The following is a 72089-nucleotide window of genomic DNA, read 5'->3' as shown; positions in this document are numbered from 1 at the left end:
CACCAGAAGTACTCAAAAGTTTTTAAGAGTCTCTTTAGTTTCTCTCTACTACACTTTGAGTTTAGTAGAGAGAGAGAGAGAGAGAGAGAGAGAGAGAGAGAGAGAGAGTGAGAGAGAGAGAGAGAGAGAGAGAGAGAGAGGGAGAGGGAGAGGGAGAAGGAGAAGGAGGGGGAGGGGAGAGAGAGAGAGAGAGAGGGAGAGGGAGAAGGAGAAGGAGAAGGAGGGGGAGGGGAGAGAGAGAGAGAGAGAGGGAGGTCTGTTTTTGGTTTTCTCCGCCCCCTGCCTCACATCTCCCACAGGATATGACCAGAGGGTAAGGGAATGTCCCAAACACACACACACACACACACACACACACACACACACACACACACACACACACACACACACACACACACACACACACACACACACACACACAAATGGTACCTCCAGATGATGGTTAACTAGCGTAGATTAATTTACCAGACGCTATGACTATTCAACCAGATCAAACTACATTTGAGAGTAAGTGATGTATAATATAAAAAATAAAAAAAATCCATATTCATACATTAAATTAACAAATTTTGTAACACTGTACGTGGGAACACACACACACACACACACGCACACACACACACACACACACACACACACACACACACGTACAGTGTTACAAATTTTGTAACACTGTACGTGGGAACACACACACACGCACGCGCACACACACACACACACACACACACACACACACACACACACACACAGACATTAGTGATGTAAGAGCACCCTCTGCTGGATACTATGGGTTGGTACTACATGCAATGGAATGTACTGTATTAGTTAGCACATGTATAGTACTGTGTAGTACTATGGTAGTACTGTTGTACTATGTTGGTACTATGGTGGTGCTTTATTAGCACTATGGTAGTACTGTAGTACTATGTTAGTAATGAGTGATACAGACACCGGGGTTAGCCCCCTACTCTAGTGATGAGTACAGACAGCGGGGTTAGCCCCCTACTCTAGTGATGAGTGGTACAGACACCGGGGTTAGCCCCCTACTCTAGTGATGAGTACAGACACCGGGGTTAGCCCCCTACTCTAGTGATGAGTACAGACACCGGGGTTAGCCCCCTACTCTAGTGATGAGTACAGACACCGGGGTTAGCCCCCTACTCTAGTGATGAGTGCAGACACCGGGGTTAGCCCCCTACTCTAGTGATGAGTGCAGACACCGGGGTTAGCCCTCTACTCTAGTGATGAGTACAGACACCGGGGTTAGCCCCCTACTCTAGTGATGAGTGCAGACACCGGGGTTAGCCCCCTACTCTAGTGATGAGTGGTACAGACACCGGGGTTAGCCCCCTACTCTAGTGATGAGTGGTACAGACACCGGGGTTAGCCCCCTACTCTAGTGATGAGTGGTACAGACACCGGGGTTAGCCCCCTACTCTAGTGATGAGTACAGACACCGGGGTTAGCCCCCTACTCTAGTGATGTACAGACACCGGGGTTAGCCCCCTACTCTAGAGACCAGAGGGGTCTCCAGGGACCCCAGGTGGTCGGGTCCTCAGTTCAAGGTCTCATCTGAGAGCCGGTGCTCAGGGAAGAGTCCAAGTCTCTGTCCTGGGGCCGTTCTACCATAGTACTACAATACTTATACAGTACTACCCAGTTCCACAGTACTACCATAGTACCGTATAGAACCTATAGAAACATGTGTACTTTGTACACATCACACATGGACACACACACATACACACACACACACACACACACACACACACACACACACACACACACACACACACACACACACATCACACATGGACACACACACACACACACACACACACACACACACACACACACACACACACACACACACACACACACACACACCATGTTAATACTGTGTTACTTTTGTAGTACCGTGTCTGTGCAGCAAGGTGTGACAGTAGACAAAACCCAAAGTCCACCTTTTATTACATAATTACCCGACAGTCTTTGACATAGTCTCCGTTGCCTGTTCTTTCTCTGTGCCGTTCCGGTTGAACAGGAGAAACCAGTGCTACCGTGTGACTCAATACCCTCATTATGCACGCTTCCAGCAACTCACGGTATGTTCCATAGATAAAATGCACAAAATATTTGCTACATTGAATACATAACTAGATAAAAGTAGCGAACTACAAAATCGATTTGATTAATAATTATAGTTATATTTATATAATTATATTATATATTGTATTTTTATTCTTTCATTTCTTTCAACAAATGGATGTATTGGCTGAATTTACAGAGGTTTAGTCTTTTTTGTTTATTTATATTTCACCTCTGCCTCAGAGGGGGCGGGGCTAGTTGGCTTTGAGGGGGCGGGCTAGTCGTCCAACAGGTTGAAAGACAGCCAGACGTACGACACAGACCTAAACATACTTAGAATGAAACAAATGGAGAGCAACCGATAGAACAATATTCAAGACTTAACTAATTGAAAGATATTTCAGAACTCGGAAAGGTAAGCCACATTTATACTCCTGTTAATGACTGTTGAATGAATCACTGTTGTACTATCTATCTATCTATACAACTATTTAGTACTGTTATACTTCTCCAGTACAGCCTTTAAAGAATGTGCAGCATTCCAGAACAAAGATGTTTTCAAAGGCTGATTTGGATCCTCTGTGGTTATGTTAAGGTTGGGGTTAGAGTTAGGCTAAAGTTACCCCTAACCTTTGCCTAGCCCTAACCCTAACCTTAGCCTAAGGGTTAAGGCTAAGGTTAGTGGTTAGGGTTAGGGCATAAAGGATGAGCAGTGACGCAGCGCTGCGCATCAAATAAGACATGGTGCCATTTTTACACTGAAAAGACCTCACAGACAACATCAGTAAATATTACTAAATTAAGCGTTGAGGTTTTGAGATTTTCTTTTTGAAAAGAATGGGTATGAATTGTTTTTGAGTGTTGGAGCTGATCTGATCTCTAACCCTTCCTCTTCCCCTTGGTCCAGATGACATCAGAAGCACCGGTTCCGAAGCCCAGAACTCGCTACAATCAAGATGGGCTGGGTTCTGAAAGTCAATGTCTACCAGTTCAGTCTGCAGCCAACAGGTACTAAAATGATTACTATTGCTGCCCTACAATAACCATCATTACTTATCATACTGTTACTCCTGGTTATATTACTAATACCATCACAATTTATCACTTATTTTTGACATTACAGCGCGCAGGATGACACAGCTCTACAGAATGCTTTTTCCAATGGAATCCCAGGTACACAGATACAGTGAACCACAGATAGACGCCCTAACCCTCACCCTTCTTACCTCAATCATACTAATCCCACCCATCTAACAGTACTACTAGAATACTACTGTTGTAACACTGTAATATACTACTATAATAACAATACAGTAATATACTACTGCAATAACAGTGCTGTACTACTAGAATACTACTGTTGTAACAACACTGTAATTTACTACTCTAAAAACAATATTGTATTATACCACTTTTATAACAATACTATACTTTTGGTTTCAGATATGGAGGCTTTGTCCCGGCTTGCGATGGCAGCAGCCATAGGCCCCTCCCCCAAGTCCCCCCCCATCCGGGCAGGAAGTCGTGAGTTCCCGTCTCAGGAGGAGCTTCAAGATGGAGGTACTGAAGAAGTTCACAGCAGAGCTCTGACTATGACCTCGCATACACCAGTGTTTGTAATCTCTCTTCAAGTCGTGCAAAGAGAGATGTTTTCTGCCTGAACAGGCGGGAACGACCGATGAGGAGGGCTGAGGTCTTCATGTATTCAATCTGTATCCCATAATAATCCACCACATCCATCTGTTGCTACGGTGACACCACCAGTAATACTCGAGAGGTTTTAAAGTCTCTTTAGTTTCTCTAGAGAGAGAGAGAGAGAGAGAGAGAGAGAGAGAGAGAGAGAGAGAGAGAGAGAGAGTGAGAGAGAGAGTGAGAAAGAGCGACAGAGAGACAGAGAGAGAGAGAGAGAGTGTGTGTTTTTGGTTTTCGCTGCCTAGCCCTGATCTCTCGTGTTGTCAGGTCATGTGTTTAGCTCATACATCACTTAGTCATCAGCCAATAGAAACCAAGGGATCGTTAAATCCAAATGTATCTGAAGAAAAGTTCTGGGTGAACTTGGATGTGATACCAGTCTGATGGCGGTGTGTGTGCTTACACCCTGCGTGTAAGCAGGCTGAGACGGTATGACAACTTTAATCTAGATACAATGGCTAGAATGTAGATATTTATCTCGTATAAACAGGTTCTTTAATTATACCTCCCTGCAATAGCATTCTTTCAGTATCACTGACTGACAACCCCTAACCATCTCACCCCCTAAGCATTTTTAACCCTCTAACCCCAACCACCTCATTCACTCATCAGACTTCAGCCCCCCCCCCTGTGCCACTTTGCTGGAAATGGGGTGGAGCCAAGAGGAACCAGAGACTGATTCGTCCAATGAGGATGAAGGCCTTGTCGCGGCTCCCGCCTTCCCTAGTGCCGAGGAGCCAATGGAAGAAGGGCTTGAGAAACCTCCAGCCGCCAGTCAGCAGTCCAACAGCAACATGTAGGATATCACTAACACTGTTAACACAATCTCATTGGATTATTGATTAAAACAGTATCTCATTATAAAATTATCTCATTATAACATTATCTCATTATATTATCTCACTATAACATTATCGCATTATGTTATCTCATTATATTGTCTCATTATAACACAACATGATCAAATTTTAACATTTCATTATGACATGTCTTGTACTGTGTGTGTGTGTGTGTGTGTGTGTGTGTGTGTGTGTGTTTTCAGCCAATCACCTGTTTTGAATTTGGCTCCGTGTCGACCCCCCCCACCCCCTCCAAGACAACCACAGCTACTCAAGAAACTGAAGACTCCTAGGTTCAAAGCACACGCACATATATAATATACGCTTTTACCATTTTGTGATACATTAATATTTGTATTCTTATATTTATTTGTATTTGTGTTCTCTCTCTCTCTCTCTCTCTCTCTCTCTCTCTCTCTCCATATATATATATATATATATATATATATTTAAGCAATAGATCACGACAGGCTGTGGTATATTCTCATTATACCACAGTTAAGGGGGTGTTGTCCCCCTTAACGACCCCCTTAACTGTGGGGTTACGGTTACGTTAGTATGGCGAAATGAAAGTCATAGACACTCAATTTTGAAAAAACGAGAAAGTCGGAAAAGCATTTTTTTAACAAATACAAAAATGTAGTCCCTCCTGGCTGCCTGCAAAGTGTGCGGCGGTTGCTATGCAACACACTGTACCGTCCTTCAGAGAGAAGGCTAGAGACGGTAGCTTGGTTCGCCGGCAATTTAGCCTACTATCGAGCAGTTCACTCACCGGGTGCCTATTGCTTTACAACATTTCCACCCTCTCCATCAATCATTGCTTTTATATTTAAATAAACAACAGTTCAAGTTAGGCGCAGAGTGATACGGAACTCTGTAAACTGAACGGGCTTCATAGCTGTGTGTATACGCTCATTATACAACAGTTAGGAACCAATCAGATCCCTTGATTTAAGCCGCCCGTTTTATAAATATATATATTTATCTACATATATGTGTGTATGTTTTCAGGGTTGCTACCATCAGAGTCTCCAGGAAGAAGAAGAAAGGTCATATTGAGAAGCGGACCTCTGTGGTCAAGATGTCCAGCTGGCTGGACCTCTGGAAGGGCTTCAGGTACACACACACCCACACACACTCACACACTCACATGCACACACACTCGCACGCACGCACACACGCACTCACTCACTCACTCACTCACTCACTCACTCACGCTCACATGCACGCACACACACACACACACACACACACACACACACACACACACACACACACACACACACACACACATACAAGCACACACAAGCACATGCACACACACACACACACACACACACACACACACACACACACACACACACACACACACACACACACACACACACTCGGGTTGATCTGTGTATGATTTAATAACATATTTATATGTATTTTAATTTAGTCTATAGACACAGTGTTGTCCTGTATGTAATAGATATTATAATAAATCAATATTTCATTATTTTTATAGACACAGTGTTGTCTGGGCGTCGCTGGATGGACCACTGATGTCTCTCTGGAAAAGACGCACAGTAAGGTTTCTGTCTGTCTGTGTCTCTGTCCTTCTGTCTGTCTGTCTGCCCGCCTGCCTGCCTGTCTGCCTGCCTGCCTGCCTATCTGCTTGTGTGACTGGCTGGCTGAATCTCCTCTCCTCGCTCCTATCTCCTCCACCTGTCTCTCCCCCCTCATCTCTCCCCCTCCTCTCTCTCCCTCCTGTCTCTCTGTCTCTCTCTCTCCTCTCCTCTGAGGTGTGTTTGTTTCGTTGTCAGGATAAGGCCAGTGAGGCGGTGTTCCACATGAGCAGTGTCACCAAGCTGAAACGTCAGGATAAGGGCCGGTTCTCCCTCTACTTTGGGAAGAAGCACTACGACTTCATGGCTCACAGCTCAGGTGACCCTGCGCGTTATTCAATACGAGTCATTATTATGCAATACACCTCACTAGGATTTATTTATTATACATTATAAATCACTAGGATTCATTATTAATTATTAATTATTCGCCCGTATGTGTTTGTTTGTGTGTTTGTGTGTGTGTGTGTGTGTGTGTGTGTGTGTGTGTGTGTGTGTGTGTAATGTGTGTGTGTCTAATGTGTTTGGATGTGTGTGTGTGTGTGTGTGTGTGTGTGTGTGTGTGTGTGTGTGTGTGTGTGTGTGTGTGTGTGTGTGTGTGCGTGTGTGTGTGTGTGTGTGTGTAGATGTACAGGAAGGATGGATTACTGCGGTGCAGTCGTCACGAGGACAGCCTAGCCCCTCCCCCCCGCAACACCACGGGCCAATCACAATCAAGGATCCCAGAAACCGCGTCTACGCCTCTGTGTTCAGCCAGGACCTCTGGGTGTACCACAACAAGGAGGTACACAACTATACTACACACACTATGCTATACTACAGCCTATACTACACTACACCCTATACTATACTACACCCTATACTACACACTATATCATACTAAACCCTATACTATACTACACCCTAGACTATACTACACCCTAAACTATACTACACCCTATACTACACAATATACTATACTACACACTATACTATACCCTATACTACACACTATATTATACTACACCCTATACTACACACTATACTATACTACACCCTATACTATACTACACACTATACTATACTACACCCTATACTACACAGTATACTATACTACACCCTATACTATACTACACACTATACTATACTACACCCTATACTACACAGTATACTATACTACACACTTGTGTGTGTTGTAGGACTACCAGGTAGGCGTGGCCTGGTTCTCGGTTCCGCTCAACGTGGCTAACGTCAAACCTGCCGGAAAACGAAGTTTCAGCCTGATAACGCCCTACAGAACATTCAGGTAGCCAACCTGTCTCTCCGCTTGTACCTGTCTGTCTATCTGTCTGCCTATCCGTCGGCCTGTCGGCCCCCAGCTCGCTCCTGACTCCTCTAAAGATCTCTACATACCTCTCTACATTCTCCTTCAGTGTGGCTGTTGACTCGACAGCAGACCTGTCTGTCTGGCAGGCCTGTCTGTCTGCGTCGATCCGCAGCGCTCTGAGCTGCAGCCAGGTGGTGCTGCGGCTGTGGGAGAACCCCGTCAACAAGCTGTGTGGAGACTGTGGCGACGCCAACCCGGAGTGGGCCTCCGTCAACCTGCTGCTGCTGCTGTGTGAAGCCTGCGCCAGTAAGAGCTAGCCTCACACGTTAGCATTAGGGGTTAGGCTCACGAGTTAGCATTAGGAGTTAGCCCCGTGAGTTAGCCTAACAAGTTAGCATTAGGGGTTAGCCTCACAAGTTAGCATTAGGGCATTAGCCCAATGAGTTAGCCTGACAAGTTAGCATTAGGGGTTAGCTTCACAAGTTACCATTAGTTGTTAGTCTCATGAGTTAGCATTAGGAGTTAGCCTCACAAGTTACCATTAGTTGTTAGTCTTATGAGTTAGCATCAGGAGTTAGCCTCACAAGTTAACATTTGGCGTTAGCCCGATGAATTAACCTCACAAGTTAGCATAAGGAATTAGCCTCATGAGCATTAGGCATTAAAGTCATGAGTTAGTAAGCCAGGAGTTAACTAGCCTTAGGAGTTAGTTTGTATGGTGATTGTTTACTCCTTTAATGTGAATGTGAATGTGAATGTGTGTTTCTCTGTGTTTAGTGCATACTGCCTTTAAATTCTATCTTGTTTGGAAGCTCTATTCTGATTGGTCCTCAGCCATTACCTACATATGTTTGGCTCCTCCCCTCAGGCCAGCACAGATCCCTGGGAACGTCTCTGTCTAAAGTACGAAGTCTGACGCTGGACAGCAAAGTATGGGTTGAACCATTAATACAGGTGTGTTAGTTAATGAGGTAATCTAACACTAACCATTCATACAGATGTGTTAGTTAATGTGTTAATTTAAAACAAACATGAATACAGGTGTGTTAGTTAATGAGTTAATCTAACACTAACCATTCATACAGGTGTGTTTGTTAATAAGTTAATTAAAACCAATTAACCATTGGTACAGGTGTGTGGTTAATGAATTATTAAAAAATGTACTATTGATACAGGTGTGTGTGTGTGTGTTAATGAGAGAATTAATAGCTAGCCATTGATATGGATGTGTTAGTTATTGAGTTAATTAAAATCGACCCATTGATAGGGGGCCTGTTGTTGTGGTACCTGGGACCTTGTTAAGTTGATTAGTTCTTTACTGGACTAATTCCCATGTTGGCTCTTCCAGCTCTTTGTTTCCTATGGTAACCGGGTAGCCAATCAGATCTGGAGTCCCGCCGTTCCTGCAGACGAGCAGCTGCTACCTGCAGCCTCAGATGAAGAAAGGTCAGAGTTCATCAGGAACAAGTACGCCAGGGGTCGCTACAGGAAGCCCCACCCCCTGGCCTACTCTCCTGCTCTCCTTTACCAGGTACACCTGACCCTAACCTGACCCCTAACCCTGAACCTTACCTGACCATAACCTGACCCCTAACCCTAACCCCTAACCCTGACCCTTACCTGATCCTAATTTGACCCCTAACCCTAACCCCTAACCCTGACCCTAATCTGACCCCTAACCCTAACCTGACCCCTAACCCCTAGCCCCTAACCCTGAACCTTACCTGACCCTAACCTGACCCCTAACCCTAACCTGACCCTAATTTTCCCCACACCCTTAACCTGAACACTTATGCCACTAAATCAACTAGTAAAGGGTGGTCTAGATAGGAATTCTAGTGCCAGTGATGGCGAAATACAACACTCAATTAACATCTTCACGTGTGTGTGTGTGTGTGTGTGTGTGTGTGTGTGTGTGGGGATGGGTGTCTGTCTGTGTGTGTGTGTGTGTGTGTGTGTGCATAGCGGTTGTGTAAGGTGGTGTGTGGAGAGGACATTGAGGAAACGATGTCTCTACTCTGTTCCGGTGCTAAGGTTAGTGTTCTTTGACCCCATATTCTGTTGTAATGCTCTTCTATTATTTTATCGCACTAACCACCTGTTCCCCTGTATCCAGTTGAGCTGTCAATCAGAACCCCAGAGCCAATCCCCGCTGACCCTGGCTGAGAGGGCGGGACAAAAACTGCAAGTCCTGCTGCTTCAACTCAACGAATACACAGGTATATTATATAGGCAGTGTGACTATCAAAGACAGTTGGGTTATTAAATAAAGTAATCAATATCAGTGTTTACACGTTGTTGTTTGTTAATATTATCTTGTTTTGTCTTTCTACAGACTTTCCGCCTTTCCTGCCCCAGTCAACCACTGACAGCGCCCCTCCAGGTGATTCTACTGGACCCTATATCCCTACCATAACCCCATTACCCCTAACCCAGTCTGTAACCCCTTAACCCTCAACCCTGACCCTTGACAGAGCAGTCCTACATGAGCTCACGGTGTGTTTCAGGGGAGGAGGAGGCGCTCCATGGTAAACTGGAGGACGACCGTTTCCTGTTCTCCCTGGAGAACGACTCGGCAGCGTGTGACGTTCTGGACCTAAGGGAGGTCCGCAGTATCGTAATGCGATCCAGGTACCACTGTGGTACTACTGTAGTACTACTGTAGTACTGCTGATACAACCACTGCTAGTACTGTAGTACTGCTGATACAACCACTGCTAGTACCATAGTACTACTGATACAACCACTGCTAGTACTGTAGTACTGCTGATACAACCACTGCTAGTACCATAGTACCACTGTGTTACTGCTGATACAACCACTGCTAGTACCATAGTACCACAGTGGTACTACTGCCACAACTACTGCTAGTACTGTAGTAATGCTGATACAACTACTGCTAGTACCGTAGTACTACTTATACAACCACTGCTAGTACCATAGTACCACTGTGTTACTACTGATACAACCACTGCTAGACTAGTACTAGTACCACCAATACATGTAACTTATTCTAGTGGAACAGTGCTAGTACTGCAGTACTACTGATAATATCTGTGTATCTTGGGTGTTTTCCAGCGTGGAGTTTGAGATGGTGACCCTTTCTGATCGACTCCTTTGTGCTTCAGACAACCAGCTGGAACGGGATACACACCTTGTACAGATCCTACAGGTACACACACACACACACACACACACACACACACACACACACACACTTCTTACAGGTACACACACACCTCCTACACCTCCTACAGGTACACACACACACACACCTCCTACACATGCCTATACTACCTCTACTGTCTCTCTTCTCTCTCTACTGCCTCTGTACCGTCTCTATTGTCAAACCTTCTCTCAACTGTCTCTACTGTGTCTCTACTGTCAAACTCTCTGCACTGTCTCTACTACCTCTACTGTCTGTACAGTCTCTCCTCTCTCTACTGTATCTGCTACCTCTACTGTCTGTACAGTCTCTCCTCTCTCTACTGTACCTGCTACCTCTAGTGTCTGTACAGTCTCTCCTCTCTCTACTGTCTCTCTACTGTCTCTACTGCCTCCACTGCAGTCCAGCCACATGTCCCCTGTGGTGCCTTGATAGTGGCTCTACCAACATGCATGTGGTCTGAGGAACCCCTACGGACATCCCACCGTGGTTGCGTTTACATGTGCGCAGGTCATCCTTCCAGTGGGCGTGTCTGAGGCTGAGCTGGGCGGGGTCCTGGCTGGGAGCAGGGTTTGTCTCCTGGAGGGGGCCGGATGCTCTGAAGGTTGGGCCATCCTCAATGCTGCCGGAGTTTCCATTTACCCCAGTCTGGTCCAAGATGACCAACGGCTCAGAATCAGAATGCCACTGGACTCCAAGACACACTATGGTAACTCACATAGTTAGTACTGTGAAACATGGTCATGTTCATACTGTTGAACATGTTAATACTGTTAAACATGGTCATTTTAACACTGTGGAACATGTTAATACTGTTAAACATGGTCATTTTAACACTTTTGAACATGTTAATACTGTTAAACATGGTCATTTTAACACTGTTGAACATGTTAATACTGTTAAACATGGTCATGTTAATACTGTTCAACATGTTAATAATGTTAAACATGCTTATACTGTTAGACATGGTCATGGTAATACTGTTAAACATGGTCATTAAACATGGTCATGGTAATACTGTTACACATGTTAATTATATTCCTGTCCTCATATTCCTGATGGTCTCCGAGTTGACAGAGCTGCTTTTTATTCCGTAGAAATCAACACAGCTGAAAACAGCATCAACCTCCAGACAGGAAAAAGGTTGGTCCCTGAGCACAGACATGCTACACACATGGTGGAGAACCAGCCTAGGACAGGGGTTAAGAAAGGGGGGGTCCTAGAACACAGACTTATTGATCGATCATGTATTGATGAACACACAGAGGGGAAACGGGCTAGGACAGTGGTTAAGGAGGTGTAGGTCCTAGTACACAGCAGTATTGATCGATCATGTATTAATCAAATGTCAGTTGGGCTAGCTGTCTCGTGTTTTTCACCTTTGGTTGGTAGTTTGGTAGCCAGCGTGCTTGTAAGGTTGGTTTGGACAGGGGCCTCTGAATATGTGTTTTCCTTGGATTTTGGCACAAGGGATTATAACATCTGATCCTGTGTATTAATGAAAAAAAATTGATCCATAATACATCTCTTCACTATTGACTGATGCTTGTCACTATTTTTAGTAGTAACCTTGATTGATAATAAAAATGACATGATGATTATGATTATGATAAGTTTGCCGTTGACCTTTGACCCGGTGTAGGAATGTTCATCTGAGATTTGAAGATGACTACAGCTGCGAGGCGTGGTTGGTCCATCTGAAGGATGTTCTGGCCAATCAGGAAAAAGCGCCTCAGCCACCTATAGCCAATCAGAACACGTCTCTGTACCACAAGTTGAAGAATGATGGAAAAGTTCCGCTGGCTGTGGAGCGATGCATCTCCCACATCACACAGCATGGTGACCTGCCTTTCTGTCTGCTTTCTGTCTGCCTTTAGTTCTGTCTATCCACCTGTCTGTCTGTCTGTCTGTCTGTCTGCCTTCTTACCTGACTGTCTGTCTGTCTTTCTGTCTTTCTGCCTACTTACCTGTATTCCTACTTACCTCTCCTTCTGTTCGAATGTCTGCCTACTTACCTGTCTGTCTGCCTGTTTTCCTACTTACCTGTCTGCCTTCCTACTTACCAGTTTGTCGGTTTCTCAGTCTGCCTTCTTACCTACCTGTCTGTAGGTCTACTCACCCATCTGTCTGTCTGTCTGTCTCTCTGTCTGTCTTCTTACCTACCTGTCTGTAGGTCTACTTACCCATCTGTCTGTCTGTCTGTCTCTCAGTCTGCCTTCTTACCTACCTGTCTGTAGGTCTACTCACCCATCTGTCTGTCTGTCTGTCTGTCCATCTACTAACCTGTCTGTCTCTCAGGTCTTCAGGTGGACGGGATATATCGCCGCTGTGGCCTCGCCCCCAAAGTGTCTCGATTGGTGGAAGCCCTGGAGAGCCGTCCAGACTCCGCCCTCATGGAGGATGATGAGCAGGGCATTCTGGACGTTGGCTCCGCCCTCAAAAGATATGTCCGCCAGCAGCCTCCCCTGTTACCGCCCAAACAGAGGGAACTCTGGGTAAAGGCAGCAGGTGAGCAGTTAACACTAAAACTGATGTTATTAGAATTATTAACCACATTATTATTGTTCTTCTTATTATTAATAGTATTATTATTAGTAGTACTAATGTAATTGTTATTATTACTATTAATGTTATTCTTATCAATATTCATGTTATTATCAATAATTATGAATAATGATTCATCTTAATATAATTGTACATGTTATTATTATGACTACTAATGTAATGTCTCTCCTAGCCCAACCTGAGGAGCCAGCCAGGGTGGCAAGCTACCGACGGTTGCTACGACAACTGCCTGTGGATAACCGAGCCACGCTCAGCGCCCTCATTGGACACTTCTACATGTATGTGTTTACACACTAACCCTAACCCTAACCCAAATGTTATATTGTCCTCTGAGATGTTATGTTTTCCTCTCAGATCCAGATGTTATATATTGTCCTCTGAGATGCAGATGTTATGTTTTGTCTAGGATCCAGATGTTTTATATTGTCCTCTGGTATCCAGATGTTATATATTGTCCACTGAGATGCAGATGTTATGTTTCCTCCAGGATCCAGATGTTCAGCTCTCAGAACCAGATGACGGCTCAGAACCTGGCTCTGGTCCTGGTTCCAACGCTGTTCCAGGATCACCATGGAGACCTGGTCCGCCTGACCCGAGACATCATCATCCACCACACTCTGCTGTTCCTGGTACGCACGCACACACACACACACACACACACACACACACACACACACACACACACACACACACACACACACACGCACACACACATGTCCACACACACAGATGCAGACTGTGTGTGTATGATATTTTAAATTATTATTTCCAGACTCCTGAGGAGGATGAGGAAGAGGAGGAGATCACAGCATTTTAAAGCAATCAGCTCATCTCAATGAGATGATGAGGAGGAGACGCCAATCAGGTGCCAACCAATGGGAGTGGCTACATGGATTTTTGAATTCTGTGACAATTATCTTGGGTATCCTTGTGGATTCATCATTATTTACATTTTATCTAGTTCTTCATTTATAAATCCACATATAGGGTTTTGTAAAAGTATACATAATGAATAATAAATATATGAAATGTTCACAGATATCCTGTTCAATTCCTGCAATTGTTGACAAATATGTCTTGGGTTAGTTTAATTCCCACTACAGGACTTTTGAGGACAAAGACTTCTTCTAGACCCATTCTCCAGCCCTAGTAACATTTGTGAAATATCTGAAAATAAATCCTGGTTCCGATGACGTGAAGTGGCGGTTATTTCTGTCCTGAACCAGTCTGGACCTCTCAGTGGAGCCCGGGTCACTTCAAAAGGATCTGTTTATGTCCGGGGTCCTAGAAGAATCAGTGCATATAATCATATACATTGGCAGCTACTTCATGCTTTAAATCTGAGGGGCTATTGGTTTGGTTGAAGACAATCTCAAAACCCCTTTGTTTGTATCTGAAAAATATTTTAGAACCAAAAATGTACGTGCATCAGAAATATGTTGCACCTGGAATATGTTTCTGATCAGATTAGATCAGATTATGCTTTACTCAAAACAAAACTATTGTTATTGAAAATGGACAATAAATGATATTCTGGTAATTTTTTATTACATTTGTCTTGTTGACCATGAAAAATATATTGGATAGATTACCCGTAAACTACACAGCTATCCTACACCATGCTATGGGTTACAGTTTGTATATCCTACAAGTGTTCTTCTTAGAATCAAGTTTTCTTGCAAGAACCATGTTTACCACTGTTACCAAGTGGTAAACCTCCAACAACCAGCCATACTTCATACAACACAAAGATAAATCTTTATTCAATGTAGCTGTGCTTGGTTTATTGTATGTAGTCAACATTAGAGCAACCAATATACATGATAACAGCGTTTCATGTGGTTTAAACGTCAAAAATAACAATGTAGATAACATGCTTAATATTGTATAGAAGCCTGCTTGTCTATGGTGTTGTTGACATACTCAATCAACTGCTGTCTGATATATGTATATATATATATATATATATAAATATATTTATTTATTTATATTGATGATTGTCGGTCAGGATAGTGTAATGGTTAGCATGTTTGACTCACAGCCTAAAGGTACTGAGTATTGAAGATTACTAAACCATAATCCTGCATACAAGGAGCTACAAATACAACGGAAATCATCCTAAAAATAATCTGCTACAATGACTCAATAGTGTAATAGTATAACAATATAGCATACTATTGAGTCATTAGTATAGCATAGTATAATAGTATAGTATAATCACAGCATAATCTCCTGATAGGAGCACTACAAACCAGAGTCATCATTAAGCGTTAACTAGAAGAGTTAACTAACTGCATTCATTGACTTAGTTTGATTGCAATGTGTGTGTGGGTGTGTGTGTGTGTGTGTGTGTGTTTAAAGTGGCATTATTTAGGGGTAACATTAGGATTATATACGACGTAAGGATTAGGAACACATTAGGATTAGGGATGACTTTAGGATTAGGGACACATTAGGATTAGGGAAACATTAGGGACGACAATAGTAGTTAGGATTATGGACAGCATTAGGGATTATGGACAGCATTAGGGATTAGGGACAGCATAAGGGATTATGGACATCTTTAGGGATTATGGACAGCATAAGGGATTAGAGACAGCATAAGGGATTAGGGACATCTTTAGGGATTAGCGACATCATAAGGGATTATGGACCATTTCAGGGATTAGGGACAGTTAAAGGGATTAGGGACAGTATAAGGGATTAGCGGAGGTATAAGAGGTTAGGGACAGCATTAGGGATTAGGGACAGTATAAGGGATTAGGGACATCATTATTATTTGGGACAACATAAGGAATAATGGATAGCAGTAGGGACTAGGCACACCCTTAGGGATTAGGGACAGCATAAGAGATCAGAGACATCTTTAGGGATAAGGGACAGAATAAGGGATTAAGGGAATTTTCAGGGATTAGTGACAGCATAAGGGATCAGGCACAGAATTAGATGTCAGGGGCAACATTCCGATTAGGGACAACATTCGGGATTAGAGACAACATTAATTTTAGGGACAACATTCAGGTCAGCATTCAGGATTAGGGACAACATTCAGGATTAGGGACAACATTTGGGATTAGGGCCAACATTCAGGATTAGGGACATCATTCAGGATTAGGGACAACATTCAGGATTAGGGCCAACATTCAGGATTAGGGACAACATTCAGGATTAGGGACATCATTCAGGATTAGGGCCAACATTCAGGATTAGGGACAACATTCAGGATTAGGGACAACATTCAGGATTAGGGCCAACATTCAGGATTAGGGACAACATTCGGGTCATGATTTGTTGCGGTCAATTTTACTTTAATTGATTGTTATAACAATAGCTGCAGTTCATCTAATACAATAGATTGGTTATGTATCGCTACTAACCTCAACAAGTCAAATCACCAGTGGGTAGTGGCCTGTTTATTACGAAATGTCTCAAAGAAAGCTAGCATTCCCTTCTTTGCACTGGTGTTGCTGCAGTTGCTGCTGCTGCCCTTGCTCCCAGCGCTGCTGTGGTAATAGGAGGGCGGCGGGAGGAAGGCAGAGCTGTCCATGGAGTTGGCCCTCTGGACCCGGCCGGGCCCAGCATGCCGCTGCTTGGTCCTCACCGGAGGAGTCTGGGCCACGAGACACCGCTGGTACTGGAGCTGTGGAGATAGAACATTCAAACGCATTGAGTGTAATAGTAGAATATTCATATTATAATAATGTAATGTATAATCGAAAACATGTAATAGAACATTAAAATATATAATCTAATATATTTAATAGAATAATATGATATGTATATTATAATAATATAATATATAATGGAATACATTTAATAGAATAATAATAATAAATATTTTAGAATATATAGAATAGAATAATAATAATAATATATCATAAAATACATTTGTGTAATTAAAAAAAGATACCAGATAGCATATCTTAGAATACATTTCATAGAATAATCTAATATATAGAATATTACAACATGATTCATAATAAAAACACATTGAGCATAATAATAGAACACATATACTACAATAACTGAACACGGTGCAGGCAGACAGGTTCTCCTCATGCAGACAGACAGGTGCAGGCAGACAGGTCCCCACCATGCAGGCGGCCTGCAGTGCCTCAGAGACGTGTCCGGCGTGCGGCTCGCACCAGAACACGTGGCACTGGAACCCCGCCGCCCCTCCGTCAGCGATCACAGCGAAGGTGTGGCTGTCCTGGCCGACGCCCAGGAAGGTCAGGTGACTCACCTGACACTCCCACAAGGACTCCTCCTCTTCCTGGAGCGCACCGGGATCACATGACATCACATCCTTTCACAGGACATCGTGTTGGGTTCAATTACATTACATAAATTCGATTACATTATGCCATTAGATCATATTAGCTCACCCAATATTAGATTGCATTACATCATATTGGATTACATTGGACAATGTAATCCACAAGGACAACACCCTGACATTATTATTATATTAGTATTATATATGATTATTATTATATTATAATCATATAACTATATTATAATATTATTATTATTATCATTATTATTATTATATTATTATTATATTATCATTATTCTATAGTTAGATGGGTGCAGTACCTGCGCCCGCCTCAGGGACAGCAGGGCGTCAGAGACGTGGAGGGTGACGGGCTCCCAGTCCTCTTTGTCCGTCGTGTTCATGATGCTCTCGATGGCACTGTTCAGGACCTCCATACCTACACACACACACACACACGCACACACGCACGCACACACACACACACACACACACACACACACGCACGCACGCACGCACGCACACACACACACACACACACACATGCACGCACGCACGCACGCACGCACGCACACACACACACACACACGACAAACAGACACACAGACAGACAGACACACAGACACACAGACACACACGCAGACAGACAAACAGACAGAAATATGCAAGCAGACACACACACACACACACACACACACACAGACAGACAGACAGACAGACAGACAGACAGACAGACAGACAGACATTTGATGTTTGATGTTTAGGGTTAGGATTAGGGTTATATGCTAATAATAAGAATATGAATATTAATACTAGTATTCATGTTAATAGAAACTGTCACCTACCCATAGCCCGGGACACCGGAAGGTTCCCGATGTACTGCACATCAAAGTGTGGAGCGTGCTGTCTTACTGCGTCCAACAGATCCACTAGGGAGGACATGACATCGTCAGCATACATACAGGTGACTCATCTAGATGAGTGAATAACATGAATAATAGATCATGAATGACCATTGCAGGCTTGGTTTAACGGTTTCATCTCTTTAGGGTACCTTGCCTGGGCAGGTCTGGCGAGGAGATGTCCTCTAGTGCCAGAGAGTCGGGAGGTTTGACCAATTTATCGGACAAAATCTAGAAAGGAGGCAATTTGGATTATTGGATGAGCGTCTACATTTTTTTAACCTTCACCCTAACACGTAAACCTAACCCTCACACATAACCCTATCACCCTAAACCCCTAACCTTAACCCTAACCAAATCAACCCAAAGCACATCAGATAACATCTAAAGGCTCCAAGGAGTCGAAAAGAACGAAAGAACCTAATTCAGTATGGGTTCTGAATTGAGTTTTTATCCCTCATTCTAGTCCAACCCTAACCCTAACACTAATAAAATGATCAGGGCTGAAATCAAACACTGCATGTTCAGTTGCGATACACTTCACCCTCACCCCTTCACCCCTTCACCCTTAACCCTCACCCCTTCACTCTAACCCCTTCATCCTTCACTCACCCCTAACCCTTTAACCCTCACCCCTTCACACTCACCCCTTCACCCTAACCCTTTCACCCTCACCCCTTCCCCCTTCACCCTCACCCTTTCACACCTTTATCCTCACCCCTTCCCCCTAACCCCTTCACCCTCACCCCTTCACCCGACCCACCTTGCCACACATGTCCTGCAGCACGGTGGCGATGGCTCTGGCCGGGGCGTTGCAGCGGAACACGTGACCCTTGAGCACGCAGCTGTCCTTCTCCCCGGTGACGAACGCAAAGTCCCTGGTGGAGACACAACCCTCTGCCAGCTCCATCATGTGTTCATCTGAATCATCACCACAGCACTGATCACACAGGGACGCCACAGAGTGTGTTCGTCTCGCTTTTACATCAAGAGCATAGAGCACAGAATGTAGATGCAGTAGATCTAGGTGATGACGCTGTGTTCTGGTCAGGTTCAGTTAGTTGGTGAGTTGGTGAGTCGGTGAGTTAGTGAGTCAGCTGGTGAGTCAGTGAGTTGGCTGGTGAGCTAGTGAGTTAGTGAGATGGTGAGTCAGTTAGTATGAAGATGTCTCAGAGTAGATCAAACTGTTGCTGAAGGGCTCTAGGTGAAGTGTGGGAGGGCTTTGTTACCTGTCTCTGTGAGGGTGGGGGGGGAGACACAAAGGTGAGTGTTAGTGCTGAATAAACCAACAATCCAATACATACATTAGGGTAAGGAGGGTAAGAGTAAGGGGATTAAGAGGGATAGGAGGGTTAGGGTTCATCCTTAATATTACCAGGACTCCGGTTTTGTGCCTTTATCTTATATAACTGAGCTTTGGAAACCTACTTTGATATGACATTAAATAAGACTCACCTTCCATTGCTGCAGCCGACACCCCACACACGGATGTTACTGATTGGCTGGGAGTGGAGGAGGGTGTGGTCTAAAGGATCCATTAGACTTAATGTATCTTTCTTCAAAACCAAGAGCATGTCCTGGCCCTGGGGAAGTCAGGCTCAGGGTTAGCAGAGCAGGGTTGTAACGTAGAGCAGGGATGTAAAGTAAGGCAGGGTTGTAAAGTAGAGCAGGGTTGTAAAGTAGAGCAGGGTTGTAAAGTAGAGCAGGGTTGTAAAGCAGAGCAGGGTTGTAAAGTAGAGAAGGGTTGTAAAGTAGAGAAGGGTTGTAAAGTAGAGAAGGGTTGTAAAGTAAGGCAGAGTTGTAAATCAAGTACAGTTGTAAAGTAGAAAAGAGTTATAAAGTAAAGTAGAGTGTAGAGTTGTAAAGGTGGGTAAGGGTTAGGGTACCTCTCCCCAGAGTTAAGGTCAGGGTACCTCTCCCCACGGTTATGGTCAGGGTACCCCTCCCCAGGTTGGGTTCTGGGTATCTCTCCCCAGGGTTAGGGTTGGGGTTAGGGCTGGGATCAGGGTACCTCTCCCCAGGGTTAGGGTTAGGGCTGGGATCAGGGTACCTCCCCCAGGGTTAGGGTTAGGGCTGGGATCAGGGTACCTCTCCCCAGGGTTAGGGTTAGGGTTATGGCTGGGATCAGGGTACCTCTCCCCAGGGTCCTTGGCAGTGTGTCTGCTCTGAGCTCCTGGGGTGAGACAGCTGCTGGATGATGTTGTTAACAGTCAGGCTGCTCCGCCCAGGAAACAGGCCCTCCTCCGGCACCTCCACCCAACCCATAGACCGCACAGAGAACACCTGCACAGAGAGACACCAGCACAGAGAGACACCAGCACACCATGAGGGAGAGAGAGACACCAGCAAAGAGAGACAACAGCACACCATGAGGGGGAGAGAGACACCTGCACAGAGGGACACCAACACACCATGAGGGGGAGAGAGACACCTGCACAGAGGGACACCAACACACCACGAGGGAGAGAGAGATACATGCAGAGACGGACAGACATACACCTGCTTGGTACCTTGGTGTCTGATGTGGCTGAGTCGTCCCCAGACCTTTTGGAGATAGAAACAATGTTATCATATTATGATATGATATTCTGTTATTAGATGATGGTATGCATTATAATGATAAATGATGGTTATGTTATGATATTCTGTTATTAGATGATGATATATAAGTATAATATATTAGTATTATGATAGGATAATATTTTATTATATTATGATATAATATTGATTGCTGGTTACCTTTCCTCTATGTCTTGTTCGGTGGGAGGGATCTCCTGGAAAAGAGTATTTGATTTGGATGGATGGTGCCAGAGGGAGTATTGTATAGATTGGACTCTATAGTGTAGAGTCTACACTGTAGACCATCATTAAGAGGGTGGTCTATAGACTATGTAACTTACCTGGTTTGTGCTTTTTGCCTTCCTACTGCCATCGAAGGGGTGATGCCACTGCGTGGCGCCAGAAGCAACATGCCAGTAGTAAGTACCAGAGGAGTCTGTGATCATCCGCCAGTCTGAGGGCAGATCGGGATCCGACCTGTTCTGGTCTGACCAGATATTTTCTACAGACAGAAAAGACAGAAGCACAAATAGCTAGATAGACATGCCTAGTTATTTGTGACGCACATGTTGTTGGTTTTAACAATCAATTCTAGTATAAAGCTAGCAGCGTGGTAGAGCTGTCATCACTGATAGTACAAAACTAGAATAACTGCCTGTATACAGCTAGGATCATAGTAAAGAGCTATCAACTCTGCTAGAATAAAGGTAGCATGACTGCTAATATGCAGCAAGCATCACTGTTAGTATACACAGCTACCATCATAGTATGGCGCTACTATCACAGATAGTGTACAACCAGCATAGCTGCTACTATAGGCCTACAGCTAGCATCAGAGTAAAGAGCTACCATCACTGCCAGCACAGAGCTAGCATCATTGCTAGTATACAGCTTGCATCAGAGTATGTGTGTGTGTGTGTGTGTGTGTGTGTGTGTGTGTGTGTGTGTGTGTGTGTGTGTACATACCATTACAGTTGACCATAATGATGGCCAACATGTAGTCCTTCCCCACCAGTGCATCGCCACCTGGTGTATTTCGTCCAATCATCTGTCTTCCCACACACAAACTCTCACATCTATCTATCTATCTATCTAACTATCTATCTATCTATCTATCTATCTATCTATCTATCTATCTATCTATCTATCTATCTATCTATCTATCTATCTATCTATCTACCTGCTTATCTATCTATCTATCTGTCTGTCGTCTATCTCTCTCTCTCTCTCTCTCTCTCTCCCTCTCTCTCTATCTTTCTATCTTTCTATCTAGCTGTAAATATATCTCTATCTAGCTCCCTATATATCTAAATCTCTATGTATCTCTATATAGATAGCATGTCTATATCTATATAGCTCTATATCTCTCTAGATAACTATATGTCTATCTCTATGTATCTCTATCTCTCTGTCTTTCTGTCGGTGCTAATGTCCTTTCTCTCTCTTCCTCTGTTGTCTCCTCCCCTCCATGACGTCGCTCTCTCCCTTCTCTCCCCCCTCCCTCCCTCACCTATTCCCTCACATCACCGCTCTCTCTCTCGCCCTTTCCCGTCCTTCCACTCTCTCCCATCTCCTCTCTCTCCACTCCTCTCTCTGCCTCTTTTCTCTCTCCCTCCCTCTCTCTCTCCACTGATGTCTCTCTCTCTCCTCCCTCTCTCTCTCTGTCGACTCCTGTGCCTCCCTCGTCCCACTCTCCCTTCCCTCTCTAATGATGTGACTTTCCTCCATGTCCTTTTCTCCTCTTGCTAGTGCTAAGCTAACTATTATAGCTTACTATTCAAGTGCAATCAAAGTGTTATTTTTTACAATTATAATTCAATTAAATGTTTCCTGCACCCCATTTATTACAGGATAGTGCAGTGTTCCTAACAAAACAATGTATTGTTACAGGATAGTGCAGTGTTTTACACTTAACAATGTATTATTACAGGATAGTGCAGTGTTTTACACTTAACAATGTATGATTACAGGATAGTGCAGTGTTTCACACTGTTCAATGTGTTATTACAGGAGCCTCAGTGACCACTTGCTCATGTATCTCAAATAAATAAACTAGAATATAATTATTATATATATATAATTATATTCTATATTATATTCTATATAATTGATAGTATAAAACTGCTGGTCGCCGCTAGAGGGGGCCGTGGGGTTAAAGCTTATGACGTCACGGAGGAGACACGTGTACCGGAAAAACAAGTCTTCGATGGGATTGGTTTCCCGTGTGAAGCGATTTAGTAAATATCTAATAGCCGTCGATATTATAGTAACACTAACCAGTACTATCTCCGCTGGCTGTGTAGGTAGACAGGGGTTTTTGGTTAGTTAGTTACTGACGTTACTGGTGAGGTGGCTAACGTTAGTTACTTATTTAGTTTGTTACCATGGACGACTTGTTTGTCAAACCAGGTGAGATATGGAGTAAATCTAAGATTGTATCATTAAAATATCACCGCAACTACTGGAATTAATAAGTGTATAAAGTGTATCTGTGTAAAATATGCACGTATCTATACCATATATATATGTATGTAGATATGATGGATTACTAGTATGATTATTACTCGTTCCGCTCTGAGGTAATAACCCTCTTCCATCCCGGTGTTTTTCCAATTAATCTGCCTTTCTAGAATAATAATAATAATAATATTTATTATTATAATTATAATGTAATAACCAAATGTGTCGTGTCTGTTTATGTGTAGTTACATGTTGCTTGTTTCTATACTAAGCCGAAAACTAAACTGAAACTGCAAATCATTATCATTATTACTATTACTGGTCTTATTATCATCCTTATCATGAAGGTGTCAAGCACCCAAAGGGTTCTTTGTATTAGTATTATTCGCAATATTGCATATCAATATATGTTCATAACAAAATGAACCTGTATTTCTGATCATCGGTTGAATGTCTCTGGTCGTCTAGGTAACCAGGAGCGAGGATGGAACGACCCTCCTCAGTTCTCCTACGGCCTTCAGGTGGCTGGCTCCACAAAGAGCCCCCTGAGCAAGAGAGGACCTCCCCCCCCAGCAGCCGGTGAGAGACTAACCCTGACACTAACCCTAACCCTGCTCTGATACTAACCCTAACCCTGACACTAACCCTAACCCTAACCCTGACACTAACACTAACCCTAACCCTGACACTAACCCTAACCCTAACCCTGACACTAACCCTAACCCTGCTCTGACACACTAACCCAACAGTCCCAATAGAACCACATGGCAGTGGGCTTGGTACATTGTTAGTTATTTGTAAATTGACGTATATTTATATTGATGTATATTTATATAAAGTATATTGATGTATATATATTTTTTAATTGATGTATAGTTATATTGATGTATATTTATATAAAGTATATTGATGTATATATATTTTTAAATTGATGTATATTTATATTGATGTATATTTATATAAAGTATATTGATGTATATATATTTTTAAATTGATGTATAGTTATATTGATGTATATTCATATAAAGTATATTGATGTATATTTATATTTTTAAATTTATGTATATTATTATTGACAGCAACTTTTAATTGGTTGCCAGGTCTTCAGGCTCCTCCCCCATGTGGACACCCCCCACCTAACCAACAGACCACCCCCCCACGCACACACGAGATAACCCCGCCCCCACACACGATGACCACGCCCACACACGGGATAACTCCACCCCCGCCCGGTGTAACTCCGCCACCAAGTCAAGCTACCTCCTCCCCGTGTGGGAGTCGACCTCCACCTCCACCCAAAGGTACCAGCGCTTCACTAGACAACGTGATGTCATGTTCTGTAGGTCACCAGACAACGTGATGTCATGTTCTGTAGGTCACCAGACAACATGATGTCATGTTCTGTAGGTCACCAGACAACATGATGTTCTGTAGGTCACCAGACAACATGATGTCATGTTCTGTAGTTCACCAGACAACATGATGTCATGTTCTGTAGGTCACCAGACAACATGATGTCATGTTCTGTAGGTCACCAGACAACATGATGTTCTGTAGGTCACCAGACAACATGATGTCATGTTCTGTAGTTCACCAGACAACATGATGTCATGTTCTGTAGGTCACCAGACAACATGATGTCATGTTCTGTAGTTCACCAGACAACATGATGTCATGTTCTGTAGGTCACCAGACAACATGATGTCATGTTCTGTAGGTCACCAGACAACATGATGTCATGTTCTGTAGTTCACCAGACAACATGATGTCATGTTCTGTAGGTCACCAGACAACATGATGTCATGTTCTGTAGTTCACCAGACAACATGATGTTCTGTAGGTCACCAGACAACGTGATGTCATGTTCTGTAGTTCACCAGACAACATGATGTCATGTTCTGTAGTTCACCAGACAACATGATGTCATGTTCTGTAGGTCACCAGACAACATGATGTTCTGTAGGTCACCAGACAACATGATGTCATGTTCTGTAGTTCACCAGACAACATGATGTCATGTTCTGTAGTTCACCAGACAACATGATGTCATGTTCTGTAGTTCACCAGACAACATGATGTCATGTTCTGTAGTTCACCAGACAACATGATGTCATGTTCTGTAGGTCACCAGACAACATGATGTTCTGTAGGTCACCAGACAACATGATGTCATGTTCTGTAGTTCACCAGACAACATGATGTTCTGTAGTTCACCAGACAACATGTCATGTTCTGTAGGTCACCAGACAACATGATGTTCTGTAGGTCACCAGACAACATGATGTCATGTTCTGTAGTTCACCAGACAACATGATGTCATGTTCTGTAGTTCACCAGACAACATGATGTCATGTTCTGTAGTTCACCAGACAACATGATGTTCTGTAGTTCACCAGACAACATGATGTCATGTTCTGTAGTTCACCAGACAACATGATGTTCTGTAGTTCACCAGACAACATGATGTCATGTTCTGTAGTTCACCAGACAACATGATGTCATGTTCTGTAGTTCACCAGACAACATGATGTCATGTTCTGTAGTTCACCAGACAACATGATGTCATGTTCTGTAGTTCACCAGACAACATGATGTTCTGTAGTTCACCAGACGACATGATGTTCTGTAGTTCACCAGACAACGTGATGTTCTGTAGTTCACCAGACAACATGATGTTCTGTAGGTCACCAGACAACATGATGTTCTGTAGGTCACCAGATGACATGATGTTCTGTAGTTACTTAAGCAGATCACATGATGTCATGTTCGGTCATCATGAGTCATTTTTTTTACACACCTGTTGTGCAGGTTGGGATTTGACAGCAGGGGGCACTGTTTTCCTCCAGCAAGTCACATGATACAGGTTGAATAATAACTGCGAAGAGGTCTGTGGTAGATGCCGATGTGATGTAATATATGCAGATGTTATATCCGATAACCTACGACACACTTGAATGTAGAATGTAGGAAATAGGGGCATCCGTGGCCTACTGGTTAAAGAGTTGGACCATTAACCGGATGGTGGCCGGTTCGAATCCTGACTGGTAGGCAAAAATGTGGACGGGGGGAGTGGTTATGCAGCACTCTCCTACGTCCTCATCCAAGGATGAGGTGCCCTTGAGCAAGGCACCTTAAACCCCCACCTGCTCCCCGGGCGCTGCGCTGCGGCCGTCCACTGCTCCGGGTGTGCCGCTGAGCCCCCTGTGTTCACCGGCTGCCTGATGGGGCAAAAGCACAGAAAGAATTTCCCCCAAAAAGGGACAATAAAGGAAAACTTAACTTAACTTAATGTTTTGGAGCACAAATGATATAAGTGGGGGGCCAGTCTGTGTCGTTGAGTAACGATGTCAACACATCTACCTCCGGCCGCAAGACAGTGGAGACACTGTGTCCTGAGCCTAATGTCACTTTATCACTTTTACCATCATATCACTACATCACTTTTCTTTGTGTGTACTATGCCGATACATCTTGTCACTTTATCACTTTAAGCAATTGATCACTATATTTAGTTGTACTTATTTTATTTCAACGTATGCAGCGAACTTGCCTATTGTTGTATATTATATATACCTACGTAAAATGTCATTTTTGTGGCATTGTTGCATTTAGTTGCTGTTGTACTTTATTTTATGTTAGTCTTTATGCTACTGTGCTTTTTATCCTATTGTGCTTTGCACTTTGTTGTATTTTGTTACTTGTTTTATTTTCTTGTATTACTTCTCCACTTTATATCGCAACTGTTGCACAGCAATTTCCCTCGGGATAAATAAAGCTTCTTGAATCTTGAATGTCCTCACTGCAGTCGTCCCTCTGATGGTGTTGTCTGACTCCAGGTGGTCCGTGTCCGATGTCCCGGCCCCCCTCAGGCCCCGACGGCAAGGCCCCGTGTGGCCCCCGGGTGGAGCCCGACCCCCAGCCGGAGCCCGACCTCAGGGCAGTGAGCTCCGTGCTGGCTCAGGCCCTGGAGGCGTGTCGTCAGAACGTCTCCGTAAGTCCGGACGTCCTCCCGCTGGACTCATCAGTGAAGTCACACCTTGCCTCGACCCTAGTGGTGTCAGACCCTAACCCTGACCTTTGACCTCAGAGACAGGTGTGTGAAGACATCGCCAAGCGTCTACGGCTCCTGGAGGACAGCTGGAGGGCTGGACGACTGTCCTCTACCGTCAAGAGACGCATGAACGCACTGACGCTAGGTAGGTTGACGACGTCTGAAGCAGAGTGGGACCACGGAGGCTGTTGATCTCACCACCATGACGAAGAAAATCGATCTGACATGACTCATGTTCAGAAACGAGTCTATGTATTACAGTTGTATTCACGGTACCTTGAGTCACGGTTATTTATATTTCATTCAAATTAAATAGCCGCAAGTAACAAAGATAAACTGCTATGGACGGGTGGGGGGTCTGTAGGGGTAGGGTGGGGTCTACAGAGGTAGGATGGGGTCTACAGAGGTAGGGTGGGGTCTATAGGGGTAGGGTGGGGTCTATTGAGGTAGGGTGGGTTCTATAGGGGTTGGGTGGGTTCTATAGGGGTAGGGTGGGGTCTATTGAGGTAGGGTGGGGTCTATAGGGGTAGGGTGGGTTCTATAGGGGTAGGGTGGGGTCTATAGAGGTAGGGTGGGTTCTATAGGGGTAGGGTGGGGTCTATAGAGGTATTGTACCGACAGCGATATATTGTTTCACTTTCTTACGACAAATGTACTTATTGTAAGTCGCTTTGGATAAAAGCGCCCATAAATGTAAATGTTATCACCTGTCTGTCTCTTATCACCTGTCTGTCTCTTATCACCGGTCTGTCTCTTTCTCTAGAAATGAAGAGTGGTCATTGGAGCGCGGCTGACGATATCCACCGCTCTCTCATGGTCGACCATGTGACTGAAGTCAGCCAATGGATGGTCGGCATCAAGCGACTCATCGCTGAGGCCCGGAACCTGAGCCCAGAGCTGCTGGCCTTCAGCCCAACGGATCCAGTCCAGCCTGAACCTGTTGGGAACTGACCCTTCAACCATCTGGTCCACGCTAGTCCAGTCGTATCCAGTCTAGACTAGGTTGGTCCAGAATAGTCCAGACTAATCGAGTTTAGTCTAGTCTACCAACGGTCGAGTTCAGTCTAAGCTAGATAAAAGACCAGTAAAGACCAGTCTAGTTCAGACTCCAGACAGTCTAGACCACTCTAGTCTAGACTGGTCCACTCTAGTCCAGATTAGTCTAGAGTGGACCAGTCTAGTCCAGTCCAGTTTAGATTGGACCAGTCCAGATTCTAGACAGACTGCTCCACTCTGGTCTTCGTTTAGTGACAGGCACCTCTCTAGACTGGTCCAGTCAAGTTTTAGACTGGATTAGACTGGACTGGTCCAGTCTAATCCGGTCTGCTCCGGTCTGGTCCGGTCTGCTCCAGTCTGGTCCGGTCTGCTCCAGTCTAGTCCGGAAGGCTCCAGTTTGGTTTATTTAGGCAAGTGTAACCTGATTGACTAATTGCTGGAGATATATTTTAATTAAATAAAGCACTATCAATTCAAAACAATGTTTAGTATTTTTTACCCCCCGCCCCTCCCCCCTCCCCCTCCCATAACCAACTGATTTCATGGGGTTGTTGTTATTTGTAGCTATCAGCATGTACTCCAGCTAGAGATGGATCATTTTGCTTTAAAACAATTATCAATATATGAATAAATCATCCACATTGTAATTTTAATTGCACTGAATTATCATGTGAATTTGTCAGCCCTAGTGTGTGTGTGTGTGTGTGTGTGTGGGTAGTTATTATATATTTGTGTGTGTGGGGGGAGTTATATATTTGTGTATTTATATATATATATACATGAATCAATATAGATGAATATGTATGTCTTCTATATTTCTGTAGGCACTTGTCTATTTGATTATATATTTAAATGTTGTATATTTTAGGTTTCTGTGTTCCAGCTCTCCGTCTGTCTTCTCTGGGAGAAAGAGGAGGCAGTTGCTATGGCGACAGTTGGACTGTGTATGTGTGCATGGGAGAGAGGCACAGAGAAAGTCTGTGTTGCGATTGGTTGATAAGGAAGTTGATTGGGAGGGCTCAAATGACAGAAACCCTTTCTCTCTTTCACTCTTCTTCTTTTCTTGCTCCATCCATCTTTCATCCCTCTCTCCTGCTTGACACAAGGACCAAGAGGCACCAGGATTGCTGCCTTTTCCAGGCTGTTCTTTTAGCTCATTCTGACTGGGGGATGGTGGTAGGTAGGTAGGCAGGGAGGTAGATGGACATCTGAACATTTAGACAGTGATAGAAAGGCAGGCAGTGAAAGAGTGACATCGGATTCCATCGGAGGGGAAGCATCTGACACAACCCATCACCATGACGACCGTAATCTGTACCCGCTTCACAGAGGAGTTCCAGATGTTTGAGGAACTGGGGAAGTAAGTATTATACATTATCTATCCATTTTATCACCATGGAAACTCAATAATGTTCTTGTTCTTGGAAGGACACACCGTCCCTGTCCAACTGTCATGGATTTAGAAGTCGACATGGTTTATATCTACAATGAGAGCTTTGTGCCGGAACAATCTAGAAAGTGCGTTCTAGGATTGAGAATTAAAATGAGCATAACTCGCGGATCAGGTCGAGAAGGTAGGAGGAGAGAGGGAGAAAGCAAAGTGAAAGACCCTTCTGACCCCATCCCACTCTCCACCTACACACACACACACGCACGCACGCACACACACACACACACACACACACTCCACCTACACACACGCACGCACACACACACATACAGACACTCCACCTACACACACGCATGCACGCACACACACACACACAATCCACCTACACACCCACACACACACACACAATCCACCTACACATGCATAAATACACACACACAGACACACACAGTCCACCTACACACATACACGCGCGCGCGCACACACAATCCACCTACACACACACATACACAAACACACACACACACACAATCCACAATCCACCTACATGCACGCATGCACAAACACACACACACACACACACAATCCACATGCACACACACACACGCACACACACAGACTTGTGCGCGCGCAGGCAGCTCAGAGTTACATAAGGTGTAGGTGGGTGGAGGATAGGGAGGATTCAACAGCCCCAGCAAGTTGTAATCAAGTCATAGTATAAAGCAGGAAATGCGTTCTGCTGCTTCTCTATATAGGTTTTATGTTATTTTATTGATAACATTTTATTTATTTTATCCTATCTATTTTTTAAATTGTATCTATATAATGAATAAATGCATTGTTTTCCCAGCTGTGTGTGTGTGCCTGTGTATGTATATAGATATATGGATATATAGAGAGGTAGATAAATATGATATATATTTATTGTATGTATATTATATATTATATTTATTATTTTTTAAGTTGTTTTCTTAAATGAAAGTGTTAACAATGAACTAAAGTCTTTCATTTTCATAAATAGAGGACCAAAGGGCCACCGCTATGCTACACCCGCTATATAGCACAGCTAGCACCACCCCTAGGGTGTAGCTATCAAGCACCAACCATAGGGTGTAGCTAGCTACAACCGCTATATAGCATAGCTAGCTTTAACCACTATATAGCAAAGCTAGCTACACCCAATATATAGCATAGCTAGCACCACCCACTATGTAGCCTAGCAAGCACCACCCCTAAGGGGTAGCATGGTGGTGGCTCTAGCTAAAAAAAAAAAACTACGGTGTAGCATGATGGTCCTTGCAGCTAACACCACCCCTGGGGTGTAGCATACTGATCCAAGCTGCTAACACCAACCATAGGGGGTAGCATGGTGGTCCAAGCAGCTAACACCAACCATAGGGGGTAGCATGGTGGTCCAAGCAGCTAACACCAACCATAGGGGGTAGCATGGTGGTGTTCCTAGCAGGTCAGACTATTGACCTGTAGAGGAGGTCAGCCTCTATTAACCTGTAGATAGGGTCAGCCTCTATTAACCTGTAGATAGGGTCAGCCTCTATTGACCTGTAGAGAGAGTCAGACTCTATTGACCTGTAGAGGAGGTCAGCCTCTATTGACCTGTAGAGAGGGTCAGCCTCTATTGACCTGTAGAGAGAGTCAGACTCTATTGACCTGTAGAGAGGGTCAGCCTCTATTGACCTGTAGAGGAGGTCAGACTATATTGACCTGTAGAGAGTCAGACTCTATTGACCTGTAGAGGAGGTCAGCCTCTATTGACCTGTAGAGGAGGTCAGACTCTATTGACCTGTAGAGAGGGTCAGACTCTATTGACCTGTAGAGGAGGTCAGACTCTATTGACCTATAGAGGAGGTCAGCCTCTATTGACCTGTAGAGAGTGTCAGCCTCTATTGACCTGTAGAGGAGGTCAGACTATATTGACCTGTAGAGGAGGTCAGACTATATTGACCTGTAGAGAGGGTCAGACTCTATTGACCTGTAGAGAGGGTCAGACTCTATTGACCTGTTGAGCTCACTTTCTTCGGTATATGCTTTCTCCTCCTTCCTTTCCTCATCCATCTCATCAACAGCTCTTTGAAAGATGGACTTCACACAGCTAGAACAGCCCCACTCTCCTCATTAGTCAATGTGTTGGACCTTTCAGCAGCCTTCGAACACAGTGAACCACCAGATCATTCTACCACACGGATCTCACCTACAGAGGAACCTGGAAAGAATTGTGTCTGAAACTTGGAGTCCCACCACTGGGGTCCCTCAGGGTTCCGTTCTGGGTCCCATCCTCGTCTCTCTGTACACCAAGTCACTGGGTTCTGGTAGCCTCGGTAGCCTGAGCTGCTCTTCCCTAGGGAAGCCATCGCCCATCAATGACCTCTCCATCAATATCGACCACTCTGTGGTGCCTGCTACTCGGCCAGAGTGTGACCCTGGATGGCCAGCTGTCCTTCGCTGCCTACATCGCTGATTGGCTTTTTGAGTGTAGATTGCTGGCCAAAAATGTCAATGAAATAATTTTGGTATAAAATGTACAACACAATAAATTGTGCAAAAAATGTACTCTGACTACTGTCCGAAGCCTATGAATATGATATATATCTCAGGCTATATGTATTTGTATATATATATATACATTGCTGAGTAATGCTACGCTGTGTTCCTGCCAGAGGAGCGTTCTCCATCGTCCGCCGCTGCGTGAAGGTGCTGTCAGGCCAGGAGTACGCTGCCAAAATCATCAACACCAAGAAACTCACCAGTAGAGGTCAGTAGAGCCATATAGTACTCTTATAATACCGTATAATACTTATATTTTACAATTGAATGCTATTATAATACCGTATAATACCGTATATGGCTCATACAATTTTACAAAAATTGTAATTTTCCAACATCAGGCTACCATATAATAATCCTGTCATACTCCTTTAATACCTTAATACTCTTATAATACTATACGATACTCATATAATACTCAAATGCAAGACACGATATATGAAATCTACAACCTGCTCTCTAGATGCACTTCATCTAAGATGTTCCTGACTCTAGCATTCTGTCCATTATAAGCTCTTCATTCACCAGGGGTCATTTGTCCTCTTAAAGCCTGCTTCTGTACATCAACATCACCCTGTTGGTTGTAGAGTTTAGCTCAGCAGCCTTTTGCTGCCAGGCTGCTGAGCTATATAAAACCAACTCTACAACATTAGCCCACTAGCATCACTTCAGTGGTTTCCCATAGCGGTGGGGTTAATCACAAAATGTACTCATCACTGTTAAGGCACACCTAGGACTAGCCCCAGTTAGCCCCCCTAACCCTAACCCTAGATATATTATTATATTATATTATACGAACTTTATGGTTCAGTATCTATATAATACAGAGCGTTATATGTATTATTATATAATATCATCCTAACTTTATGGTTTGTTATATATATATTATTATATAATATTATCCTATCTTTATAGGTCAGTATCTATATAGAACAGAGCATTAGATATTTTATTATATGATTTTATTATCTTAACTTATCTGTGTTCATTTTCTTAGACCACCAGAAGTTGGACAGAGAGGCTCGAATTTGTCGCTTACTGAAACACCCAAACATTGGTGAGTTGGACTGGATTCGTGCTACTGCTACTATATATATATCTAACTACTGCTAGCATATATATCTAACTACCTGTAGTATTCTCTTTGAATACTGAATACTGCCCTGCATTGTTTGACTTGATGATGTGGCTGAGCACCTAAATACACGGGCAGTGTCTCAATCACAAGGATGCTTCCTAGATAGGATGCTTCCTGAATAGGATGCTTCCTGAATAGGATGCATCCTAAATATGATGCAAATATAGGTAATATGGCGGTGTAGGGCTGTCCTAAAGTACTTGAAGGCATAGGAAACATCCTAACTAGGTATAGCTTTGTGTCGGATGGTGCCTTGGTCTGGGTGGGATATCCCAGAAGGCTTTGCGGTAAGTTGATCACATTTTTTATTAACAGGCTTAATTACATCCATTTGTCAATGTATTATTGTTTATTACATATTTCTAGAGTTTATTTCATTACATTTGTCAATGTAACATTGTTTATTTGACTGCTGCTATGTTTCTTTTCTTTCACTTCACAAGAGAACTGATTATTTAATCGTTTATAATGAAAAATTAGCCTTCCTTCATGAATCACATTCACAAAGTTGGAACTTAACAAGGAAGCTCACGAAATATATATATATATATATATATATATATATATATATATATATATATATATACATATATACATATGTACATATACATATATATATATACTACTATACTATTTCGTGAGCTTCCTTAATAAAGTTCCTTATTAAGTTATATATATATATATATATATATATATATATATATATGGTTATATATTAGTGAAAAACTGTTCAAATGAGAAGAGGGGAGTGCTTGTTTCAGCTTCACCCTCCTACACACTATAGCCTAAGAGCCTGTGGGGGTGTGTGTGTGTGTGTGTGTGTGTGTGTGTGTGTGTGTGTGTGCGTGTGTGCGTGTGTCTGTGTGTCTGTGTGCGTGTGCGTGTGTCTGTGTGCGTGTGCGCGGTGTGTGTGTGTGTGTGTGTGTGTGTGTGTGTGTCTGTTTGTGTGTGCATGTACCTGCATGTGTGTACATATTCGTGAAAGGTGGACTCTTCAGGATTGATAGGTGATGGGAGAGAGACTGTTCTGTGTTTCCATGGCGATGAGTAGAGAACTGTTCTTTGTTTCCATGGCAATGAGGAGAGAATGTATTTCATTTTGTGTTTGCTCATATCAACAATATCAAGCGTGCACAGACTGGCATAATCAGGGTGAGGGTTGAATCAAGTCACTGGTTCTTGCCTACCGTGCTGCTATTGGCTCTAGCCCGTCCTGTCCTACTCCCAGGACCCGGTCAGACCCGACCCCCCAGCCCGTCCTACACCCAGGACCCGGTCAGACCAGACCCCCCAGCCCGTCCTACACCCAGGACCCGGTCAGACCAGACCCCCCAGCCCGTCCTACACCCAGGACCCGGTCAGACCAGACCCCCCAGACCCCCCAGACCCCCCCTACACCCAGGACCCGGTCAGACCAGACCCCCCAGACCCCCCAGACCCCCCCTACACCCAGGACACGGTCAGACCAGACCCCCCAGACCCCCCCTACACCCAGGACCCGGTCAGACCAGACCCCCCAGACCCCCCAGACCCCCCCTACACCCAGGACACGGTCAGACCAGACCCCCCAGACCCCCCAGACCCCCCAGCCCGTCCTACACCCAGGACACGGTCAGACCAGACCCCCCAGACCCCCAGACCCCCCAGACCCCCCCTACATCCAGAACATGGTCAGACCAGACCCCCCAGCCCGTCCTACACACAGAACACAGTCAGGGGTCAACGGGTCGATCCTCAGGGCATGGAAGATGCACTGACCATGCAGCAGCACTTAGGATCCCACCACGCTCTGGCCTGGGGGTTCTTATGATCCATGTAACGTCGCCCTTGATTGAGCAGTAGAACATTTACATACACATAATGACTCAGAAGTAATGTCCGGTTCCTTTGTCCACGCGTTACAGTGAGGACACCGTGTTCAGATATCGTTGTTGTTGATGATCAACAGCCTGGCTCTTCCTCCCACCTAGCCTCTGTGGATCATCGTGTAGCCATCGGGTTCTTCAGCCCAGACTCTGTCCACCCTACGCAGACTAACATCTTTTATAAGACTACCTGATCGACTCCAGATTACCACCTGATAGACTAAAACCTACGTCAGCGACATCCAGTGACTAACGTTTGCCGCTTATGTGCATAACAGTGGAAAATTTTGATTAGTGGGAGAGTTGGAGTTATATTCGAGTGGGCCTTGGAGTTGGCGTTTCTAGGCAACAGTTCTTTATGTTGAGGCCTACGTCTCCGTTGTCAACGGGTCTGTAGACTAACCTTAACCAATTAACCAGTCAGGGTCACGGCGTCATGCACTCAAAAAGGTGCTGATCGTTATGTAAGTTTTGTGGATTTTGTTTCCTTTCAGTCCGTCTACATGACAGTATCTCAGAGGAAGGACACCATTATCTGATATTTGACCTGTGAGTTTCTACGCATTCTCTCTCTCTCTCTCCGTCCATCTCTCTTTCTGTCTCCGTCTTTCTCTCTGTGTATCTCTCTCTCTGTAGCTCTCTCTATTTGTCTCTCTGTCTTTCTCTCTCGCTCTCTCTTTTTCTCTCTCATATTCTCTCTTTCTCACCATATCATTTTCTCTCTCTCAGCATAGCATTCTGTTTTCTCTCTCTCCCTCTCTATCTCCCACACAATATGATTATGTTTTCTCCCTCCCTCTCACCATATGACATAGCTATCTCTCTCTCTCCCTCTCACCATATAACATAGCTATCTCTCTCTTTCTCTCACCATATGATCCTGTCGTCTCTCTCCCTTTCTAAGTGTAACTGGTGGAGAGTTATTTGAAGATATCGTAGCGAGAGAATACTACAGTGAAGCCGATGCCAGGTGAGCAAACATACTTCCTCCTTGCCCCTAAGCCTGACCCCTGACCCTAACCCATAGACTGTATGACCCTTAATGAAAACACACCCCCTAAGCCTGACCCCTGACCCTAACCCATAGACTGTATGACCCTTAATGAAAACACCCCCCCTAAGCCTGACCCCTGACCCTAACCCATAGACTGTATGACCCTTAATGAAAACACGCCTCCTAAGCCTGACCCCTGACCCTAACCCATAGACTGTATGACCCTTAATGAAAACACGCCTCCTAACCCTAACCCCTGACCCTAAAGTCGTCTTTGTATTTTCGCAGCCACTGTATTCAGCAGATATTGGAGGCGGTGCTTCACTGTCACCAGAGTGGTGTGGTTCACCGTGACCTCAAGGTACAACCTGATCTTTTATGATGGGTTCATCTATTCATATTCAGTGTTTCTACCCTATACCACGGTTTGGCCTATAGAAGGCCTCTTTAAGACACGTTATCAAACGTTGCCGCTCAAGAGGGCACGTCGTTATAAGTACGGCATTAAGCAGCATGCCAGAGGGCACTCCATCAGTGCCTTCCCATGTGGCGGGCAGCCAATTAGGAGACTCCGTTTGTTTAGCTCTAGGGTCCCCATGGCCCCGAGGCTGATCGTGATTATTGTCATCTTCTTTGCTGCTCTCTCGTTACAACTCTAGTATCTTACATACAGCAGCTTTAGACATACTTGTATGCTACATGTTAGTATAGTACTGAAGATGATCATAACATGTTATTTCTATTGTAGCCAGAGAATCTGCTGCTGGCCTCCAAGTCAAAGGGAGCCGCCGTGAAGCTGGCTGACTTCGGCCTGGCCATCGAGGTGGAAGGGGAGCAGCAGGCCTGGTTTGGTAACTACTGCTTGTTATAAATACTCAATACTCAAATAAGTACTCTATATACACGTTTTTACCTCATAAATACCCTATTTATAAATTTACAAAAACTAATTTTAATACATACTCTATATACATAATTTTAATTAACTGCATTCAGAATCATTAATAATTATTGATTAAAGATATATCCATAATTGTAACAATTGTATTGTTAAACACTGTGTGTGTGTGTGTGTGTGTGTGTGTGTGTGTGTGTGTGTGTGTGTGTGTGTGTGTGTGTTACAGGCTTTGCTGGGACCCCAGGGTATCTTTCACCTGAGGTTTTGAGGAAGGATCCGTACGGCAAAGCTGTGGACCTCTGGGCCTGCGGTAAGTTCTACTGGCTCCATTCTATTTCTATACATGTTGTTTCTATAGGGTGTAACTCTATACATGTTGTTTCTATAGGGTGTAACTCTATACATGTTGTTTCTATAGGGTGTAACTCTATACATGTTGTTTCTATAGGGTGTAACTCTATACATGTTGTTTCTATCAGGTGTGATTCTATACATCTTGTTGGTGGGGTACCCACCCTTCTGGGATGAAGATCAACATCGACTCTACCAGCAGATCAAGGCTGGAGCATACGATGTAATGATGTCAAAGACCACATGACCTTAACGATGTAATGATGTCGTAGACCACATGACCTTAATGATGTAATGATGTCATAGACCACATTACCTTAATGATGTAATGATGTCATAGACCACATGACCTTAATGATGTTATGATGTCACAGACCACATGACCTCATTGATGTCGTAGATGACCTTAATTATGTAATGTGATAGATCTCATGACCTTAATTATGTAATGTTATAGATCACATGACCTAGATGTTCACATGTTGATGATGATGTAATGCAGGTTTGCAAACCTCTGGGTAAGTAAGTACAGAGCAAATCATCTTGATTTACTACGTTCTTTCCCCACACAATAATTAATGAGTGTTGTCAACATGCAAGTTGCTCTTTAAATGTCACAAAATGCATTCAAAGCCCACAGTAGACACTTTGAAATGCATCTTATATTCAGTTCCCCTCACCGGAGTGGGACACAGTGACTCCAGAGGCCAAAGATCTCATCAACAAGATGCTGACGATCAACCCAGGAAAACGCATTACTGCTGCAGAAGCCCTGAAACATCCCTGGATCTCAGTAAGACTAACCCTCCCCCTAACTCTCACCCTAACCCTCACCCTAACCCTCACCCTAACCCTGGATCTCAGTAAGACTAACCCTCCCCCTAACCCTCACCCTAACCCTGGATCTCAGTAAGACTAACCCTCACCCTAACCAATCAAACTGCACATTATACTTTTTCTCTCTTCAAATTTGGTTCGACCAATCAGCGGCTGGTGGCAGCTTTCTCTAACAAGGAACAGAGTTTGGGCACTATAGTGCACTAGGTGGGAAGAGAAGATAAAACGTCCTGTCCTGTCTGTCACCGACTTTTCTAAAACAAAGTGCCTCTAAGCCTCCTACGCCGTCTAGACTTGCCACTGTAGAAATACACATATTAAAATACATTATTCAAATCCCCTTCTGAAAGACACTCACAAACCAGGCAAGAAGGCGTGCCATCGCATAATTCAGCTCTCCATTGTTCAGGATCTGTCCCCTTTCCCACCAGAAGTTATTATATAACAGAGTAGGAGAACATAACAGGAAATAACAGTAACCCCAACCATCACCCCTTCAACCTAATCCTACTCTAACCTTGATCCTCCCCCTAACCCTAACTCTTCTCCTAACCCTAACTCTTCCCCTATCCCTCACTCTTCTCCTTAACCTCACACCCCAGGATCCTAACCTTCACCCTAACTCTTCTCCTAACCCTTCCACCCCAGAATCCTAACCTTCACCCTAACTCTTTTCCTAACCCTCACACCCCAGGATCCTAACTCTGTTTCACTGTCTCCTCCAGCACCGCTCCACCGTGGCTTCCTGCATGCACAGACAAGAGACTGTTGAGTGTTTGAAGAAATTCAACGCCAGGAGAAAGCTCAAGGTAAGCTTGAACGTTGTTGTAAGGGTAGAACGCCACCCTACCATTAGCTGGGTGGCTGGTGGCCTGAGCCAGCCACCCAGCTAGATGAATAATTAAAACATCAATAAATAAAGACATGACTACTGGATTACTGTTTCCTGTGTTTCCCTGGAAGGTGAAGGGGATATGATGCCATTAACAGGCAATCAAAGGAAACATACTGTTCCTTTGAATAAAACGAAGGATTTCTCTGGGTTTGAACAATGCTGGAACCATTTGTGTCAATGTTAGTACACAACTAAATATGTAACATAGACGGCGTTGTCATTAGATATTTTAATGTGGAAATGTTGCATTTAATACCTTTAACCTATCAACTAACCCATTATTATTTACCCTACTTGGCTAAATAGCCAAGCAGGTGACTTATGACTGTTGGACACTTAATAGCATGTTCCCATGTGCATGGCTATGTGTGACAGACACAGCCAAACCACTTGCAGCCTGGCTCATGATGCCACAGATAGACTATGATTGTAAACAATGTGCCGTTGATGGTGTTACATTTCAGCGTATCACTCTGTTATACCAACATCATTGCTAGGAATAAAGTTAAGGAAAATAGTATATTAAGATGAACATGTCCAAAGCAAAGGGGATTCAAACCCTCCAGAACCCGGGACAAAACCCTGTAAGCTGACTTTCACATGTGATGTTGGTACGTAGTGAATGCATCCCTCTGTGATGTGTAATGAGTTCTGCTTTAGATCCTCCGCTCCATCCCTTTAATACTTATATGTACTTACATTTTGATCAGTAGTGTAAAGTTATGTTGCAGGAATGATACCTGGTTGCCTTTGTTTTTCTGTCTTTAGGGAGCCATACTCACCACAATGTTGGCCACCAGGAATTTCTCAGGTAAGGTGACCCCTTTGACCACTAACCCCAACACTAACCACCTTATGACCCCTACACTAATCGCCTTATGATCCCTACACTTATCCCCCTATGACCCCAAGACTCACCACCTCATGACCTCAACAATCATCACCTTATGACCTCGACACGTATCACGTCATGACAAACCACAGCCCTCCATAGTGTAGGGTTATAGTCTGCACGGTCAATAGTTGACTAATGTGTTTTCAATGTGTCTGTAGTAGAATAGTTCCCTAGCCCCAGTTAGTTTAGCTAGTTATTAACTCAACTAGGGAGTTAGCGTATGTTTGTGTGTGTGTGTGTGTGTGTGTGTGTGTGTGTGTGTGTGTGTGTGTGTGTGTGTATGTGTGTGTGTGTGTGTGTGTGTGTGTGTGTGTGTGTGTGTGTGTGTGTGTGTGTGTGTGTGTGTGTGTGTGTTACACACAAACAAGTGGGGGTCAGTCCCCTTAATGGAAACTTAATACCGGACACACACACACACACACAGACACAGACACACACCGTATCTATTGATAGCTCTAGCTAGGAGGAACCACTTGGGAGGGGAGGGTAGAGAGAGAAAGGGATTGACAGAGAGACAGAGAGAGAGGGCAGAAGAGAGGGCAGGAATGTGCTCTCTCTTTTTCCAGATCTCTGACCAGTGGGCCAGACCTTCTCTGGTCGCCAAGTCTGGAGACACGAGCGGGAAGAAAATAAGGAAAAAACGGCCTCCAAAACCAAATCCAGAATTTAAGGACATTTAGAATTACCCCCCCACCCCACCCGCCCTGCTCTTATTGGGCTTGTCGATGGGGAATAGAACCACCGCACACACAGGCTCCTTCTGAGAGGTGCCTTGCTAAAGAGCTATGGTATCTCATCTCTTCTCCTCTCTTCTCCTCCCTTCTGTACCCTTTTCTCTCACTCTTCTGCTCCTCTTCCTCCTCGTTCTCATCCCTCGCTCAGGAGGCAAGAGTGGAGCCAACAAGAAAACTGACGGCGTCAAGGTAAGAGTCTTCTATATTCTATATTTTATTTGATGTTAGATTCGATATTATATTCAATATTATTTTCTGTATTCTTTTCTATATTATATTCTGCATTCTTTGAAACAAAGTAAGAGGACAAAGATATATAAGACATTATGAGATAAATTATACATATATCTATAAAATAAAAAAAATAAAATTATACATTACATATTAGCTATTATATATTACATATAAGGTATATATATAACATCAGATATAGATATATTATATATTATATATATTACATATGTATATATATATATATATTAGATATAAATATACATTTGAAATAGATATACAGTATATTGTATATATATATATATATATATATATATATATATATATATATATATATATTAGATATAGGAATATATTAGATATAAATGTGTATAAGATTGAATATAAGATATGTATTATGAACTATAATTGATCCTAGTTGTTGTCTTCCATGGTCTCAGGAATCATCAGAGAGCACCAACACAACCATAGAAGATGAAGACACAAGAGGTGTACACACACACACACACACACACACACACACACACACATGCACTTATGTCTGATACTAATGGTTGATGCTACAGGGATTTGAAGACAGACTCTCCTATTAAAACCCATTGTAAATAGTGTCTAGTGTCTACAGAAATGTAATTTAGCCGCTGTTAAGTGAATTAGCATTAGCATCACAACTAGCAATCTTTTCTATGCTACCTCCTTTAATTAAAAGTAACATAAAGGGGAGATAGTTATGATTGTTCTTATAATATAGGCCTACAACAAACCAGACACGTTTTCTATTCAAAAGGCTGCACCTGCCGTGACCATGAGCTAAACTGAGCAAAACTGAGGTTCATTGAAAGGTATTTTAGTAAATAAGGCATGGAATAAAACCAATACAAAGGCCTTTGATGAAATAATCCTTAAACTAACTACATAGATCCACCTATCACTTATATTAACCTGGTTTGTGTATCAAACTGTACTGGAGAATCATAGAATCACATTAATCATATTACAATTGACTCATGCTGTCTTTGTCTGCTCCTGCAGTGAGGAAACAAGATATAATCAAAGTGACTGAACAACTCATCGAGGCAATAAGCAACGGAGACTTTGAGGGCTACACGTAAGGCTCTTACATTACCATTATCTCCCCCTTACCCATCTCTCACCCTAACCCATCTCTAACCCTAACCCATCTTTCACCTCTAACCCTAACCCATCTCTAACCCTTACCACACAACCATTATCACTAACCCCTACCCTGCTGTCTGTCGCTCTATTCCTGTCCATCTCTCAGGAAAATGTGTGATCCAGCGGTGACAGCGTTTGAGCCTGAAGCTCTGGGGAACCTGGTGGAAGGCCTAGACTTTCATCGCTTCTACTTTGAGAACCGTGAGTGCAAAAATAAATTATATATACTGTATACATCAATTCAGGTAATTTCTTAACCCTAGTCAATCATGTATACGTACATAGCCTCATGTCCATGATGAGCTCCAAAAGAGCTTAGTGTTGACATTGCCATTAATTCCCTATGAGACAAGGGTCAGCCAACACATTGTATTCAGTCTGTCTTTGTGTCTTTGTGTCTTTGTATCTGTCTACCTTTGAGTCTGTCTGCCTCCCTGCCTTTCTGTCCGTCTGTCTGCCTGTCTGTGTGTCTGTGTGTCTGTCTGTAAGCAGTGTGGTCCAGGAACAGTAAGCCGGTCCACACCACTATCCTCAACCCCCACATCCACCTGCTGGGGGAGGAGGCGGCCTGCATCGCCTACATCAGGGTCACTCAGTACATCGACCCCAACGGAACCCCCAGGACTGCCCAATCAGAGGAGAGCAGGGTGTGGCATCGTAGGGATGGGAAGTGGCAGATCGTCCATTTTCACCGCTCAGGGTCGGCCTCCACGCTCAGCAAGTACGAGAGTAACCTACTTAACACTTTAAACCCTAACCTACTGAGACTTTAAACCATAACCTACTAGCACTTTAAACCATAACCTACTAAGACTATAACCCCTAACCTACTGAGACTTTAAACCCTAACCGACTGAGACTTTAAACCCTAACCTACTGAGACTTTACACCCTAACCTACTGAGACTTTAAAGTTTAAAGTCTCAGTCAGTTAGGGTTTAAAGTTTAAACCCTAACCGACTGAGACTTTAAACCCTAACCTACTGAGACTTTAAACCCTAACCTACTGAGACTTTATACCCTAACCGACTGAGACTTTAAACCCTGACCTACTGAGACTTTAAACCCTGACCTACTGAGACTTTAAACCCTGACCTACTGAGACTTTAAACCATGACCTACTGAGACTTTAAACCCTGACCTACTGAGACTTTAAACCCTCACCTACTGAGACTATAAACCATAACCTACTGAGACTTTAAACCATGACCTACTGAGACTTTAAACCCTCACCTACTAAGACTATAAACCATAACCTACTATGACTTTAAACTATAACATACTACGACTTGAAACCATCTCCTGCTGAGAGTTTAAACCCTAACATGCTAAGAGTTTAACCATGTTGTTCTTGTACCTCCTCCTCCAGTTAGCTGATCTTCACAAGGAGCTTCGACAGATCTGATTGAGACTGACAGCATGTTGATGAAGCCAGTTGTCTTTGGGAAGAAGTACCAAAACTAACCAATCAAATGATGAGGCTGCCCCTCTCCACCTGCTCTATGGCCTCTGGTTGGACGGTTGCTGGGAGTTAGCTTCAGTATCGACCAACCAATCATGCCAGTACAAGACAGAAGATTACATCATCTGTACAACAAATGTGTCACCTGTAGACCACAACATACTACACATGTAGACCGCAACATAGTAGACATGTTCACCACAGAATGTTACACATGTACACCGCAGAATATAAAGGTTTGAAAATGGTTCATTTTGCGGTAAATGTGTTTACCGTCAGGTTTGTTCCAGAGTAATCTAACTTCTAATGGCTGCTTTCATTTAGTCCTTCCTCTCACTGTTCTTCCACTCATCCCAGGTCTTCCCATTTTATCAACACCTCCAAACCAAGCAGTACTAGGCACCACTCTCCCAAGTACTACTACTTCTACTAATAAGTACTACCAGGGCACCCCTCTACCAAGTACTACTGCTAAGTCTATCTAAGTCTATCTATCTCTATATAGTCTATCTAGCTATCAATCTATAACTTGATCTATCACTCAAGTTATCTATCTATCTATCTATCTATCTATCAACCTCTCTCTCTCCCTCTGTCTCTCTTTCTTTATCTATTTATCTAGCTGTTTATCTCTCTCTATCCTCTGTCTCTCTCACTTCCTCTTTATCTATCTTTACATCAATCTTTCTCTCTCTGTCTTTCTTTCGCTCTCTCTCTGTCTCTCTTTATCTCACTCTCTGTCTCTCTATCTCTGTCTCTCTCTCCTTATCTATCTATCTTTCCATTTATCTATCTATCTAACGATGGCTCATATCAGATGAACCAAACGTTATGAGCATTTCAAGCTCATTAACGTAGTGTGTGTGTTTGCGTGTCTAGTTGAAGTGTGACTGTGTGTTTGCGTGTCTAGTTGAAATGCAAGTGTGTTTTGGATTTTGCGTATTGAGATAGTTTGATGTGTTTTAGTGAATCCAGGATTAATTTATTGTGAAACTGGTTTGTGAGGTCCGCCTTGTGGCTCCATATCTATTTACTAGGGTTAGGGTTAGATATAGGGTTCGATTTGGGGTATCTCTAACCCTAACCCATATCTATTTACTCTTCTTCTGGAAATGTACTTGTTTTGTATCAAGTGACTTGACCTTATCCTTTGATTTAATGCATGCTTGAATGGGAATTTGTGTTTTGATATGGTTGCTGTGACCATTTAAAGTTTACACTGCTTTTGTTGCTGACGAGTTAGCATGTTTCAATCAAAACAAGTGTTTTAGTCACAAAGTAGAACATTTTGAAGGTGCACTAGGTGATTTAGAGCTATAGTACCTGTAGGTTTATAAAAATGTTTTGGTTTTCTACCTTTGCCAGAATATTTTCCAAGATGATGAATGTATATCTACATCTAAATGCGATATTAATTAATTTGATCTATATTGCTTTTCTATATGAACACTTTTAATGTTCAGTAAAAAGCTCTAGGGCGGGTGTTACCTCAAATAAACATGACATTGATTGTATTAAGCCACTAGGGTAAATACACGTTTACTCTAACCTATAGGTCAAGGTTATACCTAAATCCAGGTTATGGGAATATGGTCATCGTTTTTTAGGGAAATATATTTAATCTACAAACTGTGTTAAATCATGGATTACCGTTTAAAGATACATTTATCTGGATCAGGGTTTAAACCTGTTTTCCAACTCCTACTCTAACATAACCATATCTTAATCTTGTTTATCTGGATCGGGTTTATACCCGTTTGCCAACTCCTCCCCTAACAGAACCATATATTTATTTAATACTTTAGTTAATATATTAAATTCAGATAAATAAACGTATACTTCTCACTCACAGGCAATAATTGTACACTTTAACAATATTTTTTTGAATAGAGGATCCTTTTAAAATATTAAACTTGCATAAATTACAACAATTTGATATTATATAGTATAGTATAATGATGTCAATCATAGAAAGAATTATTTAGAGGCTTTTTTTTCAATCATCTGTTATAATCTGTAACTTTATAGATTAGATTATAGATTCATTAGTTTATAACATGTTTAAGGGTTATCTACAGCTGTCTATCTGTTACCTACAAAGGTTAAATATATGGTATCCTTCTAAATGACTGAGGCATTTTACTCTGGTTGAATGTTGTTACATGATGAATATTGATATTCTGATGCTCTGCTACATTGTTTTATAAATATGTGTAAAGCTGTCAGTTTCAAAGAGAATGCCAACGACACAAATGAGGTCTTGAATAAAAAAAAAACTGTACACCACTATTAAGATGATGCTAAACTTAATTCCAGCTTGATTTAATGGTGCATGCTACGTCAGTTCCATGCTTCAAGTGATGTTTGTTGATATCTCTTTATAAGGCCATGCTGTAGTGCTTTCATGGCAGATAATCAGATACATTCTGAATAAACCATCACAATAAAGGTACTGTACACTTCTGATGTCAGTTTCTTCCGTTTTCACTCAAATGTAAAAATATTATTTAAAGTGCATGTCATGTTCTTATTTCAGTTAGAATATGTGCTGTACCTGATTCTATTGAATAACAAAATGTCTCCCTCTATGGAGTTATTGGCACAACAGTTTAGGGTCCAAAATGGTCGAGATTCAATGAGAAAAAAGTCGATTTCCCCACAGGGATGAGGAATATATATTGATTGTCTTATCTGAAAACATATATATATCCAATATCCAATAACTTAACAATGTGTGGAGGAATAGTTATGTTAAATCTAACCCTACGTTGCATCTTTAATTCCATGCTATATATATATATATATATATATATATATGTATATATGTGTGTGTGTGTGTAAAGTGTAAATATATGTGTGTATATATATAATTTTTATCGTTATCCTTGTATCTTTCTGGCATATTATGTAAATAAATAACAATAGGCCTATGTATAATATATAATGTGTATATAATAAATCTATATCTAACACACACACACACACACACACACACACACACACACACACACACACACACACACACACACACACACACTATACTATAGTGCTATACGTATATTATATACTGTATGAATATAGTTTGTGTTTTGGACGTGTTTTATACCTACGATATTAAATTTTTTGATATATTGTATTCCAAATATATATTGCATTTTATTTTATTTTATTAACATAATATATCAGAGCAATACAGGGACAACAATAAAACAACAACAATGTTGATCTATTCAACAGAACAATGTAGATAATGCTCCCCATCCTGACCGCGTATGCGACGTGACGACACAATTTCCGCGTCGGAACGGTTGAACTTTGCCACCGGTAGCGGAAGTTCTTTCCTTTCCTGTTTCTGCTTCGAAGAGACACACCAAGGTATAGAACCCGCACTTTGATATCCGTTTAAAATCGTAATATTAGCTAACCATCCGAACATGTCTATGTGTAAACTTGCATTTGTACAAGTGTTGTTTCACATAAATACATTTATTTGTTTTCCACACGATCTCGATGTGTTTGTTTTGAGCGTGTGTTGGCTCGGCTCAAGCCGACTCGTCGGTCATTCCTCCGTAACTGTGTTACTATGTAGGAGATGGGACAGGATTTAACTATTAACATTTCATTCAAATAGGGCTCGGAAAACATTTATCATGTTGAAATTGTGTTGGTCTGGACAAATGCAAAGCACTCGGGCTTAACTTGATGCTAATGGCGGCTGAGCTTCATTCAGCCTAGAATAATGTGCTACACGCTGTAACGTTATGGATATGAAACGGGGCTTTATGAGATATCGTTTGAGTACTGCTACTACGAAACACTGCTGCGTTTATTAATTATAGTTGGATCATACATAGCACTTTGTTGTGCACCTAAGGTCATGACTGATAATAACTGATGCTGGTCATCAGCAGATGGTCTGCTGGGACTAACCGTTAGATATTAACTTTAAAGTATTGTTTCAAACGTGCATATTGCCTATTATTCAAAATATGAATTGAGAGATTGAGAACCGATTTGATGACAAACTCGCCAAAATGACACCCTGTGGATAGCATGGATCATCCTTTTGGTATTGGCATGCCTTTTTGGTTTAACAAAAATCCACCTTATGGGCACATTTCTGTCAATTTGCCCTAGCATTCAATCACTTCAAGAAGACTGATAGAAAGTTGTTCATAAAATAAATCGTCATTAAACACCATCAGTTAGATTTGGAGGGAGTTGCGAATATGGTCGCTTTACACTACCCTAATGCTGATTTTGGCGTCCTTGGTCAAATGCCTACACTAATGAGTTGTCTGGTTGCTAGGGTGGTATATTCTGTGAAGTTGCTTTTTAAATTTTTTTAATAATCTGGCATGTATGCTTCTATGTCCCAAGTAGTTGTACTGTTTATTATCTAACGCCGGCTCAGGTACTCGACAAAGCAGTGTAAGCATGCCTCTGGAAAGGAATTGGATACGACTTTGAAAGCTTTTTGCATCATACAGAAATGTTTTGAGCCAAAGAAGCCTTCTGTGGTTCCAGTCACTTTCGTTTTGTGGAACTCTAGATGTGCCGATTTGTATGGCAAGCTCCATCTTGTTGAACACCAGACCATGGCCCTACCCTAGACCCTAACCCTATCCTGCTTTCTCTCCAGACCATGGCCCTGCCCCAGACCCTAACCCTGTCTTACTGTCTCCAGACCATGGCCCTGCCCCAGACCCTAACCCTGTCTTACTGTCTCCAGACCATGGCCCTGCCCCAGACCCTAACCCTGTCTTGCTTTCTCTCCAGACTATGGCTCCCCGTAAAGGCAAGGAAAAGAAGGAGGAACAGGTGATCAGCCTCGGGCCCCAGGTGGCAGAAGGAGAAAATGTCTTCGGTGTTTGCCACATCTTTGCTTCTTTCAACGACACTTTTGTCCACGTCACCGACCTCTCCGGAAAGTAAGTCATCGTCCTTTGGTTTTTCTTTTAAATATATTCTCTGGGATCACATACTCCAGTGTGTCTAACTTGTTTGTAATGGTTTCCAGGGAGACAATCTGCCGAGTGACTGGCGGTATGAAGGTGAAGGCGGACAGAGATGAGTCTTCTCCATACGCCGCCATGTTGGCCGCCCAGGACGTCGCTCAGCGCTGCAAGGAGCTGGGCATCACCGCCCTGCACATCAAGCTCAGAGCCACCGGAGGAAACAGGTAGGACATAAACTAGAACTAAAAGCCAGGTGGGACATGGTTATACAGAGCTACAAACCAGGTGGGACATGGTTATACAGAGCTACAAACCAGGTGGAACTAACTAACCCTTTTAGTAAACTGTTCTCTAATGGTTAATGCTCCCTCTACTTGTAGTAAACTATTCTCTAATGGTTTGCGCTCGTCAAAAGCAACAGTGTACTTGTTTCGAAGTTGTTTATGGTAAGAATACAGCAACTTTATCCCCCTTTATTGCCCATCCTGGACCTGTGTCCTTGATGTTTAAACACAGGGGGTAAAGTATCTCTCCCATAAACCTGTGGTGGAGGCTCAAGCCCTTGCTACGGATCCTGTCGGGAGAAACAAGCTATAAAATTGAAGGCAAAATTACATTAATCACAAAACATGTCTAGTAGAAATGTTAACCTTGACAGTGGAGTGTATGTATGCCACATTGATGAGTGTGATAAAGGGATGTTTAACTTATTATTAAAAAAAATAGGTATAAATGCAGCAACTTGCCTTATAACACTGAAAATGAAACAGATTAGTAGGCCACTATTCCTAAAATAAGTTAGTTACAAATGTTGTTTCCTTTTGACATGAGCAATAACTGGGGACCTAAACAATTTGTTGAACTACCTACTCAAAACAGGACGTGTTTGACCTGTGTTCATAACGCCTGTTCTGACGGGGAAAGCTTGCTCTCTAAGGGGAGTTTGGTCCACGACCTATTGGAACAGAGCTCCAGTTAGGGAGCTACTCGCTGGTCCAGTATCCCTGTGATCCTCGTTTTGAACACTAACCCTTCTATTGATGGACCATTTGTCTGTTGCTAGGGAACCTGAGTGATGTAGCTTTAGCTGGGCTGTTTGTTGTACAACTCGCCCTAACTCACTATTCCTGACATGGGGGGAGGGGACCAACTCTAGTATAACCAGACCCAGGAGACAGACTCCAGTATAAACAGACCCAGGAGACTAACTTTGCTTTTGTTTCCAGGACCAAGACTCCCGGCCCTGGTGCTCAGTCAGCCCTGAGGGCCCTGGCCCGCTCTGGGATGAAGATCGGCCGCATTGGTACGCAACACTTTATCCACACCTCTTCTGCACACCATCCACACCTCTTCTGCACACCATCCACACCACTTCTAAACCACAATAAACACCCATTATCCACCTCTAAACTACATCACACCACCTCTGTACATTTGTTGTGTTCCTCTATATGTATTTCGGTCCCGGTACTGAATGTTGTGTTCCTCTATTGGATGCATTAGTCGCAGTACTAATATAAATGTTTCTTCTCCACAGAGGATGTGACTCCAATCCCATCCGACTCTACCCGCAGAAAGGGTGGTCGTCGTGGTCGCCGTCTGTAGGATGATCTTTCTTTCAATAAAATGTTCGATTCCAACCCGTTTGGTCCGTTTCTTTTATTTTTACATTTCAAAGACAACTGTTAAGGCCAACATATTAACACTGATATAGGACATGGATAGACGGCTCGATATAATCCCATGTGTGTATATATTTATATATGTGTGTACACGAGTTAACTTCCGTGTACCATGGCAACCAGGAATGTAAACAAGTAATATGGTTGGACTTTACAATGTTTGTAATGAACTCATACAGCGGTTCACTGTCAACCAACTACTGACTGAACATTGAAACAGAGCCAAGTGCTATTTGTGCAAAGAAGTATTTTGTAGAAGTTCAGAATTATAATTTCTTTCAATACTGGTGTTTTGGTGAAGCCAGGACAGATCGTTACAAGTCTTGTCCTTTTTGAACCATGGCTTGCTACACTTGTATGTTGGCTGTTTCTGTTTAGATATATGCATGTATTTCAAATATTAAACTTCATTAGGTATAATTAGAGTAGAATATGGTATGCAAGATTATATTAAAGGGGTGATATTTTGCCACCAGGTTAGTGTGAATAGCCTTTACAAGCTGTTAGAAAATCTGTTTCACTGATGTCACAAGTGAGTGTCCACCTATGCTGGATAGATCAGTCCATCAGCCGACCCAGTTGACTGTAGCAAATGTTTCTTATCCATCTGTGATACATCTAGGTGGACACTATACTTATTTTATACCGTGGGTACTAGTGATAATCATGAATAGATGTAGGCCTAGGCTACCATCTCGGCAAACATGTAGCCTTTAATGCCGTTATTCTAAATTGCAAACTGGAATAATACAATCAAAATGAATCTGCCAGCAAACAAAACCATCTTGAAGTTAGTTTACAATATAAATTGTGATGCGAATCCTTGGTTGTATTGATTCTAAACATCTGTCTTGGTTATAATTTCTGTACTCTGTAAAGGGGTTCGTTTGGTAAGGGCTCAGGGTCCTTGCGCCATCTAGTGGTGTCAGCGGAACGAACTGGCGGGTGACGTGAACTGAAAACATGTGGGTGGTTCTCAGGGAGGAGAATATAGGATCACTGATTGGCCCGATCACAAGCTGTCAGGGCCGATAATATACACTTCTAAAAATAACAAATCATTAAATTGAGAATAAAATAAATAAAGGAGGGTGTGGGTGTGCGTGGATGATGGCTGGTTTAAGCAGCCTCACTTGGCCGAGTCGGATTGGACTCTGTTGCACAGTGAGTAATCTGTGCACAGGTTTCAAGAGGCAATGTATCATTATCAAACCTTTACAATAAAACGGATTGCTAACACCACCACCCTGTGTCTTTTGTCTGGAGGAGCCCAACATAAGCGGGGTCACCTAGGTGGAGTGTGGAAGCCACCTAGGTGACGTGCAGCATTGTCCATCGCTACAGAGGAATAAATGATGGAGCAATTACTGCACAGGTGGACCATTTTTGCTTATTTTCATGCAGGCTGTCAGACTGTTGCCCTGCAGCCTGATCTTTACTCAGAGAATGAATGAAGTTTAGAATATTTTATTTTTGTATAATTTTCACAATAAAAAAACAAAAAACATTGAAGCATTCACATTCATAGCCTACTAGAATCCATATATTATAATGACGTAACAATATATTGTTAGAGTGTATAGTTAACAAAAAAGGGGGCAGAATTGAAACAGGGCATGTTGATTGAAGTTGTGTGAACTTTAAGTTGATTATACAAATAGTATAAGAAGGTTAAGGAAACGAAATGAGTTGTCTGCAGGGGAGTCATGTTATATTGTCTAAATGTCTTTTTTTTAAGGTGTACCAGGTTGTACGGAATTTGGAAAAAGAAAAAATAAGCTTAGGCCTACGTTAAATTTGTTGTTTTTAATAATTTAAAAAGTGGCTTGTGAGTACGAATTACGTTTTCTGATTAATTAATCGATTACAATCTTCGAGATTTTTGGCACATTGTCAAAGTAGTAACCCTACTGAGCACTGAATGCATTTCGGAAGCTAACACTGCATGTTTAACTTGGATTCAACTTGTAACCGGAACGGCTACATCTCCGCGGAAGAACTACGTTCGGTGAGCACAGATAGCATATTTTAATCTTCAATCTTTATCTTGTCAAAATGTTTTATTTCATCACGTTTTAACAACAATTAAAACGTTTGAATAACGTTTGGTTATGAACCTCACGGCGTCTGTCTGCCGCCATTTTAACCAGCCAGGGTCACGGTCAACAATGCTTTACTTTGAAGCTCAGTGTCGTTGTTATTTAATGAAAATCATTTATACACGTTGATTTTTGTCTTCAGTGTCAACTTTGAAACATCGTTCAGTATCGTATTTGTGTGACTTTGTAAAATATGCGTTGACTTGGGTCTTTCGTTAAAATGTTTGAATTGCAGGGTTAGGTAAGTGATAAAAGTCCAATGCCGCCATCTAGTGGCTTCAGAGGAAGAGCAGGGGAACGTGTCTCTTGACTTAAATGAACCAAAAAAACTACTGCTGCCATTAAGCTTTCCTAAATGGCAATGTGGGGGAAATCCCACAACTAGGGCAAACGGAGCATCTTCAAACAACTTGACATTCAAAATGAGAGAAAAAAAGAAAAGGGATTTAGAAAAAACTGAAGGTTATTGTTGGGACTGTAAGATGATGGAATTGGTTTAAATGCATAAATATAGAGAACAATAGTCTGGGTGTATATGGAACGAAGAAATAATGCAGGAAAAATTATTATTTAATTTTTTGTTATATTTCAGTTTCTGTTGCTCAAAATGACTCTTGGTGCACTGGCACACCACCTCCCAGTCCTTCTATTATCTTTTCATTTCTTTTTTCATGTTTTCCATTTTATGTTTTCTGTCTTTGCAGGGATACAGAAAGAGTAAGAGGAGCTGGGATATGGGGAAGGAACGGAGCCAAGGTACGTGTGCATTTATTTTTCTTGTCCCCAAGGGGGAGCCAAGAGGGAGCAGTTGGTGTTATCAACCCCTGCACAGCTGTCGGATCAATAAATTACACATCTGGTAGGCAAATAAAAAATGGATAAAAGTCAATAAAAGTGAGTATAATGAATGAGAAAACACTAAATATACACTTGCTGGGGAGAATGCACCCAATCACACACTCTAAAGCACACATACACACACATTCCCTCATATAAAAAATCATGTAAATAAATATATTTTTAAAAAGTGCAAGTAATAATAAACCAGGAATAAAAAGGAGCACACTGCAACTGTTTAAACGTTTATGGGTTAAAGAAACTGCAGGCGCACATAAAGTATAGTAGTAAAGGCCAGCAAGAGTATTAAAACACACAGAAAAAATAAATGAATAAATAAGAGGTTGAAGGCCTCTCTAAAATCATGTGCACATAGTTTGAAAAAGTGCTAAAAAACAGTAGCTAACCGTGACTCTTACACCGTGGCCCTCTGAACACACCTTTAACATGCATAATCACTGCTGAGTTGGTAAATATCTTGAAAACAGGGTTAGTGTCCTCCGGTCCTTTTGGATGAAGTGGTTGATGGCGGGGTCATGCAACCGAATTTAATCAGCAATTCCTTCCCGATGGATATTAAGGCTAAGTATGTCAGTCAGCCCTGCCCAGTCATGTTCATCGAGTACACCATTTAGGCCCAGATGAGGGCCTAAATGAGGACCGGCAGCCGAGCAGAGTGCCAGGTCTTGGGTAATTTGTAGGCACCTCCTAACAATTCCCGGGCCGACCCACTTTGTGATGCTTGTGTGGCGTGGGTTGGGGCTTGAAGGGGGCTGGGAAGCGTTGACCTGCCACTCCAAGACCAGGGAGCCCAGTCAGGTCAAACTGGTCCACAAAGATAGGCCCATCAAAGGCCCAGTAAACGAGGTGCCCGGAGCCCAACCGGCCGTGAAGAGGGAGAGGTAGGGATGGTTATGGACGGCGATATATAGACACAAAGCCAACCCCTGTGTGTTCGGGGTGAAGAATACATTACAGATCATCAGTTTGAGTTGATAAATCACTTGCTGGAAACATTTGGTGGGATAAGACAAACTGCACAACTTGATAGTTGAATGATTCTAAGCCATTATTAGTTTTAGCCCTTCAAGATATGACTACTGGGGAGTGGTCTGATTTTCCATTTTGATTCCATGTTGTCTACCATCGTCACTGCACAGTGGACACAGGTATTATTTTATTGGAATATGAATGTATTTTTATTCTTTGCAAACTAACTTTCTAGCTCTGATGCGACCCAAACTGTGATAAGTTTGGATAACACTTACATCAGTTATTTACTGTGCACGCGGAAAGTTGGGATTATTCTCCATGGTGCGAGATCCTGAGTGTACGATGTCGTCATTCTGTAGGAACAGTATCAACAAACATCTCGTTAACATCCTCATTAGACGCTTCATGTCCCCAGCGGAGTTGAGATTACAGTACACAGTTCATTAACTTTGTACAGAGTAAGTAGTTGATGTTTTTCATGAGTTGAAGAAATTACAAATATAGAAAGAAAAAAAAAAGAAAAGGCAACACTTTACAATAATATAACTTTAATAAATCATTATTTATATAGATATTTAATGCATTAATGAGCATTATTATGTAGCATAAGCATAGGGGTTAGGAGTAGTGGGTAAGGTTATGGTTAACTCAACCATATTAAATGTATACATTAAAATCCTAGTTCATGAAAACCATTAACTTAGTTAACACTATGAGTAAATGGTGGACCATTTCCGTTTAAATTAAGTTAGTTAATGCTGCGTTTACTATTAGTAATTAATGGTTAATTAATGTACCCTTATTGTAAAGAGATGCCATAGAAAATAGAGCTGAGGTTTCATATACATCTGTAAAACATATTTAAACATTTTGTTCTCACAAAAAATGGCTGCAGAATAACACTATGACCTGACCTGTCGAGTGGCCTATAAAGTGAACCCAAAACTGTTTCGTTTTTTTGTTTTCAACGGGGTAATGTCAACATAGTAATATATGCCATTTAGTCAATGTCACTAAAATAAGACTTTAATGGAGAGAAAACAGGAGTAAAACCCTATGTTTTTGCCAGTCTCTGCCAAACGGTTTGTTCCATTCTTCTCCCAACGCAGTAGGAATTCTTTTTATGATTAATTATTTTAAGCTTCTCGGACACTTATAGGATAACACCACGGTGTGTGTGTATGTGTGTATGTGTGAATCTCCTTGTGAATTCCTTGCTAAAATGTTCATATGGGTCTTTTTGGAAGATCTATTCAAACAACCTATTCTGGCGTTTAGGTTGGTGGATAGGCTGTGAAATTGATTGACAGAATCTGAAGTAGTAAAAACTACAATGAAACAACTATTATGAAAAACTTTGGGGGGGTTTTGAGAGGAGAACTTGAGGGTTAAGTTGAGGGTTAAAGGGTAGCATTCTGGGTCCCGAGGCCCAACTCCTGTGCACATGTCTAATCCTGAGGCTGTATCTGGTGATGAGGACAATGTACTATCAGAGTGAGCCATTAAGCTGCTTGCCACACATCACCCCGGAGAGAGGGAGAGAAAGAGGCGTAGAGATTGAAATACATAAAGAGAGAGGCGCTGGTCAAGCTCTCTCACATCTCTTGGACATCAAACAATGGAATCGAACATGACTATTGTGACACCAGCATACTTCATTATCAGTGGCTTTTCAGGCATCCCTCATGTCAACTACTACTATTTATTTTTACTGCTGCTGTACATCATGTCAGTGGTGGAAAACGGTGTAGTGATGGCCTTGATCTGCTTAGACCAGAGTCTCAAGACTCCAAAGTATATTGCTGTGTTTAACTTAGCGTTTGTAGATGTGCTCGGCAACTCCGCCCTGGTGCCCAAGGTTATCGACACGTTCTGGTTCGACCACAAGTACATCATGTACAGCAACTGCTTAACCTATTTGTTTTTTTATTACGTGAACCTCCTCATGCAGTCTCTTAATCTGGCTTTACTCTCCTTCGACAGGCTAATAGCAATCACTTTTCCATTACGTTATCAAATAATTTTGAGCCTGAAGACCATGTTCTCACTGGTGGCCGCTTGCTGGATCGTCTGCATCCTTGACATCTTAATAGTTGTAGGGTTTCTAACACGGCTGTCATACTGCAGGTCTATTGTTATCAATAGCTATTTCTGTGACTATGGGCTGCTCTATCTGCTTGCCTGCAATGACAATCGGCCTAGTAACATACTTTCCAAAGTGATACCATCTCTTTTTATTTGGGCTCCATTGTTCTTTATCTTGATATCTTACATGTGCATTGGTGCAGCTTTGGCTAAAATAGCTGGAGCGCAGGATAGAATGAAGGCTTTTAAAACATGCAGTGCTCATATAATGTTGGTGGCTATTTATTACTTACCTATTCTAGTCACTTTTAATGTTGCCGCTAAAATGCCTCGCAATGCAAGGATAATTAGTCTGTCTCTTGCAGCTGTCCTACCTCCAGCGTTAAACCCACTAATCTATGTTCTACAGACTCAGGAAATCAAACAGTCTCTTAAAAAGGTGTTCACAAGAGTAAAGCAATCAAAAATTGCTGTGAAATAGAATGTCAATGTGATGTGTCATTTAAGATATTGTGTTGTAGTGTACATCTTTTGATTAATTTATTGTTAAAATGTTTGGAATGTGTAATTTTGTAAATGTTAGCTCAGTCCTTCATGAAGGTATTTTAATTGTAAGGCAAAACTTTTTTTTATTTAATTCTTTATATTTTAAATCAGGGGTGGGGAATGTACGGCCTGCTGCCTTTTTTTAAATTAAATAAAATGTTAACTAAGCATATAGCCTAGCCTACAATATAGTTATACAAGCATAAGTGACAACTTTTGAATGAAATGAATTAAGGAGAAAAAGGTTAATTTCCTTTTTGTTTACTTTGGAATGTTGAGGGTCACATTGGGGTAGCCTAAACAAGTAGCAGTGTCATTTCTAAATCTAACCAAGAAAAATGGACTGATGATTACTTCTTTGTTGAAGTAAAGGGCAGGCCAGTTTGCCTTGTGTGTGGAGAATCGCTCACTGTAATGAAAAAGACCAACCTGGAACGTCATTACAGTACTAAACATGCTAGGTTAAGTGAATTGCAGGGGCAGTTACACAAGGACAAAACAAACACACTTTTTAATTTCAAAAAGAGAGAAAACCTTGTGCATGCAAGTTATGTAGTGAGTTATTTTTATAGGCCTAAAAAAAGTGCGGCCCCCGAAACAAGTTACAAAAATTGATACGGCCCTTGATGTCAAAAAGGTTCCCCACCCGTGATTTAAATAGTAGTTAGTACAATAATCATGTTGTTTTTGGTATTAAAAACACTGAATTGTGTTCTTATGGATTTTTAGAATTTAACCATTGAAAAAAAATGAAATCTTAACCCTTTTAAATTTGGAGAAATTAATGCATTTCATTTTTGTATGCTCTATATGACAAAAAGTTAAAATATTATCTTTAATCAACCCAGTCTATTGTTATGCTGAACATGATGTGAGATCATAAGGAAATTAAGTCCAACTTTGATTGTTTTAGCCTCATGTCACTATAAACTCTATTCATGTCTCACGTTTAATATTCCTGCATTTTGCAGTTGCAGTCATAGATATATTTATATATAGGCCCAGGTGTTATGAATAGGGTTCTTTGCATGGCTCTGTTTTGATAGGTTTTTCATATTCAATGTGACTTGTTTACATTTAAAACAGGCTGGCACAAATATTCTGCTAGTGCGATACTGTGCAAAAACACAAATATATGTAAAATAATTTTAACTAGGGATGCACCGATTGTGAAATTCTGGGCCGATACCAATGTTTTTTTTTTGTTGTTGTTATTTATTCCCCCTTTTGTGCCAGGGAAACAAAGAAATCTTCATTATAAAAAAATAACAACTGTTTTAAAGTCTTTCAGCCCTTCATCACACTATCTTTGAAAGAGCACAAATTCAATCATACAAATACATTCAGGAAACAACTTTTAATATAACCTTCTTTCACATGACAAATATTCTTTTTGTGAAAAATAACTGTTTCAAAAGCCTTTTTAGTCTGCTATAATAATAATAATAATGTAATGCTGTGGTTATCGAGTCTTGCTGGTGGTGGTTTGTGCTTTCTTGGTGTCCAGTTCATATCTCAGTTTTTTATCGGCTTTCAGGTAATCGTTGTACACTTCTCCATGTCTGCTTTTCAAATGGCTGATGAGATTTGATGTGTTAAAATTCTTGGTTGTAGTACCTCCTCTTGAAATGTCACTGGAACATGTCTTACAAACTGCATATCGCTGATCTTTCTCCAAGACAGTGAAATAATCCCACACGACCGACATTTTCTTTCACTTTTATTTGTAAACTAACCACACGTGCACGCGGCACCCGCCCACTTACGTCATCATGCCAGAGGCGTGTCCATCCAGCGGCTGTTATGGGTGGTATTATTAGTAGCCTACCACCTGTTGCATCTTCTCCGAAACTGAACGTCAGACCGCACATAACCAACACAACATTTAGCCAGCGCAAAATTGATATGACACAACAGATAAACATCGTCCACTGCCATCGGTGAATGTCATCTTATTTCCCGATAGGCCGATGGCAGTCAACAACGCGAATATCGGCCGTTACGATGTTTGTCCGATAAATCCGTGCATCCCTAATTTTAACGTGTAAATGTAAAGAGTTAAGAGTGTCAGAAGTTGGTACATACAAATATTTATTTTAGGCTTGATAGTCTTTCTGAACATAATCCATTTAGCTTTTAGTCTAAAATTAATATGTGGCATGAACTCCAGTCTTTTGGGTGAAAGGGGTATCCATCCATCCAATGCATGGATGGAAAATGGCCTTGGCTCAGACATCAGAACTTGTGTACAGACATTGTGGGGGGCAGTACGAGGACAACAACCCCCCGTTTAGGGATGTCAACAGTTAACCATTAATCAGCTAACTGCAGAGAATATTTTTTACCGGTTATGCATGCCGGCCTATAGGTTAATCTGCGTATACATGATGCATAGACGCGGCTTCGCCAGCTAGCAGTCTGAGGTAAAAAATGAAGTGTGCTTAACGAAGCTCGATGTGGGATCAATTTGCTCCAGAAAGGCAACAAAGTCAAATGTAAATTGTGTGATGCTACTCTTCAGTTTAGTGGTAGTACTAGCAAAATGCCACATTAAGAACAAGCACCCAAGTGCCATGTCCGAGGATGGCTTGTGGCGCCAAAGCTCATTGAGTCAACGGAGCCCAGAACTAAAAGCAGAGTGCCACTTTCTTGTATTTCACATCATTTTGCGTTTTTTTTTGCTGGAAAATGTACTGGTTAGTTACCGGTTAATGGGTGTCTATCTATCAAAAGCAAAATTAACCGAAAGTGACATCCCTAATTCAGTTCAATCTGATATATTTAAATGGAAATGCAATGCGATGAACTTAAACGGCAGAATATGTCATTTGTATATGTCGTCCAAAACTACCCATATGAAAGTTTTAGAGCCCTATCGACTGTTCGGTAGGAGTGTAACGGTAAACAAAAGTCACGATTAGGTACATCCCTCGATTTTTAAGTCATGGTTCGGTATGTTTTTCGGTACACCAGGGTTAAAATTGTATTTTTATTAAACACATTTTTTTAATTTGATTTTGACTTATTAAATTGTATCAAACAAATTCCTTACACACATGAAAAGACGTCAAATACAATTGAGGATAAAAACACAATAAAGTCCAGGACTTATTTCCATTGTGGTCCTCAACACAAAACATCAAGACAAGACAAGACAAGACTCAGACTCAGAGTGTGTGATAATCAATAAAAACATTTTTTCATAAAAAAATTAAAATAAAATTCGGTCTGCACCGAAATGAAACGTGCATCGAACCGTTAGACCCGTACCAAAATTTTTTGGTACGAATACACGTATCGTTACACCCCTACACCCCTACTGCCTATTTATATGGGTTGTTTTGGACGACCAATTCAAACAACCTTTTCTGTAGTTTAGGTTGAAGGACAGGTTGTGAAATTTATATAGACAACTGAATCTTATGTTGTAAAAACTATGACAATAAAACCAGTATTATGAAAAAGTTAAAATGGTTTTAGGGGTGTTTTTCTGGGCCAGAGGAGAACCTTAGCCAATGTGGGCAAAGTGGCAGGAGCCCAGGCCCATGAGGCCCCCTCCTGTGCACGTGTCTGTTCCTGAGGCTGTATCTGGGGATGATGACAATGTACTGTCAGAGTGAGCCATAAAACTGCCCAACACATCACCCTGAAGAGAGGGAGAGGGAGAGAAAGAGACATAGAGATAGAAATACATAAAGAGAGAGGAGCTGATGAAGCTCTCTAACATCACTTAGACATCAAACAATGGACTCTAACATGACTATTGTGACACCAGCATACTTTATTATCAATGGCTTTTCAGGCATCCCTCATGTCAACTACTACTTTTTATTTTTACTGGTGCTATACATTGTGTCATTGGTGGAAAACGGGGTGGTGATGGCCTTGATCTGCTTAGACCAGAGTCTCAAGACTCCAAAGTATATTGCTGTGTTTAACTTGGCATTTGTAGATGTGATAGGCAACTCCGCCCTGGTGCCGAAGGTTATCGACACGTTCTGGTTCGACCACAAGAACATCACGTACAGCAACTGCTTAACCTACGAGTTTTTTAATTTCATGTCCCTCACCATGCAGTCTCTTAATCTGGTTGTACTCTCATTCGACAGGCTAATAGCAATCACCTTTCCATTACGTTATCAGACCATTGTGAGTCTGAAGGCCATGTCCTCACTGGTGGCCTCTTTTTGGATTATCGGCATCCTTGTCAACTTGATAGCTGTAGGGCTTCTAACCCGGCTCTCCTACTGCAGGTCTGTTGTCATCAACAGCTATTTCTGTGACCATGGGCCAATTTTTCGACTAGCCTGCAATGACAATTGGCCTAATTTAATACTTTCCTATTTGTTACCAGCTATTATTCTTTGGGTTCCATTGCTGTTTGTCTTGATCACTTACATGTGCATTGGTGCAGCATTGACTAAAATAGCTGGAGCACAGGATAGAATGAAGGCTTTCAAAACATGCAGTGCTCACATGATGTTGGTGACTATTTATTACCTCCCTATTGTAGTCACATTTTCTTTTGCCGCTAAAATGCCTCCAAATGTCAGAATCATTAATTTGTCTCTCACTGCTGTTCTACCTCCGGTGTTGAACCCACTCATTTATGTTCTACAGACTCAGGAAATCAAACAGTCTCTGAAAAAGGTGTTGAAAAGACTGAAGCAATTAAAAATGTAGGTGTAATGGAATATCAATATGGGATAATAATTTAAGATATTGTATTCTAGTGTAAATCCTTTTGATTGGTTTATTTGTTTTTTTTTGGATTGAAAGTGGGATTTACATGCAAGTACGGAAATGTAATTGACTTCTACAATATTAATTTATCTTGGTTATAAATACTCACTCCTTCCTGAGAGTACTTTTAATTGTAAGGCAAAACATTTTTAATATTTGTCATTACAATAATCAGTAGATTGTTGGTTTTTGGTACAAAAAAACACTAGGATTAGTGTTCTTAGTGATTGTTTTTCTTTTGCAACAGAAGGAAATTAAATTGTACCTATTTATTTTCGAGAAATAAATGCATTGTATTTTCTCATGACCTATATGACAAAAAGTTGAAATATAATCTTAAATGATGACTTTTGTTATGCTGAACATGGTGTGAGCTCATCATTCAGTTGATTCAAATGTTGACAGCAGTAGTTTCAAGAGACCGCAATTATTTCAGATAATAAATAAGATAAAACATCATTATCTGTAATCTTCACGTGATATAATATCAGCATACTTGATGATTACAAATAGGTTGACCCTGCAAATTAACACATTTATGATCCAAAGGAAATAGTTGAATAATTATTTTATCTAACCATACCTTCATGTTTTGACTGTTTTAGCTTCATGTCACTTTCTGAACTCTATCCATCTGCCACAATTAATATTCATGCATTTTGCAGACGCAGGCATAGATATATTAATGTATCGGCGGAGGTGGCCATGAATAGGGTTCTCTGCTTGGCCGTGTTTTAATAGATTTTGCATATTCCATGTGTACAGTGTTGGGGGTAACGAGTTACAAAGTAACGAATTACAGTAACGATATTGTAAAGAGATGCCATAGAAAATAGAGCTGAGGTTTCATATACATCGGTAAAACATATTTCAACATTTTGTTCTCACAAAAAATGGCTGCAGAATAACACTATATGACCTGACCTGTCAAGTGGCCTATAAAGTGAACCCAAAACTGTTTTGTTTTTTTGTTTTGAACGTGGTAATGTCAACATAGTAATATATGCAATTTAGTCAATGTTACTGAAATAAGACTTTAAAACAGAAAACAGGAGTAAAATCCTATGTTTTTGCCAGTCTCTGCCAAATGGTTTGTTCCATTCTTCTCCCAACACAGTAGGAATTCTTTTTATGATGAATTCTTTTAAGCTTCTCTGACATTTCTGGGCCCCTGAGGCCCCCCTCCTGTGCACGTGTCTAATCCTGAGGCTGTATCTGGTGATGATGACAATGTACTATCAGAGTGAGCCACAAAGCTGCTTGCCACACATCACCCTGGAGAGAGAGAGAGAAAGGCGTAGAGATTGAAATACATAAAGAGAGAGGTGCTGGTCAAGCTCTTTCACATCACTTGGACATTAAACAATGGAGTCGAACATATTGAACACATATTGTAACTATTGTGACTCCAGCATACTTCATTATCAGTGGCTTTTCAGGAATCCCTCATGTCACACTACTACTATTTATTCTTACTGCTGCTGTACATCACGTCAGTGGTGGTAAACGGTGTAGTGATGGCCTTGATCTGCTTAGACCAGAGTCTCAAGACTCCAAAGTATATTGCTGTGTTTAACTTAGCGTTTGTAGATGTGCTCGGCAACTCCGCCCTGGTGCCCAAGGTTATCGAAACGTTCTGATTCGACCACAAGTACATCATGTACAGCAACTGCTTAACCTATTTGTTTTTTTTTATTACATGAAACTCCTCATGCAGTCTCTTAATCTGGCTTTACTCTCCTTCGAAAGGCTAATAGCACAAATGTAAATTGAGTGATGCTACTCTTTAGTTTAGTGGTAGTACTAGCAAGTGCCATGTCCGAGGATGGCTTGTGGCGCCAAAGCTCATTGTGTCAACGGAGCCCAGAACTAAAAGCAGAGTGTCACTTTCTTGTATTTCACATCATTTCGTGTTTTTTGCTGGAAAATGTGCTGGTTAGTTACCGGTTAATGGGTGTCTGTCTATCAAAAGCAAAATTAACCGAAAGTGACATCCTGGAAAATCAATGCGACGAACCTAAACGGCAGAATATGTCATTTGTCGTCAAAAACTACCCATATGAAAGTTTTAGAGCCCTATCGACTGTTCGGTAGGGCTGTAACGATACACAATAATCACGATTCGGTACATACCTCGGTTTTTAAGTCACGGTTTGATATGTTTTTCGGTACAGCAGTTTTTTTCAAGGTTAAAATTGTATTTTTATTAAACACTTTTTTTTTTTGATATTGACTTATTAAATTGTATCAAACAAATTCCTTACACACATGAAAATACATTGAATATAATTGAGGATAAAAACACAATCAAGTCCAGGACTTATTTCCATTGTGGTCCTCAACACAAAACATCAGGACAAGACAAAACAAGACAAGACACTCAAGCTGTTTTGACATATGGACGTGCATCCGTCTGTTCTCCGTCTATTCTACGGAGGTGCCGTATATGTGAATGACATATCCTGACGTTGGACCTCCTGAAAAAATACTACCCCCGATGTAGTATGTTCTCCGGAGGAAATGCTAATTACCTTATATGTGAATGAGCAGTAGGATGTCGGCATTTCACACCAGTTGAGTGGGCGTGTTGATGACGCTTCGGTCTACATTTGCATGTCATTGAGTGGCACCCGCACCCTAATCGATAATCAGCCTATTGCCTTTTGTTCGCTGAATGGTTTAAAAAATATTTTTATTATTATGTTACACCTTTTCTGCTGTTGGCTAGTAGTCGAGGAGCACAGGAGCGACGTTCCGCTCCGTCGATTCTCTCGGGAGTAACACCCTTCACTTTGACCGGCAGTGGGTCTGCTTATAGGTCGGAATATGGTCGGAATGAAGCGGCCACCGATTATTGACAGGCTGTGTACTTTATTCTTAGTTTCACTAACTTTACAGTAGGGCCTACACGTTTGCACAGACACAACCGGACTCGTTCATTACCTCACTAAACTGACACACGCTACCGCTCGCTCTCCTCACTCGTCCACTCACTCACACACACACACTGCCATTCTCGCGCACACACATGCGCTACTCTCGTAACAATTATTATTGACAACAGTTAGCTGAACATTATAGGGTCCCGTCCTTCCACTCCCTGTTTTCTCAGTTAAACACAGAGATCAACTACATTTGTCCCAGTGTTTGTTAGATGTGAAATGAAGCCAAAAAAGACGCTCTCTTCCTCCGGTAACACAGTCGTTCGCGATGCCTTTCTTGTTTGTTGTTTCTTCTATTTGTCTGTAACTCATGCTCCAATCTTTCATCGATCGATGCAGATGTTGTGGATGCAACGGAATATATGCATCGCTGCAGCAACATTTAACATGATCGCGATGAGTTCTGCCCGTTTTGCCTGCGTGCTGTCTGCGGTTAAACCAAAACAAACCCGATCCCGTCTATTGCGACCCTACGTCATATGCCGCCCATTGCAAGCCCGCCCCCCTTAAGCAGCCAGAGATTCTACTGACATCGATCTCCGCATATCGGGCATCAAGTGTGAATAAGTGTGAATGACCCTCACGGTCAAACCTCCTGCTCCACAAATGCGGAGAAAAGACGGAGGTCATATGTGAAAGCAGCTTCAGAGTGTGTGATAATCAATAAATAAATTTTACATCAAAAAATAAAATTCGGTCTGCACCGAAATGAAACATGCATCGAAATGTTAAACCTGTACCGAAATATTTTGGTACGAATACATGTATCGTTACACCCCTACTCCCCTACTGCCAAAACATTTATATGGGTTGTTTTGGACGACAATTCAAACAACCTTTTCTGTAGTTTAGGTTGAAGGACAGGTTGTGAAATTAATATAGACAACTGGATCTTATGTTGTAAAAACTATGACAATAAAACCAGTATTATGAAAAAGTTAAAATGGTTTTAGGGGTGTTTTTCTGGGCCAGAGGAGAACCTTAGCCAATGTGGGCAAAGTGGCAGGAGCCCAGGCCCCTGAGGCCCCCTCCTGTGCACGTGTCTGTTCCTGAGGCTGTATCTGGGGATGATGACAATGTACTGTCAGAGTGAGCCATAAAACGGCCAAACACATCACCCTGAAGAGAGGGAGAGGGAGAGAAAGAGACAAATACATAAAGAGAGAGGAGCTGATCAAGCTCTCTAACATCACTTAGACATCAAACAATGGACTCTAACATGACTATTGTGACACCAGCATACTTTATTATCAATGGCTTTTCAGGCATCCCTCATGTCAACTACTACTTTTTATTTTTACTGGTGCTGTACATTGTGTCATTGGTGGAAAACGGGGTGGTGATGGCCTTGATCTGCTTAGACCAGAGTCTCAAGACTCCAAAATATATTGCTGTGTTTAACTTGGCATTTGTAGATGTGCTAGGCAACTCTGCCCTGGTGCCGAAGGTTATCGACACGTTCTGGTTCGACCACAAGAACATCACGTACAGCAACTGCTTAACCTACGAGTTTTTTAATTTCATGACCCTCACCATGCAGTCTCTTAATCTGGTTGTACTCTCATTCGACAGGCTAATAGCAATCACCTTTCCATTACGTTATCAGACCATTGTGAGTCTGAAGGCCATGTCCTCACTGGTGGCCTCTTTTTGGATTATCGGCATCCTTGTCAACTTGACAGCTGTAGGGCTTCTAACCCGGCTCTCCTACTGCAGGTCTGTTGTCATCAACAGCTATTTCTGTGACCATGGGCCACTTTATCGACTAGCCTGCAATGACAATCTGCCTAATTTTATACTTGCCAACGTGTTAATAGCTTTTATTCTTTGGGTTCCATTGCTGTTTGTCTTGATCACTTACATGTGCATTGGTGCAGCATTGGCTAAAATAGCTGGAGCACAGGATAGAATGAAGGCTTTCAAAACATGCAGTGCTCACATGATGTTGGTTACTATTTATTACCTCCCTATTGTAGTCACATTTTCTTTTGCCGCTAAAATGCCTGCAAATATTAGGATCATTAATATGTCTCTTACTGCTGTCCTACCTCCGGTGTTGAACCCACTCATTTATGTTCTACAGACTCAGGAAATCAAACAGTCTCTGAAAAAGGTGTTCAAAAGACTGAAGCAATTAAAAATGTAGGTGTAATATTATGTATTGACTCATCTGACTTTTAAAAAACATATTAAAAAAATCAATGGACGAGTTAAAAGGAATCTCTTTAATTTTAAGCTGATTAGAAATCAGATGACTACAGAGGCAGCTATACTTTATTTTCATTCTATGATTTTAACACACATCTCATATTGCTTGACCACCTGGTCCCAAGCAAATGCAACCGCCATGTCATTAATGTATAAAGTGTATAAACAAGCACTGAAAATTCTGAACAAAAAGTCGTACAGCTACCATCACTGTACTATACAGAAGTATGGTTTGTTTACTTTGGACAATTTTCTTTTCTTTTCAAACACCTGTTTATTTTTCAAAATTATTAATAATCTTGCACCACCACCCCTTAAACAATTTGTGAGACTTCGTAGACCCACAAGCGACATAAGGACCACAAGAGCATCATCTAGGGGGGATTGCACAAGTGTGTTTAGGCATTCTACCTTTGGCCAAACCGCTTTCTCAGTGAAAACATCAGGGTTGTGGAATAGCATCCCTGATAGTATTAGACAAAGCGCCACACTCACCACCTTTAAATTAGGCCTTAAGAAATGGTTGAAGGCAAACCAACGTTGTGAACATTTCTAGTCAGTGATTCTGTGTTTATTCTCATCTTATTTCATGTTTTTTATTTTTTACATTACTCAATTTTATTACTCTGCATCACTGATGTGTGTTTGGGTCATTGTCCCAATTCATTGTGTCATGTGTGTTTGGGTCATTGTCCCAACTCAATACATGTTGTCTTTTAATTAGATTTATAACATCAACTCCTGTCCAGGGACAACAGATGTAAATTAGCCTTGTGGCTAAAATCTGGCCCATTTATATATTGTGGATTGTCCCTGTCAAATAAACGTAAAATAAAATAAATAAATAAAAATAAAATAATGGAATATCAATATGGGATAATAATTTAAGAAATTGTATTCTAGTGTAAATCCTTTTGATTGGTTTACTTGGTTTCTTTTTCGGATTGAACGTGGGATTTACATGCAAGTATGCAAGCATGCAAGTTTATCTTGGTTATAAATACTCACTCCTTCCTGAGAGTACTTTTAATTGTAAGGCAAAACATTTTTAATATTTGTCATTACAATAATCAGTAGATTGTTGGTTTTTGGTACAAAAAAGTAGTACTAGGATTAGTGTTCTTAGTGATTGTTTTTCTTTTGCAAGAGAAGGAAATTAAATTGTACCCATTTATTTTCGAGAAATAAATGCATTGTATTTTCTCATGATCTATATGACAAAAAGTTGAAATATAATCTTAAATGATGACTATTGTTACGCTGAACATGGTGTGAGCTCATCATTCAGTTGATTCAAATGTTGACAGCATTAGTTTCAAGAGACCGCAATTATTTCAGATAATAAATAAGATAAAACGAAAGTTACGTATGTAACTACGGTTCTATGAATCCCGGATGACCGCCAGAGGCGGTGCTTCAGCACTGGATGTCTCCATCTCGCGCATGCGCAGGTCGAGTGTTTATACCAACAGAGTCACCTGTGACCCCTGATGACACCTGCGAGTCTATATCTTCCGGTGACATCAGAGGATCGGTTCCTGCAGAATCTTCTCGCGAGCCCACAAGGATTCTGAGTGACAGGACGCTCTGGCGGTCATCCGGGATTCATAGAACCGTAGTTACATACGTAACTTTCGTTCTATTTCATCCCTACTGACCGCCAGAGGCGGTGCTTCAGCACTGGATGACCCATAACAGCAAAGTCACGAGGAATGCCAATACATACCTCAGTGAGAGGAAGCAGTAGAGGTGGGCAGCAGGGCCACACCCAGTGGATGGGGAGTGGCCACATTCACCCGGTAGAACCTGGAGAAGGTAGTCGGTGATGCCCACGATGCCGCATCACAGATGTCCTGCAGGGGCACGCCACGCAGGGCCGCCCATGACGTAGCGACAGCTCTAGTAGAGTGGCACCTCACCCCGGATGGCAGGGGGCGACCACTGTGTCTATATGCCTGGGTGATGGCATCCACAACCCAGTGCGACAGTCGCTGTTTGGAGAGAGCACAGCCTTTCTTGGGACCACCGTAGCAGAGGAACAGCTGTTCTGACCGTCTCATGCTTGTGGTCAGACTTACATAGACCCTTAAAGCCCGCACAGGGCACAGCAGTCCTGACTTTTCCTCCCCTGCAGGGGGGGTAAACTGAGCCAGGTGGATAGGCCGGTTAAGGTTCGATGGTGAGAGAACCTTAGGAAGGAAAGCCGCATTCGGCCAGAGGGTGACCCCTGAGCCGTCTGAGTTCCACCTCAGGCATGATTCGCTCACAGAGAGAGCATGCAGCTCCCCGACGCGCCTTGCTGAGGTGATGGCGAGGAGAAAGGCAGTCTTAGCAGACGCCCACTTCAACTCCGCCTGTGCCAGGGGCTCAAAAGGCGGCAGACACAGGGCATCCAGCACCAGGGGCAGATCCCACACTGGAGCTCGCTGTGCCTGTGGGGGTCGCAACCTCAAGGCTCCCTTAAGGAAAAGGGACACGAGTCTGTGGCCCCCCACGGTGTTGCCATCGACACGAGCATCGTCGGGAGGAGATGGCTGCCACGTACACCCTCAGGGTAGCCGGGGATCGTCCGCCCTCCAGAAGGGACTGTAGGAACTCCAGAACCTTTGGAATTGCACAGTGCACGGGGTCCTCACCCCTGTCTGAACACCATACGGCAAACAGCTGCCACCTGTTCGCATACTGCATTCGGGTCGAAGGTGCCCTGGCGTTCAGTATGGTATCCTGGATGGCGTCTGAACACCCTGTCAGCAGCGGGTCGGGCCCTGCAGTGGCCAAACCCAAAGCTGCAGGTGCTGAGGGTCGGGGTGCCAAATCTGGCCCCCCAGTTGGGACAGGAGATCGACCCTGTCGGGGAGACGCCACGGTGCGCTGCGGCAGAGTCTGTGCAGCAGAGGAAACCATGTCCTCCCCGGCGAGAAGGGGGCTACCAGCAGCAGGCTGTGGCCCTGTTGGAGGACCCTTTGCAGTACCTGATGAATGAGAGGGATCGGTGGAAAGGCATAGAGGAGACTCTCTGGCCAATCGTGGGCGAGAGCATCCTGGCCCAGAGGGCTGGTCTCCTCTGCCAAGGAGAACCAGAGGGGGCAATGGGTCGACTCCTCCGTGGCAAAGAGGTCTACCTCTGCCATGCCGAGGACATCCCAGATGTTGAGCACCACCTCTGGATGGAGCCGCCACTCCCCCGGTGGAGGCTTGCCACGGGACAGGAAGTCTGCAGCCTGGTTCCGTCCCCCCGGCAAATATATTGCCCTCATGCTGGCTAGGCGGGGGGCCGCCCACAACAGGAGGTCCCGGGACACCTGCAGCAACCGCGCGGACCTGGTTCCCCCCTGGTGGTTTATGTAAGAGACGGCTGAGACATTGTCCGTCCGTACCAACACGTGCTTTTCTCTTAGGAATGGGAGAAAGGACTGCAGCGCCATATGCACTGCCCGTAGCTCCAGCACGTTGATATGTTCTGAGCGGTCCGGTACGGGCCACAGCCCTTGAGCTGTCCGGTTCTGCCACACAGCGCCCCACCCTGAGAGGGAGGCATCTGTTGTGACAGCCTCCCGACGGGATGCAATGGAGCCCATGGGCATGCCCTGAAGGAGGAAAGACCTCTCCCTCCATGGAGCCAGGGCAAGGAGGCAACGCCGTGATGCCCTGAGTCTCCTGTGCCGGTGCCGCCTGGCATCCAGGTGGAAGCTGTTCAGCCACCTCTGAAGGGGACGCAGTGACAGCAACCCTAAGGGGACCACCGTGGCAGCAGCCGTCAGCTTGCCTAAAAGGCGCATATACAGGACATAGCGCAGACAGCGGTCCTCCCGAAAGAGGAGAAGGAGGCGGAGGATGTCGTCCACACGCCTGGGTGATGGGCAGGCCTTCATGGTAATGGCATCCAGAGTCATTCCCAGAAAGAGAGTACTCTGTGAGGGAACCAGGCAGCTCTTCTGGAAATTGACCCTGAGACCGAGCTGGACCGCCTGTGAGAGAAGGGTTGCAGTGTCCCGGGTCACCTGAGACCGGGATGGTGCACAGACCAGCCAGTCGTCCAGGTAAGGCAGAATCTTTACGCCCCGCGACTGCAGGGGTGAAAGTGCTGCCGCCACACACCTGGTGAACACCCGTGGAGAGAGGGAGAGGCCGAACGGGAGCACCCTGAACTGGTAATGGTGGCCCTGAAAAGCGAACCGCAGAAATTGCCTGTGGTGTGGCGCTATGGGGACATGGAAATATGCATCCTTCAGGTCTATTGAGGTAAACCACTCCCCCTCGGCGACAGTACGTAGCACCTCTGCAGTGCTGAGCATGTGAAATCTCAGGACCTTGAGGAATCTGTTGAGTCCCCTCAAGTCGAGGACTGGGCGGAGTCCGCCATCTTTCTTTCTGACAAGAAAGTAAGTCGAATAGAACCCCCCGGGTGGTAACAGGGGGTCTACCGGCTCGATGGCACCCTTGTCCAGGAGGGCAGACAGCTCCTGGTTGAGGGCATGAGCTTTTGCCGGGTCTTGAATGATGGTCATCTTGACCCGACCGAAGGCTGGGGGCCGGCGTCGGAACTGAATGTTGTACCCGTGGGTCAAGGTGGAAATCACCCACGGGTCCCTGGTGGAAGCAGCCCAGTAACTGAGCTGCTGCTGGGAAAAACCGCCGACGGCCGGCCCCGGGCTCTCAGCGCCTGGTCCCCCGGCCTCTGGAGGCCCTGGGGGGACGACGGGCAGCATCCGAGGTCTGAGGCTGCCTAAAGGGCGGCCGTTGAGGTGCTCGAAAGCCACTGGGGGAGGTCTGTGGCCGCGAGCGGCGCTGGGGGGGAGCTGCAAAGCCCCCTGGCCTGCTGGGAGGAGGCATACTCCTGTGAAGCCCAGAGAGCTGCTGTCGAGTCTGTCTGGCCTGTACTGTGCGCTCAAGCGCCTCCAGAGCAGCCGACCCAAAAACCTCCCCAGGTTCCACGGGGACACTGCGGAGGGTTCTCCGGCATGTCTCAGTGAGAGGGGACTGTGCCAGCCACACCTGGCGGCGAGCCTGGACAAGAGTGGACATTAGTCGCCCCAGTTCCCTGGACATCAAGGCGAAGGCC

At 42.9% G+C, this 72089-nt stretch overlaps 8 protein-coding genes and 1 non-coding gene across 9 annotated transcripts; 8 read left to right on the top strand and 1 right to left on the bottom strand.

Moving 5' to 3' along the window:
* Positions 1-3557: 3557 nt before the first annotated feature.
* LOC311353843 (arf-GAP with Rho-GAP domain, ANK repeat and PH domain-containing protein 1) lies at positions 3558-14083 on the top strand (the record flags this gene model as incomplete). Its single annotated transcript, XM_084473652.1, has 21 exons — positions 3558-3648; positions 4393-4576; positions 5646-5735; positions 6130-6190; positions 6428-6548; positions 6856-7013; positions 7408-7514; positions 7642-7841; positions 8404-8489; positions 8884-9066; positions 9501-9569; positions 9652-9754; positions 10010-10166; positions 10614-10707; positions 11212-11410; positions 11799-11844; positions 12344-12540; positions 13000-13209; positions 13439-13544; positions 13754-13895; positions 14039-14083. The coding sequence occupies 21 exons, from the start codon at positions 3558-3560 to the stop codon at positions 14081-14083; spliced, it is 2649 nt and encodes an 882-aa protein (XP_084329778.1).
* A 1999-nt stretch (positions 14084-16082) lies between these two features.
* On the bottom strand, positions 16083-21997 carry apbb3 (amyloid beta (A4) precursor protein-binding, family B, member 3; the record flags this gene model as incomplete). The annotated part of the gene is made up of 11 exons (XM_084473651.1): positions 16083-16093; positions 16726-16906; positions 17360-17539; positions 17863-17978; positions 18385-18468; positions 18594-18672; positions 19205-19319; positions 19897-20024; positions 20575-20724; positions 21342-21502; positions 21967-21997. The coding sequence occupies 11 exons, from the start codon at positions 21995-21997 to the stop codon at positions 16083-16085; spliced, it is 1236 nt and encodes a 411-aa protein (XP_084329777.1).
* Positions 21998-23212: 1215 nt separating this feature from the next.
* On the top strand, positions 23213-28977 carry sra1 (steroid receptor RNA activator 1). Its single transcript, XM_084474191.1, has 6 exons — positions 23213-23409; positions 23929-24039; positions 24561-24761; positions 27297-27451; positions 27548-27656; positions 28275-28977. Exons 1-6 carry the CDS (start codon positions 23385-23387, stop codon positions 28460-28462), a joined length of 789 nt encoding a protein of 262 aa, XP_084330317.1. The 5' UTR covers positions 23213-23384; the 3' UTR covers positions 28463-28977.
* Positions 28978-29805: 828 nt separating this feature from the next.
* On the top strand, positions 29806-47507 carry camk2a (calcium/calmodulin-dependent protein kinase II alpha; the record flags this gene model as incomplete). The annotated part of the gene is made up of 18 exons (XM_084473650.1): positions 29806-29867; positions 32573-32667; positions 33457-33516; positions 35957-36011; positions 36367-36432; positions 36745-36817; positions 37205-37307; positions 37581-37664; positions 37834-37928; positions 38376-38498; positions 39268-39351; positions 40206-40248; positions 41215-41255; positions 41738-41786; positions 42330-42405; positions 42580-42674; positions 42966-43202; positions 47482-47507. The coding sequence occupies 18 exons, from the start codon at positions 29806-29808 to the stop codon at positions 47505-47507; spliced, it is 1467 nt and encodes a 488-aa protein (XP_084329776.1).
* Positions 47248-50532, top strand: rps14 (ribosomal protein S14). Its single transcript, XM_084473869.1, has 5 exons — positions 47248-47309; positions 48714-48865; positions 48955-49116; positions 50119-50195; positions 50430-50532. Exons 2-5 carry the CDS (start codon positions 48717-48719, stop codon positions 50495-50497), a joined length of 456 nt encoding a protein of 151 aa, XP_084329995.1. The 5' UTR covers positions 47248-47309; positions 48714-48716; the 3' UTR covers positions 50498-50532.
* On the top strand, positions 49386-49484 carry LOC311354971 (small nucleolar RNA SNORA26). Its single transcript, XR_014637351.1, has one exon. It is a non-coding gene; the product is annotated as a small nucleolar RNA SNORA26 (small nucleolar RNA).
* A 5589-nt stretch (positions 50533-56121) lies between the features above and the next one.
* On the top strand, positions 56122-57069 carry LOC311354325 (olfactory receptor 2A12-like; the record flags this gene model as incomplete). The annotated part of the gene is made up of 1 exon (XM_084474139.1): positions 56122-57069. The coding sequence occupies one exon, from the start codon at positions 56122-56124 to the stop codon at positions 57067-57069; it is 948 nt and encodes a 315-aa protein (XP_084330265.1).
* Positions 57070-60878: 3809 nt separating this feature from the next.
* Positions 60879-61817, top strand: LOC311353954 (olfactory receptor 2A7-like; the record flags this gene model as incomplete). Its single annotated transcript, XM_084473740.1, has 1 exon — positions 60879-61817. One exon carries the CDS (start codon positions 60879-60881, stop codon positions 61815-61817), a length of 939 nt encoding a protein of 312 aa, XP_084329866.1.
* A 4209-nt stretch (positions 61818-66026) lies between these two features.
* Positions 66027-66965, top strand: LOC311354216 (olfactory receptor 2A7-like; the record flags this gene model as incomplete). The annotated part of the gene is made up of 1 exon (XM_084474013.1): positions 66027-66965. One exon carries the CDS (start codon positions 66027-66029, stop codon positions 66963-66965), a length of 939 nt encoding a protein of 312 aa, XP_084330139.1.
* Positions 66966-72089: the final 5124 nt, after the last annotated feature.

The sequence above is a fragment of the Micromesistius poutassou genome, assembly GCF_964030765.1.
Source record: "Micromesistius poutassou genome assembly, chromosome: 10".
In the NCBI taxonomy this organism is placed as follows: Eukaryota; Metazoa; Chordata; class Actinopteri; order Gadiformes; family Gadidae; genus Micromesistius; species Micromesistius poutassou.
The sequence above is the reverse complement of the archived record's forward strand: the minus strand, read 5'-3'. Positions and strand labels throughout refer to the sequence as shown.

Bases quoted from the DNA above. Each gene is read 5' to 3' on its own strand.
- sra1 (XM_084474191.1), top strand. From the start codon at position 23,385: ATGGACGACTTGTTTGTCAAACCAG. The intron at 24,040-24,560 runs GTGAGAGACTAA...ATTGGTTGCCAG, and splicing joins ACCTCCCCCCCCAGCAGCCG to GTCTTCAGGCTCCTCCCCCA. The intron at 27,452-27,547 runs GTAAGTCCGGAC...CTTTGACCTCAG, and splicing joins CGTGTCGTCAGAACGTCTCC to AGACAGGTGTGTGAAGACAT.
- rps14 (XM_084473869.1), top strand. From the start codon at position 48,717: ATGGCTCCCCGTAAAGGCAAGGAAAAGAAGGAGGAACAGGTGATCAGC. The intron at 48,866-48,954 runs GTAAGTCATCGT...AATGGTTTCCAG, and splicing joins GTCACCGACCTCTCCGGAAA to GGAGACAATCTGCCGAGTGA. The intron at 49,117-50,118 runs GTAGGACATAAA...TTTTGTTTCCAG, and splicing joins AGAGCCACCGGAGGAAACAG to GACCAAGACTCCCGGCCCTG.